This window comes from Rutilus rutilus (genome assembly GCF_951802725.1).
Source record: "Rutilus rutilus genome assembly, chromosome: 14".
In the NCBI taxonomy this organism is placed as follows: domain Eukaryota; kingdom Metazoa; phylum Chordata; class Actinopteri; order Cypriniformes; family Leuciscidae; genus Rutilus; species Rutilus rutilus.
Genome location: NC_140219.1, coordinates 36,011,761 through 36,072,932, shown reverse-complemented (window position 1 = coordinate 36,072,932; position 61,172 = coordinate 36,011,761). Strand labels below are relative to the sequence as shown.

At 41.3% G+C, this 61,172-nt stretch overlaps 3 protein-coding genes across 3 annotated transcripts; 1 reads left to right on the top strand and 2 right to left on the bottom strand.

The window, feature by feature from the left end:
- Positions 1–5,090: 5,090 nt before the first annotated feature.
- LOC311303665 (E3 ubiquitin-protein ligase TRIM35-like) lies at positions 5,091–10,376 on the bottom strand. Its single transcript, XM_084430250.1, has 6 exons — positions 9,736–10,376; positions 7,643–7,738; positions 7,209–7,439; positions 7,070–7,092; positions 6,870–6,988; positions 5,091–6,495 (listed from the first exon to the last, which is right to left on the bottom strand). The coding sequence occupies exons 1-6, from the start codon at positions 10,129–10,131 to the stop codon at positions 5,951–5,953; spliced, it is 1,410 nt and encodes a 469-aa protein (XP_084286376.1). The 5' UTR covers positions 10,132–10,376; the 3' UTR covers positions 5,091–5,950.
- A 9,519-nt stretch (positions 10,377–19,895) lies between these two features.
- Positions 19,896–33,080, top strand: pcdh12 (protocadherin 12). The gene is made up of 4 exons (XM_084431187.1): positions 19,896–23,307; positions 24,821–24,912; positions 25,828–25,973; positions 31,900–33,080. Exons 1-4 carry the CDS (start codon positions 20,410–20,412, stop codon positions 32,253–32,255), a joined length of 3,492 nt encoding a protein of 1,163 aa, XP_084287313.1. The 5' UTR covers positions 19,896–20,409; the 3' UTR covers positions 32,256–33,080.
- Positions 33,081–42,644: 9,564 nt separating this feature from the next.
- On the bottom strand, positions 42,645–60,903 carry prpf19 (pre-mRNA processing factor 19). The gene is made up of 16 exons (XM_084430166.1): positions 60,638–60,903; positions 59,847–59,996; positions 58,866–58,942; positions 52,368–52,509; positions 52,221–52,294; positions 51,170–51,235; positions 51,035–51,076; positions 50,874–50,948; positions 48,646–48,721; positions 47,958–48,067; positions 47,717–47,872; positions 46,937–47,006; positions 46,253–46,426; positions 45,484–45,566; positions 45,270–45,375; positions 42,645–42,999 (listed from the first exon to the last, which is right to left on the bottom strand). The coding sequence occupies exons 1-16, from the start codon at positions 60,654–60,656 to the stop codon at positions 42,902–42,904; spliced, it is 1,518 nt and encodes a 505-aa protein (XP_084286292.1). The 5' UTR covers positions 60,657–60,903; the 3' UTR covers positions 42,645–42,901.
- Positions 60,904–61,172: the final 269 nt, after the last annotated feature.

The following is a 61,172-nucleotide window of genomic DNA, read 5'->3' as shown; positions in this document are numbered from 1 at the left end:
TGGGCAGGACTGTCTTTACTCCATATGAATCTGGCAGGGAGGGGGTGCAGTTTAACCTTCTGATCTGAATAAGGCCGGAGATTCCCGGATCTGTTCAGGCTGAGGACTGTGTGACTGTGGTCTGATAACGGCAGCTGTGGCATCACTGTGAAATAGTTAATTTTATTGTTGTCTATATCTGTGATGGCGTAATCTACTGTGCTGCTGCCGAGATATGAGCAGTAGGTGAAGCGGCCCAGAGAATCTCCCTTAGTTCTGCCGTTAGCTATGTACAGACCCAGGCTTTTGCAGAGCTGCAGGACTTGTTTTCCGTGCCTGTTTATAGTGTTGTCATAATTCTGACGTGCCTTCGTAAAGTGTTTCTGTTGATATATATGTGAATTGTTAATATATTTGTCTCCATCTGGGGTAATGTAATCCGCTTCCTTCCCTGTTCTAGCGTTCAGATCCCCCATTAACAGAACCGATCCTAGAGATTGAAAGGAAACAATCTCTAACTGTAGGGTTGAGAAGATGTCTTCATTATAGTAAGGAGACTCATATGAGGGGATATATGTGGCACACAGGTACATGTCCTCATCTAAACACAACAGCTCTTTTTTAAGTTTTAACCAAATATGTGTTTTCCCTTTTTTCACAGGCTGAATATAATGCCACAGATGATCTTTGAACCAAACTATGATTCCCCCTGAATCTCTTCCGTTTTTAATGCTAGGCTGTTTGATTGAAGGGATTCGTAGCTCTCTGTAGTTTGGGGGAGTGCAGATTTTGGAGTCTAAACGACACCATGTCTCAAGTAATATAATTATATCTGAACTATATACAATATTAACAAGATCGGGGTTAGTAATTTTCTCTCCAAAAGCAGAAGAGAACATCCCCTGAATGTTATAGCATGTCATTTTAAACGATGACATTGACAAATATCGGATTCACCAGAAAAATGTATGAAACTCATGACCCAATCATGTTTTAAAAAATATAGATTAAACAATTATAAAGGTAATATAGAGGATATATAGAAGTATAGTGAGTCGGTCAATTTTACATGTTAAATAAAAAAAATAAAAAAAGTTAAAAAAAAGTAATAATGATCATTTTTGACTAAGTATTCAAGCTAACATATTGTCACATATAATTTTCAGCATGTGTTTGATGTGGATCAGGTCATTGGTGTCAGCTCTACCTGATCCTGCCACTACAGCGGCGTAGCTGTCGGTCTGTCTGACCCTCTCCTCATGCTCAGCGTGTGTTTTCTGAGGGGGTTTCAGGGCTGACTCCTTGATGGTTTTTGCGAACAGTCTCATGCCCTCTCGATGGATGTGGATACGGTCATATAGATGCTCATGGGTGATGTGCTGATGGTTGGCTATATGAACGTTGGGCATTGAAGCACAGATGTTAGCTATCTCCGCGTTTGATTGTGTTGATGATCCTTTGAGGGACGTCTCTGCGAGGTAGAAGGGTTGAGATGATGACCTTGGCTCCAGGGTAGATCCTGCTGGCTGATTTCACCACGGTGGACAGGGCTTTAGTGACGTCCACCCTCGCACTGGGGCGCACCCAACACACCCTCTCGCAGCAGTCTCAGAGCAGAGTGTGAAGTGGGACACCAGAACTTCTTCACGGATCTGCCCGGAAACGGTCGTCTGTGGTCAAGATGGTGGCCGTTGGAATCACAGAGGATGACGATGTTGTCTTTACTCGTCTGCTCTCTGCCGGGGCTCGTGGATGGTGGTGTAGTTGGTGGATGGTACGGTGTGATGCTGCTGCTGACTTTCCTCTGAGGGGCTTGATGAGATTGTGGGGTTACAGGAGTGAAGGAGCTTAGGGATTGTGTACTGACACACTGCTGATGTTGAGCTGTGGTTGGGATGCGTTCTGGAGTGAAGGAGCTCTTTTTTGTGTGTGCTGACACAGCTGATGTTGGGATGCGTTCAGGAGTGGAGGCGCTGTGTGTTTGTGTGCTGACCCACTGCTGATGTTGTTTTGTGTGGAGCTGGTTTCTGGTCTCTTCCAGTAGTCTCTCCAGAGTGTGTCCGTGTTGTTCTCTTCTATCCAGCTCCTCTCTCACCCTCCTCAGCTCCTGTCGCAGCTCCTGACTGGCCTCCTCCTGATGTTTAACAGTAGAGCAGAGCTGTTGTAGTTGTTGAATGCTGTGATGGCTGGACATATTCAGGAGTTGGTGGATATTGTTGGTAGTTTCCTCTTTAAACAAGAAGTAGTCCTGCTCCAGCTCAGCGATGTTGTCTCTCAAGGCCTTTATCCTGGGAGGCGCAGGAGTGCTGATGTGTCTGTCTGTCAGAGGAGTTCTTGAGCCTGGGTCAGTGTTGGTGTCCGTTGTGATGCAGAGTTCCTCCTCTGTGCTTCTCTTCACTTCATGATCTTTCTTAATCTTCTGAACCTCCAATTTAAGGTTTTTGAAGTTCCTCTGGAATTCATTCAGGCTGGTTTCTGGTCCCTGGACCATGACTGTTCCATTATGATAGAGATTCACAACCAGCTTTGTGTCGTTGTCTCCTTCCAGAGTGAGTTGTCTGCCTTTGCTGATGCCTCCTTTTCTTCTACATGTCATGGCAGAGCTGAGGATGGTGTGCCAGGCTGATGGGTGTTCAGTGAAGAACAGCAGGTTACAAATAAGTAAATAAAGAAGAAATACATTGCCATATATTACATGGCCATTTGTCACCTGTATGCTACCATAATAAAGAGATCGTAAAATAATTTGAATTGAGCAGTTTAGTCCAAGTTTTTCTGTAGAGATACGATCATTTTATATGATGAACAGATTTAATTTAGGCTTTGATTCACATATAAATATTCATCAATTCACACATCAGTTGCGGTAAACGGAAGCTCAGGCATGTTTGCTAGACGTGCGGAAACCGATGATGTTCATTCTCGTGTGTCTCGCAGCACGTTTGAGCTTCCGCTAGAACCACTGAGGCTTGTTCTCGCTTGTCAAAGCAAGTGCGGTTGAGCTTCTGTTTGTTCAATGTTTAAATGTGAATAAAATCCTAAATTTAATCTGTTTATTATACTAAGCGGTAGTCTCTTCAGACATTTTTTTACTAAACTTCTCAATTCAAATGGATTAGTTTAACATTTTACTTTTCTGGGTATTTTATATGAAGCTTTAAGTGAATCATTTAAAACTTTGCGGAAAATGTAAAAATGCAGAACGTTTTTTTTTGCGTGAAAATTGTTTTCTTATCTTCATTTCAGTTATTCCAGAAAATGGACCGAATGCTGTGGCTGATTTAAGGTGTTTCCAGGATTGCTTAAAGGTATAGTTCAGCAAAAAAAATGTAATTGTCATTAATTACTCACCCTCATGTCTTTCCGAACCTGTAAGACCTTCGTTTATCTTCGGCACACAAATGAAGATATTTTTGATGAACTCCAAGAGCTTTCTGTTCCTCCATCGGTAGCCTACGCAACTAATACATTCAAGCCCAGAAAGGTAGTAAAGACACCATTAAACTAATCCAAGTGACTCCAGTGGTTTAACCTCAATTTTATGAAGCGATGCAAGTGCTTTGTTTTGCCAAAAAACAACAACAACAACACTCTATATTTACAAAATAATATTATCTAAAGCACATTCACGAAACAACACCCGGTCTTGAGTCAACACAATTCGCATGCGTCGTAGTGCTCCCCCTACTGGATTGCAGGTCAGTATTATCATAAATAAAGTGGTAAATTGAGTTTTTTGCTAAAACAAAGCACCTGCATCGCTTCATAAAATTGGTTAAACCACTGGAGTCACATGGATTACTTCACTGATGCCTTTCCTATTGTTCTGGGCCTTGAATGTCTTAGTTGCATTGCTCCCAATGGAAGGACAGAAAGCTCTGAGAATTTCATTAAAAATATCTTCATTTGTGTTCTGAAGATGAACAAAGGTCTTATAGGTGTGAAATGAGGGTGAGTAATTAACAAAATAATTTTCATTTTTGGGTGAACTAATCCTTTAAGTAAAATTGTCCAATGTGTTGAGGTTGGCTAAGCTGAAATCCGTTATAGAAGCACATTACATGACATAGCTTAGCATAGATAATTGAATCAAACAAGACCATTAGCATCTCTCTCAAAAAAATGACCAAAGAGTTTCGATATTTTTCCTATTTAAAACTTGACTCTTCTGTAGTTACATCGTGTACTAAGGCCGACGGAAAATGAAAAGTTGTGATTTTCTAGGCTGATATGGGGAGGAGCTATACTCTCATTCCTGCGTAATAATCAAGAAACTTTGCTGCCGTACCATGAGTCCAGCAGGCGTAATGATATGACGCAACGCCTGAAAATAGTCCCCAGCTCGGTAACTTCCAACGTGACCGGGACTAAGTTTGTCTAACCTATTAGACCTATTTTCAGGCGCTGCGTCATATCATTACGCCTGCTGGACTCATGGTACAGCAGCAAAGTTTCTTGATTATTACGCAGGAATGAGAGTATAGTTCCTAGCCATATCAGCCTAGAAAATCACAACTTTTCATTTTCCGTCGGTCTTAGTACACGATGTAACTACAGAAGAGTCAAGTTTTAAATAGGAAAAATATCGAAACTCTTTGTTCATTTTTTTGAGAGAGATGCTAATGGTCCTGTCCGATTCAATGATCTATGCTAAGCTATGCTAAAAGTGGTACCGCCAGACCCGGAGATCGGCTGAATGGATTCGAAAACGGTAAGACTGTTTAACTCTGGGGGAGCTGTAAGATGAGCCTATTTCCAAAAAAAGTGGAGTATCCCTTTAAATAAATGCAAGGGTATTGTGTGAAAAGTGGGGGAAAAAAACAAGTCTAGCTTTGTTGTAGATGAGAAAACATATTTTATGTACTGTAACATTTTAGTGTAATTGCATTTTAAATTCTTTCAAATCTTTTTAAAGTGATATTCTATAAATTTTGCTAAGTCTTTATTGTATTGTGAAGTCTTTGATGTATTTACACACAGAAATGCTTTACTGTAAGCTGGAATGAAAGTATTCAAACGTTCATATGTATTTGATATGTATTTACAGAAATGATTAAATTGATGCCTTTTGGATTCAGTTGTTGAATGTGCATGTTATTCAATAGGAAAATAGCCTTTAATAGTTCTCGTAGGAACAAATTTGACACAGGTAAGGTACAAAGGGGCTTGTCACTGGGGTGGTACCTTAAAGGATCAAATTTGTACCTTTGATAAAGGTATAATATTGTACCAACAAGTTTTAAAAAACAAAAGGTACACTTTGGTTGCCCATGGTACAAATCATGTCCTTTAAGGGACAAACTGGAATGGAACAAATTTGTTCCTCTATATTAAGGTACAATTTTGTACCAGTAAAAGGTACTGCCCCAGTGCCAAGGGTTTCTACCTTCTTTGGTACAAAATTGTACCTTTTTTCCTGAGAGTGGGGAACACACGGCAGGATCACATGACTTTGAACAGGGGATCACATGACAGACATGAAACGTGACCAAGACAAGACCAAATCGTGACAATAGGCCAAACCTGAGAAAACAGCACCATCTTGTAAAAAAATATCTATATATATAAAGAAAAGAAAAGGCCAACAGAATAAAAGTCTTTTAACAAAGACTGCATCATTTTATAGTTAAATGGCCCTGGGATAAAAAGAAATTGGCAGTTTTAATGGGTTTCAATGTGGAAAGTTTTGTCCTTGAGGTCCTGAGTGTAAATATTTTGTGTACAATGTGGAAATGAAAGAAGACAATTCTAATAAAATACACACTTGTGCCAAAATTGATGCAGTTGGCATTAACACAGGACTTTTTTTTTTTTTACTGAAAGAGACAAACATGTCCTTAAGGAAACACACGGGTTAATTTGGTTCTAAACTTTACACTGAAGTGTGATTGATCAATGAGACCCTTTGATTACAGTGTTATTATTGAAGCATCATTTGCAAAACTGTATTAATCTAGAAGCAGAATCAGATTTAACTGTGATTTTCTGCTGTAATAAACAGTTTAACTGGTAAGATCCTCAGAGGAGAAGTTTTGCAGGCATTACATAAGAATGGAAAGACAGTCTCTGTGAAGGATGTCCTGAATCTGCACAGACAGTCTTTAGTTACAGGATCAGAGAATGACACTGTTCCTCTGTCATAGTCCAGCTGAACTCTCACACGCTGAAGCTTCTGCTTAACAGTGAAGACAGTGCCGCCTTGCTCTGGGGATCTTGAGCTGTATTCGCTGTCTGTGTACCCCACACACCAGACATTAGACTTAGAGAAATCCAGTCCCTTCCTTTGGTGTGATTCTGTTGTTATTCCAAGACCCCAGAGTGTATTGTCTCCAACCTCCACATCCCAGCAGTGTGTTCCTGAGTTAAAGCCCTCAGATCCCAGGACACATGGATAACTGTCAAACCTCTCTGGATTATCAGGAAGTGTTTTATCTCCATCACTGTACGACACACTGGTCAGATCAGCAGAGAGTTTGAGACGAGGATGTGCTGTGTTTGGATCCAGAGTCAACGGAGCTGCAAAGAGAATAACATCAGATTACAGGATGAGATATGATGTATTAGAAATATAAATGTAAAACATTTTCCTTTGTTTAAAGAGATCATAAATCATGCTATCATAACAGTGGTCTCTCAGTTACTGTCAGAGTGGATTGAGGCTTCAGGTTTAATATCAGTATTCAATAAACACTATTGTATCCTAATACATAACCATAAACCATGAGGAATAGACTTTTCATTATGAGTTCGCTGTATGATCTGATGATTTTCTGAAATACAGTTCAGATTAACTTAAGTGATTATTAAATATATTTCTATCAAATGTTGAAGTTGTGTGTGTTTATATGTGAACTATCTTCTGCACTGGTGTCAAATCTGCTGAGACTCACTGTGTTGGACAGTTTCCAGCATCTTCTTCCAGACTCTGAACGGCAGGTTACCCAGATAACGCGACACATGAATCAAAGCTCCAGAACTCATCCGTGGATCCGGCTGTGAGATCCGGACTCTGAGGAACATTCAGGAGTCAGAACTGCAGTGAATTTGAGTTCAGATCCACTGAGAGAAGAGATACGAGCAGCTCACTCACCTTTCCATTGAGGCCTTAAAGTTCTGGAAAATATAGAGTTGAAAACATTTTAATATCTTATCAAACACTCTCAGTGTCAGTGAGTCTCTCTATACAAGTTGTTTTCTGCACAAAGAATGAAGCCAGATTGATTTGTCACCTTTAGAAACGAGACGTCATTGTCTTTCATCATCTCCTCCATGTCTCTGATAGTGTGTGAAAGAGCTGAGATGTGTGTGTTCATCTCCTCCAGCTTCTCCTTCATCCTCTGCTTCTTCTGCTCCTCTTCCTCTCTCAGTGCAGTGATTGTAGCTTCTTCTTCGTCTCTGAGAAACTGATGAAGCTTCTCAAACTCTTCTTTAATCTGACGCTCTGTGTGCTCAGCTTGAGACTGAAATCAAATCACATTCACTTCAATCATCTCAATCAACACAAATCTCGGATACCCGACATATAACGGATCCAGAAGCAGAAGCTGCTCGTCATTTACAGAAATAATCAACTGGAATCCATTATATTACATATATCAATTTATAACGGTATAAAGTGATCCTCCAGCTGTAATGAAAATGACTCTTGATTCTGTTTCCTCACATTGATGTGTTGAGCTGTTTCCTCAAACTCTCCTTTCTTCTCTTCATTGTGTTGAAGTTTCTGTTGTAAGGACTTCAGTGCTGTATTGAGCTCCTCCTAGAATTGAACACAAATACATTAAACACCAGATTACAGTGAAGAGAAGAAAATACAGTGATATGATCATACAATTCTGTGCAAAAGTATTCACCCCCACCCATGACAATGTTATTTACTGAAGCAAAAAAGTTATCCAATACTAAGTGGGCCTGCGTGATAATGTATTTGGCCCCATAGTTACTAATTCCTCAAATCTCTGAAACTGTATTTATAATGTTGTTCAGCTGGACTAAACACAGCCAGTCCTGATCACTGCAGCCCTGTTCAATCAAATAAACACTTAAATAGGACTTTTTCAACAGCATGAAGTTGGTTAAAAGGTCTTAAACAGTAACACACTACTGACAACGGTGAAAGACACTCCAGGAATAATGATGAAGACGGTGATTGAAACACATCCGTTTGTGATGGATTACAAAGCTATTTCAAAGGCTCTTGGACTCAAAGAACCACAGCAAGAGCCATTATATCCAGATGGAGAAAACTCGGCACAGTAGCAAACCTTCCCAGAAGTGGCTCAAAGTCACCAAAGGGCCAAGAACAACATCGTAGGAACTGAATTTTCTTATTTTCTATCAGAAAATGCTAAAGCACAATATCCTATCTTTAGTCTGCAAACTGAAGCTCAAATCAGTAAATGTGAAACTGAAGTAAATCAACCTCTGAACGGCTCAAAAAAGCACAATTGAGATGATGTGGCAGGACCTTAAACAGGCAGTTCATGCTTGAAAACCCTCCAGTGAGACTGAACTAAAGTTGTTCGCGTTTTTTAGCGCAATTTTCCACCGGACAAAATTGCGATTGTTAACTCATGATTTCTGTTCTGTCTGTGCACACCAATCTTGCACTTCTATCTACTCCTCAACCAGACCACCTAGAGACTTCGGGTTTTCGGCATTATGTTAAGGAAGGTCTAATCTCGGGAACGCACAAAAAAAAAAACAGTTTTTTGCTCATTTCTCGGCAACCATAATAGCTATCGAGTTGAAACAAATTGCAATCGATAGCTTCTAAAATTTACAATAATATTAGAAAAAAGGAATTGATCAAAAATATTTCCTTTATGCTTCAAAAATTAATTAAAACTTTATATGAAGGGAAATAAGAAAAATATAGCCTTTTCACCTATAAAACTATTGTTCCACAGAAATACGTAAGGAAGGTATTCACAAGAGTCATGATGAGCACAATTAATTCCACTGAATTACGGCAAGAAATCAATGAAGGTATCGATCAAGATTTGGAGAAGGAGCAAGAATATATGAGAAAACGACAAGAGGTTGTTGCAAAATAAATGGAAGAACGTTCAGCAAAGCGACAAAAGATGGCGACATCCACACCAACGGCTTCCTCATCAGGCGTATCTGATTTCTACGATGACTCGTGGCTTTCAGAGGATGTTTTGGCAAATATCTCGAAAGCAGAAGAAGAGTTTACAAAGTCACAAGCCAATAGTCAAGCAGAAAAGAAGGAAGAATCTGAAGAGGACAAAGCAGAAAAGGAAGCTGATACAGAGAAAATCGAGGATATTGAGTGAACACAAGATGTAAAAAATAATGAGCTAATAAAAAAAATGATGTTCAACTAGTCAAGTGATTGTGCCTTTTTTATTATCCATTGCTGATTTGATTTCAGAAAGTTCATTTGAATTTCAAGAGAAAGTTATATTCTCGAGCAACTTATTTTCTCTTTCATTTACTATAGTGTTGTGATCCCATGACGTGAGAAAATTGCGCTAAAACACTCACTGAGTTTTTATTATTTTCTTTTTTATTTTTTTTGCAAAATAATTATATCTATGAAAAAGGCGCCACTATTTAGTATGAGACACAAAAACATAAGAAATCAGGATGGGCAAATACTTTTACAGCACAGTAACTGTCATATAAAGTTGAGTAAAATGACACTGAAATAGTAATGCATGAATGTGATGATATCTATGTTTATGACTAATTATTGTTATTTACATGTGAAACAAGAAACATTAGTCTTACCTTGTAAGATGAAAGCACTTCACTGATGGGTCTGAATGTGTGATTGGTGTGTTTCTCTGAGTCTCTGCACACTAAACACACCGGCTGTTTGTCCTCCAGACAGAAGAGTTTGAGTTTCTCACTGTGTAAACTGCAGATCTCCTCAGATCCTGATGAACGTTTCTCATTTCTCTCCTTCAGGAACGACTCACACAAGTTTTTTAATGTGAGATTAACTGGAGGAAAGTCTTTTGAGGATCTCCTCCTGCAGACAGGACACTCCTGAGTTTCCTTAGTTTTCCAGAACTGTTGTAGACACTCTTTACAAATACTGTGACTACAGGACAGAAAAACAGGAACATTGAAGATTTCATAGCAAACAGGACAAATATAATCATCTTCAGCTGCTGAAGCCATTTTCACCGTTTGAGTCTCGCAAACTAAACTCTACTTTTACTTCCTGAACGACGGTTTTCAAAAATGAATCAAGATGAGAATCAAAGATCTGCTGTCGGTTCAGAAATGAACATCACAAAAGTCCTTCTGTAAAGTTTTTCTCTTTGTTCTCCATTGATTGCTTATTCTTTATTGCTTTTGTTGAGACAAAGTCGGTGTGACAGAAAGGAGAAATAACAAGTCAGTCTCTTCCTGGTTAGTGTTGTAAGAGGGAGGAGTTTATGATCACCTTTGGGTGTACAAACAGATCAAACAGGAACGGCAGGATTTCTTCAGGTAAAATGTATTCAAAATGGACCTGCATTGAAATGTTACAAAATAATGCAGTAAAACTTTGAATAAAACACAAAAGAACAAATAAAATACAAAACTATCAATTATAAACAATCTCAAAATGCTTATACATGTTTTATTTATTGCTCTTTCAGAGAGTTTCTCCAGGTCTGTCATGATCAAATCAAATTGTATGTAGCACATAAAAACAGCAGTAGTTGGCCATTGTGATGTACAATAGAATATATATCTAAAAAACACACACAAAAAAAAGAGTGCAAAGGGAGTTTACATCAAAAACACCAATCATAAAATTCAACATTAATTTTCTGTCATGCTCAACTTGGGCAGGAATAAAGATCTGAGTGACAAGGGCCAGATTGTTATGGCGAGGTGACTGGGTCAGAGTATCTCTGAAACTCAAGGCTTGTGTGTCGCTCCCGGTCAGCAGTGGTGAGGATTGACCAACAGTGTCCGAGGAGGGACGAACACACACCGGCGACAAGGTGTTGGACACCCAAGACTCATCGATGGACGAGAGCAATGACGGCTATCCCGTCTGGTCTGAGCCAACAGAAGCTCTAGTGTGGCATAAGTCACACACAACTTTAATGATGTTATGGGAAGAAGAAGAAGTTTTATTTATACAGCGCCTTTCCATCGCTCAAGGTCACTTTACATGGGAGGAATGAGTCACAACACACAGTGCATCACATTCTGCAGCGTATGGGGCCAAAGACCAATCAGAGTGCCTATGATGACCCCTGTCCACTTTCAACGATAATTGAGACAATATATTGTTACACCCCTACAAATAATGCATACTAACTGCATGATATACACTCACCTAAAGGATTATTAGGAACACCTGTTCAATTTCTCATTAATGCAATTATCTAATCAACCAATCACATGGCAGTTGCTTTAATGCATTTAGGGGTGTGGTCCTGGTCAAGACAATCTCCTGAACTCCAAACTGAATGTCAGAATGGGAAAGAAAGGTGATTTAAGCAATTTTGAGCGTGGCATGGTTGTTGGTGCCAGACGGGCCGGTCTGAGTATTTCACAATCTGCTCAGTTACTGGGATTTTCACGCACAACCATTTCTAGGGTTTACAAAGAATGGTGTGAAAAGGGAAAAACATCCAGTATGCGGCAGTCCTGTGGGCGAAAATGCCTTGTTGATGCTAGAGGTCAGAGGAGAATGGGCCGACTGATTCAAGCTGATTGAAGAGCAACTTTGACTGAAATAACCACTTGTTACAACCGAGGTATGCAGCAAAGCATTTGTGAAGCCACAACACGCACAATCTTGAGGCGGATGGGCTACAACAGCAGAAGACCCCACCGGGTACCACTCATCTCCACTACAAATAGGAAAAAGAGGCTACAATTTGCACGAGCTCACCAAAATTGGACAGTTGAAGACTGGAAAAATGTTGCCTGGTCTGATGAGTCTCGATTTCTGTTGAGACATTCAGATGGTAGAGTCAGAATTTGGCGTAAACAGAATGAGAACATGGATCCATCATGCCTTGTTACCACTGTGCAGGCTGGTGGTGGTGGTGTAATGGTGTGGGGGATGTTTTCTTGGCACACTTTAGGCCCCTTAGAGCCAATTGGGCATCGTTTAAATGCCACGGCCTACCTGAGCATTGTTTCTGACCATGTCCATCCCTTTATGACCACCATGTACCCATCCTCTGATGGCTACTTCCAGCAGGATAATGCACCATGTCACAAAGCTCGAATCATTTCAAATTGGTTTCTTGAACATGACAATGAGTTCACTGTACTAAAATGGCCCCCACAGTCACCAGATCTCAACCCAATAGAGCATCTTTGGGATGTGGTGGAACGGGAGCTTCGTGCCCTGGATGTGCATCCCACAAATCTCCATCAATGCCACGTAGAATTAAGGCAGTTCTGAAGGCGAAAGGGGGTCAAACACAGTATTAGTATGGTGTTCCTAATAATCCTTTAGGTGAGTGTATATATGTATTTTTTTACAAGATGTTGCTGTTTTCTCAGGTTTGGCCTATTGTCACGATTTGGTCTTGTCTTGGTCACGTTTCATGTCTTTGTCATGTTTCATGTCTGTCATGTGATCCCGTTCAAAGTCATGTGATCCTGCCGTGTGTTCACTTCACAATACATTAAAGACTTAGCAAAATTTACAGAATATCACTTCTTTAAAAAGATTTGAAAGAATTTAAAATGCAATTACACTAAAATGTTACAGTACATAAAATATGTTTTCTCATCTACAACAAAGCTAGACTTGTTTTTTTTCCCCACTTTTCCCACAATACCCTTGCATTTATTTAAAAGGATACTCCACTTTTTTTGTAAATAGGCTCATTTTACAGCTCCCCCAGAGTTAAACAGTTGAGTTTTACCGTTTTCGAATCCATTCCGGGTCTGGCAGTACCACTTTTAGCATAGCTTAGCATAGATCATTGAATCGGACAGGACCATTAGCATCTCTCTCAAAAAAAATGACCAAAGAGTTTCGATATTTTTCCTATTTTTAAACTTGACTCTTCTGTAGTTACATCGTGTACTAAGACCGACGGAAAATGAAAAGTTGTGATTTTCTAGGCTGATATGGCTAGGAACTATACTCTCATTCCTGCGTAATAATCAAGAAACTTTGCTGCCGTACCATGAGTGCAGCAGGCGTAATGATATGACGCAGCGCCTGAAAATAGTCCCCAGCTCGGTAACTTCCAACGTGACCGGGACTAAGTTTGTCTAACCTATTAGACCTATTTTCAGGCGCTGCGTCATATCATTACGCCTGCTGCACTCATGGTATGGCAGCAAAGTTTCTTGATTATTACGCAGGAATGAGAGAAGGAAGATATTTTGAGAATTAAACAGTTGATGGGGCCCCATTAACGTCCATAGAATATTTTTCATACTATTTTCATACTATGGAAGTCAATGGGGCCCCATCAACTGTTTCATTTTTTGGGTGAACTACAAATCCTGCAACATCTCGTTTGGCATCAATGTAATGTGCCTCTATAACGGATTTCAGCTTAGCCAACCTCAACACATTGGACAATTTTACTTAAAGGATAAGTTCACCCAAAAATGAAAATTATTTTGTTAATTACTCACCCTCATTTCACACCTATAAGACCTTTGTTCATCTTCAGAACACAAATGAAGATATTTTTAATGAAATTCTGAGAGCTTTCTGTCCTTCCATTGGGAGCAATGCAACTAAGACATTCAAGGCCCAGAACAATAGGAAAGGCATCAGTGAAGTAATCCAAGTGACTCCAGTGGTTTAACCAATTTTATGAAGCGATGCAGGTGCTTTGTTTTAGCAAAAAACTCAATTTACCACTTTATTTACGAAAATACTGACCTGCAATCCAGTAGGGGGAGCACTACGACGCATGCGAATTGTGTTGACTCAAGACCGGGTGTTGTTTCGTGAATGTGCTTTAGATAATATTATTTTGTAAATATAGAGGTCATTTATGTTGTTGTTGTTTTTTTTTTTGGCAAAACAAAGCACTTGCATCGCTTCATAAAATTGAGGTTAAACCACTGGAGTCACTTGGATTAGTTTAATGGTGTCTTTACTACCTTTCTTGGGATTAAATGTTTTAGTTGCGTAGGCTACCAATGGAGGAACAGAAAGCTCTTGGAGTTCATCAAAAATATCTTCATTTGTGTGCCGAAGATAAACGATGGTCTTACAGGTTCGGAATGACATGAGGGTGAGTAATTAATGACAGAATTAATTTTTTTTTGCTAAACTATAACTTTAAGCAATCCTGGAGACACCTTAAATCAGCCACAGCATGCATTCGGTCCATTTTCTGGAATAACTGAAATGCAGATAAGAAAACAATTTTCACGCAAAAAAAAAACGTTCTGCATTTTTACATTTTCCACAAAGTTTTAAATGATTCACTTAAAGCTTCATATAAAATACCCAGAAAAGTAAAATGTTAAACTAATCCATTTGAATTGAGAAGTTTAGTAAAAAAATCTGCATAAAGACACCTGTCCACCACATACAATCAGTAAGAATCCAACTACTAACATGGCCAAGACCAAAGAGCTGTCCAAAGACACTAGAGACAAAATTGTACACCTCCACAAGGCTGGAAAGGGCTATGGGGAAATTGCCAAGCAGCTTGGTGAAAAAAGGTCCACTGTTGGAGCAATCATTAGAAAATGGAAGAAGCTAAACATGACTGTCAATCTCCCTCGGACTGGGGCTCCATGCAAGATCTCACCTCGTGGGGTCTCAATGATCCTAAGAAAGGTGAGAAATCAGCCCAGAACTACACGGGAGGAGCTGGTCAATGACCTGAAAAGAGCTGGGACCACCGTTTCCAAGGTTACTGTTGGTAATACACTAAGACGTCATGGTTTGAAATCATGCATGGCACGGAAGGTTCCCCTGCTTAAACCAGCACATGTCAAGGCCCGTCTTAAGTTCGCCAATGACCATTTGGATGATCCAGAGGAGTCATGGGAGAAAGTCATGTGGTCAGATGAGACCAAAATAGAACTTTTTGGTCATAATTCCACTAAACGTGTTTGGAGGAAGAAGAATGATGAGTACCATCCCAAGAACACCATCCCTACTGTGAAGCATGGGGGTGGTAGCATCATGCTTTGGGGGGGGGTTTTCTGCACATGGGACAGGGCGACTGCACTGTATTAAGGAGAGGATGACCGGGGCATGTATTGTGAGATTTTGGGGAACAACCTCCTTCCCTCAGTTAGAGCACTGAAGATGTGTCGAGGCTGGGTCTTCCAACATGACAATGACCCGAAGCACACAGCCAGGATAACCAAGGAGTGGCTCTGTAAGAAGCATATCAAGGTTCTGGCATGGCCTAGCCAGTCTCCAGACCTAAACCCAATAGAGAATCTTTGGAGGGAGCTCAAACTCCGTGTTTCTCAGCGACAGCCCAGAAACCTGACTGATCTAGAGAAGATCTGTGTGGAGGAGTGGGCCAAAATCCCTCCTGCAGTGTGTGCAAACCTGGTGAAAAACTACAGGAAACGTTTGACCTCTGTAATTGCAAACAAAGGCTACTGTACCAAATATTAACATTGATTTTCTCAGGTGTTTAAATACTTATTTGCAGCTGTATCATACAAATGTGTCATACATTGTGATTTCTGGATTTTTTTTTTAGATTATGTCTCTCACAGTGGACATGCACCTACGATGACAATTTCAGATCCCTCCATGATTTCTAAGTGGGAGAACTACCAAAATAGCAGGGTGTTCAAATACTTATTTTCCTCACTGTAAGTGCGCAAGACTTTCCCATGTCTTAAAATGCCAAAGTGCCCTTAATGCACACTAAATATATTAATATTCGAGGCTAATTAGTGGAATATTTTCCTCGATATCCCGCAATTTTGGGTCATATGAGTTCCCGAACATAATGCATGATGGGATACGCTACGCTTAATGCTGTCTCAGGCGACGACATCACTTCCTGTCGGCCACTGTAACTTCTGTTGGGTAAAATTCACAACCTCACCACTAGATGCACACTGCATCTTTAAAAAATGTGAAAATAAAGATTACACTGTGTACACTTGTATTTATTAAAGGTGAAAGGAAAATATGTTTTTACATGACATTTTTGGGTCATTAAGGCTGTGTTGACACTCGGCAGGTTTGGCTGGATTAAAGCGAGCTCAGCCCAAGTCTTAAAAATGCCAAAGTGCAGTTAATGCACACTAAACCCACACGAAGCGTATCCCATCATGCATTATGTTCGGGAACTCATGTGCCCCGAAAGTGCGAGATGTCGAGGAAAATATTCCACTGTAATTTAAATGAATCAGATGCATGGTAGTAAAAACATAAAGTGTTGCACATTTTATTGGTGCACAGATGAGTATGGTGTGTGTAGGCCTGTTTTGTTCAACATTTGCAAGAGTTTTTATCACTTGATTAGAAGCAGCACAACTTTAAATCTGTGTCTTCTGTTAGTTACACAGCGACTACTGAACACACATGTAGAAGCTTCTTTTAAAATGCAAAGTATAGAAAATATAATAATTAAAAACTCTGTAAACACAAAGACTACAAGTGTGTCCCATCGAGTGATCAAAAGTTCTACACACACTTGCAGCCTACGCCTGCCTGAACACTAGGGCCAAATAGAGGAAATACGTCATGCTAGTAGACAAGTGTTCAAGAGCTCAGACAGTGTGTGTGTGTGTGTGTGTGTGTGTGTGTGTGTGTGTGTGTGTGTGTGTGTGTGTGTGTTGTGTGTGTGTTTGCACAGGGCATCAGTTATGAACTGTACACTCTGGCTCTCATTCTGTCTGCTGTCTCTCATTTCTCTCCGTCTGTATGCGTGAGGTTTTCATCAGAGACTGAAGACTCAGGTGTCTTCAGAGAGAGAGCTAGCCTGTTCCTCTGCTAAAAGAGTGTGTGAGAGAGAAGTGTTCACTACCTCATGATCTGTGTATTCATGCACATGTTTGACACAGAACAGCTCTGAAACCATGAGTGGATATGAAAAAGAGCAAGAGAGACAAACTGTTATATCTTTAGTCAAATTAGTGCTCGATGGTTTAGGAGGCGTAACGAGTCTCTCGCCCATCGTCCTCATACATGCATCACACACACAGATGATTGACACCTGTCCTGCTCCTTCTCTTCCAGTCTAATCTGCTGTCTTTTCTTTATCTCCTGCTGGACTCTCTCTCTCTCTCTCTCTCTCTCTCTCTCTCTCTCCCTCTCACACTCTCACACACTCTCTCTCTCTCTCACACACACTCTCTCTCTCTCTCTCACACACTCTCTCTCTCTCTCTCTCTCTCTCACACACACACACACACACACACTCTCTCTCTCACTCTCTCTCCCTCTCACACTCTCTCTCTCTCTCACACACTCTCTCTCTCACACACTCTCTCTCTCCCTCTCACACACACTCTCTCTCTCTCTCTCTCTCTCTCTCTCAGAGATGAGACTTTGTGATATAGTTCAACAGAATGCATCACTTCTTTTAAACCTTGTATTCATTTGGTTGTCATTTGTAACTCTGACATCACTCTGTTTGTTAAGTCTTTTCTTCTTTGTTGTGAGACTCTTGAGTGCTTGACAGTGCAGCTTGTTTGTCAGATGGACATGATTGGTCTGAATATCCATCTGGAGATAAGAGCCAGTCGTCTGTCAGGAATGTGTTGTGAGATTGTTAGGCATTCCTCCGATGAGACGACTGACCTCACGCCACTGAAACTGGTGTTTATGTGCGTCTTCAGCGCTTCCTCTCCGGCTGCCGAAAGCATCAACAGTTCACCTCAGTTTACTGTCACACACTATTGTTTACGCCGTACAATGATGTTTAGCTCCTCGTCCTAGTGTGATAAGAGGAGGTGGAGGTAGAGGAAGCGGGGGAGGCACACACACACACACACACACACACACAGAATGTGTCTGGACTGTGGTCTAATTTAATTCACATATGCCATGTTGAAGAAAACCTCAGCGACGCAATGTGGCAGCCAGATTATACTGGGAATACCAGGGTATACTGGGACTTTTGTTTTTGTGCATTTCATATGGAAAACTAATTGCATTAGGTTGTTGTACACATGCATGTGTGGTATTTTGAGTGAGATATGCTTCTCTATGTTTAGCTTCGCTCACCACTCCTTATGTGTGAACCTTTCAAGAACATGTCCAGGCCACATTTCACCACAAAATATACTCTCTCTCTGAATTAGTTTTAACCCAAATTTGGGTCAAATATGGACAAACCCAAATGTTGGGTTAAAAATGTAATTACATTTTTTAACCCAACTTCAACTTTCAACTGTACATTTTTTAATTACATTTTTAACCCAACATTTGGGTTTGTCCATATTTGACCCAAATTTGGCTTGAAACAACCCAGCATTTTTTAGAGTGTATACATGTTTAACATTTTATTTTAAAACAAGTATGCATTTTTTCATGAAACACACAGCAAAAATAAATAAATAAATACACAGAATCTATGATCCTCATGCCATACTACAGCTCTGAGTGTGGAAAAGACAACAACTGTTCTAAGTTCACAGTAACCCGAGGCTTCACGGGGCTTATTGCTTTAATATATATATCCTTTGTGACCTGCAGAAAGAGAGCGACGGGGAGAAAGTTAAAAAGCAAACACCCGGGACTCAGAGTGCAGGAAGCAGCGTGGAGGAACAGAATGAGGAGTCAAACCCTTGGTTTATACCCGGACCAAATGGAGTTAATTAGAAATTGGAGAGAGGATTATGTGTGAAAGCAAAGCCCTGTTTATTTAAGAGATAGACCCTGATCACATGAAGTGACCTCTGACCCCTGAGAAACACATGCACTCCAGTTCTTAGACTAGGAATAACTCTCTACAGCTCAACTCATCAGCATCACATCACACACAAATATACACTCCGGTGTGTGTAGGCCTGTGATCTCTCTGAACAGGGCAAGGCTATCCCGTCTGCTATCATGTGTTATCACTCTGGGAAAAGCTTTTATTGGCTCCAGGTAATGGGATAGTTTATGTTAGGAGACCCCCATGTAGAGGGGAAGCGGGGTCTGTTCTCTTCCCCTTTCACCATCCTCTTTTCATTGGCCACAAGCCTTCAATAACATATATTATTCTCTTGCTTGTACAACCAAAACCATTGGGAGACGTTTGAAATTATATATGCGAATGGAAGCAGTTAACGCATAAGGTATTGCATACATTTTTTTTTTTTTTTACATTCATTAATCTAGAACAATGTCCTGATATTTAGTTAAATGCATTTAAAAGCATTAGCATATAAATAATTGTTTTATTTAAAAAAAAATACATTTTTTTATATAAAATATTTTCTTTCCAGTACAAATTATATGCAGCATACAAATGTACGAGTAAGATTGAAGTAAACAATTAACATGTATTTTAGTATTTGGTATGTGTGTCCCTGTTTTGTAATAAAGACAGAGTTTGCAAAGATATACCAAGACAAAAAATACATTCCCCAACTCCCAGACATGTCACAAAACCATCAAATTGAAGTGTGTCTCCTATGTGTGTCATAGGAGTGACTATCTGGGTTTGTGATAACAGCAACAGGTTCTGGACTTTCCATCAGCACTCTCAGAGTTCAGATCCAGGCCTTGTTTTTGTGTTCAGGGCCCCTGAGGGTCTCACCTTAGGTTTGCTTCAACACTGATGACAGATTCCAGACACTACGACTCTTATTGTGTTTATTTAGACCGTTTGGAAAAGGAGTAAAGTCAGATGTGTGAAGAGCTAGAGGCAGCGAATGAAAGAAGTGGGATCATGTTTCACTAAAAGCCCACCGTTGATTCCAGACTCACTGCTACAGGACGGGTGGAGTTAACACTGCACACTCCTCCCTCGACGTCTGTCATCAGGCCATTCCCCCTCGAACGAGCCATCCCAGCTCCACAGATCCTCACTTTAGTCCTGAGCCGGGAAGCAGCAGCTGTGTGTGAGTGAGTAGTGCTTTAGAATAACATTGATTTGGCTTAAGCTTTATGTAAAAATCAGAAGGGTCTGGAAATAGTCTTTCATGAAAGTGGTTTTGTTGTGAGAATAGAGATAAAAATTTTACCATGATTGTTTATTGTTTAATATTTGTATTAAGTAAACTCAGTTTTACAGGTAACACTTCTATGAAGTTGTAACTATAAAATGATATCATTTTCTAATTTTTGTGACTTTTATATGTACTGTAAATGGTAATTTATAGAGTACCTGGATGTGCTGGTACTGTTTTCATCATTAATTTTTTGTAAAGCATTTTTCTACTTTTTAGTATTTCTTTTTAACCATAGTGTAGGTAATGGTGTATAGTTTTTTGAATATCTTTTGTGAATTGTAGATGTCTTGTGATGCATTAGAATGCCTATCTAGGTGCTTAACACATCTGACTCCACGTAAAAGGAAATAGGAAACCTCACACACAGTCATGCTCCAGGTTTTGCTCCTTCTGGCAGCTCTCATTGAGTGTCCGTCCTGTTACGCCCACAATATGGGCTCCGCTCCGCTCATTATCCAATATCGTGTCTGGGAAGAACAGCCCTCAGGGACTCGGGTGGGTCGCCTGCTGGATGACCTACGTGAGCGCGGGGTGACTGGGTCACTGGAAAACTTCCGGGTCGTGCAGCACGGACACGCCCCACCGGTCACAGTTGCTTTAAGGGATGGTACCGTGTCAACACTTGGCCGGCTGGACCGCGAGGAGCTATGCTCGGGTGAAGAACTTTGTGAACTGGCCTTCAGTGTGCTCTACAGAAAGGGTGGTGCTATGCATTTCCTCTCAGTTCATGTGGAGGTGATGGACCTTAATGACCACAGCCCAGTCTTTCCCAGTCTAGTGCAGGAGGTGGAGATCTCGGAGACAGCCTCACTAAAAATGCGCATCCCTCTGGACCGTGCCGTAGATCCAGATTCGGGACCGAACGGCCTGCAGACTTACTCCCTGTCCTCCAACCTGCACTTTGCTCTGGATGTCCGAACCTCTGGAGGGGCCAAGCAGGCCGAACTAGTGGTCATCAAAGAATTGGACAGGGAGTTGCAGGCATCTTTAGAACTGGTTCTGACAGCCTGGGACAACGGAAACCCACCAAAATCAGGCAGCACAAAAGTTATAGTCACGATTCTCGACTCCAACGACAATAGCCCTGTATTTGAGGAGGCCCCAACAGTTATTGAGCTAGCGGAGGACACAATCCGTGGGACGATAGTCATCAATCTCCGTGCGACAGACCCTGATCAAGGTGCTAATGGAGAGGTTGAGTACTCCCTTGGTAAACATGTCCCACTGGAAGTGCAAAGACTATTTAGCATCCATCCCAAAACAGGTGCTTTGACTTTACAAGGCCCTTTAGATTTTGAAGAAAAGAATGTGTATGAGGTAGACATTCAAGCTCGAGACCTGGGGCCCAATGCTAACCCATCCCACCACAAGTTGCAGGTCAAATTGCGAGATGTCAACGATAATGCTCCCCGGATACACATAACATGGAATCCACAAAATTCCCCTGTTGCAACAGTCTCAGAAGGAGCACCAAATGAAGCTTTCCTTGCACTCGTGATGGTATCTGATGCCGATTCTGGGGCAAACGGGCAGATACGAGTGCACATTCTGAGTGGATCTGGCCCCTTCAGACTCAAACAAATCCATGGAGACAATTACATGATTGTAACCAATGATACTCTGGATCGTGAGAGACAGATGGAATATAACCTTACTCTTCTAGCGCAAGACAGTGGTGATCCTTCTCTGTCCTGCATTAAGCACATGACTGTCCATGTTTTGGATGAAAACGATAACGCACCAATGTTTACCAAAAGTCACTACCGGAGTGTCCTCAAAGAGAACAACACACCTGGTTTCCATTTCTTGACTGTGGAGGCACATGATGATGACCTGGACCTCAGTGGAAGGGTATCATTCTCCATTAAAGAGTCAAATGAGCTGGGGACACCAACAGCATTTTTCTCCGTCCACCCCAGCAGTGGGGCTGTAACTGTCCAGCAGTCATTAGACTATGAGGAATCCCGTTCCTACTCATTTATTGTTGAGGCTGTAGATCAAGGATACCCACCAAAGACCAGTAGTGCAGCAGTGCTGGTTGAGGTACAGGACGTTAATGACAATTACCCCACAATCCATGAGCCACCTCCCAAGAAGGGAGTCGCATTGCTAAATGTCCCAGTGAATGTGGACAAAGGGGAGATTGTGACTGAACTTGGAGATAAAGCTGTGGAGGATAACTTCCACAAACCAAGAAATTACTCTTCCCTCAATAAACCCGAAGGTTTTCTGGCCACTACCATTCGGGCCAGTGATCCAGATTCTGGTCTCAATGGAAGACTCAGTTTTAGAATAACAGATGGCAACCCTTCTAACATATTTTTTCTTGACAAAGCTTCTGGGGAGCTCTACGTGAACACATCTAATGCCACAGAATTGATCGGCAGAACTTTTAAGCTGGGCGTAGTGGTATCTGATATGGGAACGCCTATGCTTAGCACAAGAACCACTTTGGAAGTAACTTTCATCAACTTTCGTGACCACCTGAAGAACTTGTCTCACGATAACCAGGCCAAGTACAGTTCTACAATGCTTTTGGCCATTTGCCTTGGATCAACCTGCCTGGTTTTATTTCTAGCCATTGCTTTGGCCAAGACATTCTGTCATCCTCACAAACGGGATAACCGTGCTTACAACTGTAGGCAAGCTGAGTCAACCTACACCCGTCACCCACGGCGGCCTCAAAAGCACATTCGCAAGACTGACATCCAGCTGGTACCGGCGCTTCGGGGTCGTAAAGAAACCCCACAAGAAGATGAAGCTAAGGCATTGTCATCTACATCACCCTTAGTGGAAAAACCAAGTCCACAGGGCCAATTTACCCTCACACCAACCCTTGCTCGCATGACTCAGAATCAAGCTCATATGGAAATGGATGGGAACCCGCCACTCACTCAAAGCAAGATACTCAGAAAGCCCGGGAGCATAGAGTGGAACGGGACACTTCCCTATAACCCAGGAACACCCTATCGAACCCTGCAAAAGACCAGAAATTCTTCCTCCTCTTCTTTCGCAAACTCACAGACCAGCACACTTAGACGAAACAAAAATGACGAAGTCAAGCCCATGAACATGGACCCCTCACAAACAATGGCTTCGGTTCCGAGTAATCAGGCCACATTACGGAGACCAAAGACCACAGAAAGAAGAGGGCGGATGGAAGAGTCAGACCAAAGGCAGATCCTGAGGAATCTCGTTCGGCTCTCTATGGCGGCCTTTGCAGAAAACGGTTCTATTGAACTGTCCTCTGCCTCACCGGAGGTGCAAGTAAGAGAATTTGTCTTTTTAAAATTTATTTATTATTAGTTTAACATTTCAGATATGAAAATACATTCTACTTTGAAGGCTATTTCAAGGCACTCCAGTTCATATAAGCTCAAGTAGATGATAGTTTTCCCACTCTGGAGTTGTACCGGCCCATATCTATAGCAGCCTTAGGGGACAGCTGACAGATGATGAAGGCATGATGAAGTGTATCCAGAAACAGTTCAGTGTCACACAGTAACTTAAACCTTTAATATGCCTCAGGAGAAAACACTGCCAATCCTCAATGTTATCACATTACAGAGTCCCACTGAATGTGAGAAAAAAATTCATTGCATGATCCATGATACTTCTGCACAGTAACATTATACTTCTCTGGCATGTATGGGCTGGAGGGAGTCAGCAGCAAATAGCTTGAACTGATCTGATTATCATTATATTCAAAAAGAAAAGTGAGAATAACTACTTTTCACCAGCTAATATTTCAAAACACCCAAAAGTGCTGTGCTAGTCAAACGCTGTATCCTTTGCGTCTGGGTCCACCCAGATGCTTACCTCTACCAAAGTGTTCAGCAGAACAAAAGGTCCTGGCACGGGTTTGAGCCCTCACGTGAATACTGGGGCCAGTCAGGAAGAGCGTGGATCCTGACCTCCCTCCACCCCTTTCTCTTTTCCTCCTCTCTAATCCACCCTCCCTTACTCACTTGGCCCAGTTGGCAAATTAGACCTGTGGCGGCTGCAGAGGAAAGGGGTTGAAATGTCACCGGTGCCGGTCCTCGCAGCCAAGGCTGGGTTTCTTCTGTGCATCCTGGAAGGAAATAGCCTCTAGAAGAATAGACCCTGTGTAGAAACAGCTTCCTGTCCTTAACAACTTAACAATCTCTCTAACCCATTTTCCCATCCCAGAGTGCTTAATGGAGGCTGGCCGTCTATTATGTTGTAGCTTAATCTGCAACAAACAAAGGTTACACTTTATTTTGATGGTCCCTTTTGAACGTTATGTTGAAACTACATGCCAACTAACTCTCATTAGAGTATTAGTAGACTGTCTGCTTAATATCTGCTAACTCTTTATTGTGCTGGTCCTCCAACAGACACTCTACTGACTATAAGTAACTTTGCAACTACATGTCAACTTATTCTAACCCTAACCCTACCAGTCTACTAATACTCTACTAATACTCTACTAACACTTTAATGAGAGTTAGCAGACATGTAGGTGAAACGTTACTTATAGTCAACAGAATGTTCAAAGGGGACCATCAAAATTAAGTGAAACCTAAACAAAAATGACATCGTGAATTATGACATTCTACCAAAACCAAATGACCTTCAAACCTGTCATGCATTGGATATGTGGTAGTTCAGACATCTTGAACACACAAATTGTTTGGCGACATGATTAACTGTGAATTGTCTTTGATTTTTATTATACATAATATATTAAAGTGAGTTATGTGATAAGTTCCCCCATATACTGTAATAAATGATAAATGTTGTCTCTTTAATTCTACAGCAGGTGTCTCAGCTCCTGTCTCTTTTGCATCAGGGACAACTTCAGCCTCGACCAAATTTCCGAGGAAACAAGTATTCACACAGAACTGGCCGGTAAACCTTTTTTAACTTCCTTTTGACTTTATTTATACAACTCTTGACTAAATGACACAGAACTCAAAGCAATACCACAATAACCAAACTATCACAATAGCCATCTTAGAAGTTGATCTGTTACCAGGTAGATTTCTAGATTTTCTAGAAAAAAAAGGACGTAACCATCCCATACAGCAACGTAGTGTCGGCCCAGATCCGGGCCGTGTGGAATCACCACGTGTACCAGATGTGGGCCGGATCTGGGCCGACACTACGTTGCTGTCTGGGATCAGTCAGTGAGAATGGGGTGTCTGATCAGCCCCTGTTTGTCTTACTTCTGATTGGTATCCAGCAGAATCCACTACTGTTTCTATGAATTTCACTCATGTTCATTTAGAATCCAGAAGAGAGAGGATAGACTGTGATTCACCTGGGCAAGACAGGGCTTGCTGAAAACAAAGACAGCACAGTCACTTCCTTTTGCTGTGTGCTGTATTGTTTGAGTTTCAATGTTAGCTCACAGAAAAATCCCAGCTTTGAGAAGACTAGTTTACTGATATTAGAGATAATCGTACCTGTTTCACTGATATTGCCTTACCAAAATATATTGTGCCGGCACCATGGTACAGTGTACTTGGTACTTCAATATACCATGGTACTGAATGATCACCATATAAAAATATCATGGTATTTAAATAGTACTACATTGAATACCATAGTGTTCCATCATGGATGTGTCTAAATAGTATCCAGGTACCATGTTAAAAATACCATAATACACATCTATACTATACATAATGCAGATTAGCCCTACGTCCAATTCATTTGCCAGTCGTCACACATTTCACATGCTTCATTTTTCTAAACATCTTACTATGTCTTTCTGAGCTCTTTCACTCACTGTGATGCTGAACATGTTTCTGTGTGCTGTAGGTCAGGGGCTCAGGATGCTGATTGGCTGAGCACTAAAGACAGCGGTCATGGCGAGAGTGAAATGGGTGATATGGACTGGGAGACCGGCAGAGACTCACCTGTCGACCCCTTGTATGAAGAAGGCCTCAATAATCTCCTGGCATCTGGTAAATGTTCATACTTTTAAAAACCAATTATTATTTTAATTTAAAGGGATAGTTCACCCAAAAAGGACAATTCTGTCATCATTTACTCAACCTCGTTTTGTTATTCAAAATGCAAATCAGGATATCAGTGTCCATCAATTGAAAGTCCAGACAATAATGTGTCAATACATACAGTCTGAAGAGACAAGACCGCTTTATATGATAATTTAATTTAGGCTTTGATCAACGCACATGCTTGCTTGATTAGCGAGAGCAAACCTCATTGGTCGTCGTGGGTCAAGCGTTTGAGCTTCTATTTAAAGTCCCCCGTGTAGTCAATAATAATTGTATCCCCTAAAACTCATCTTTGATCACCAAAATGACGTTTAAATGTTTTTTCTTTCCCATGAAAAAAAAAAATTCAAGGAAAAAAAGGAAGCTATTTTCTTCATGCCTTAAAATATCTTGAATGTAACTCGACACCCTCGCCTCATTTAGTATGCGCAGTTCTATGAATATGCAGATGAGCCCCGCCTCCACTCACTCACTCAGCTCAGAGATCCACTGGTTGACGATCACACGTTGATCTGATTGGTTAAGGTAGTTTGTGACGTCAGAAACACCAGCGATTTCAAAGCGTGTGTTTGAGACTGTCTTTGGTTCACTGCAGTTTTAAGGAGGAAATACTCAGCAATGGTGTCGACTTTACACATGGTTTGAGTTAAAGCATATTAAAAACACCACATAGACACATAAACAACATTAAAAGCTGGATTTTCCCCACAGGGGGACTTTAACATATTTGATTTGCTGTGTCTATTTGATTTGTGATGTTGTCCTGAATATGAAGTGCTCTACAAACACACAGCTGAGAGATACAAACACTGACATATTGGACTAAATATCAGCCCTTTGTAACTCTGCAAAACTGTAACGAATGTGAGTAGAGTTAGAGGAACAGAGCTAACTGTGTAAAGTCAGGTGACATGAAATGGTTTCCTGATTCTGAACACAACACAGGATTTACTACTTGTTATACGGGATTTCCAGATATCTCACATTTATCCTGTTTACCACATTCTTTTCCATATACAGTCCAGTAAGACAACAAATACGGCAGAAACATCCATGCGTAAACTTTGTTGATCTGACTTAGGTAGATTTCTGCCGCTGTGTTTCCTTTGTCTATGTATAGAGTAAATGTTTGTGTGCAGTTCCTTCCATCTATTGTTCGGAGATTTAGCAACCTCTAAATTAATGGGGACCTTTTTTGTTCTCCTGAATCAAAGGTCTGGTTTGTTTTCTCTGTTTTATCTCTCTGATGTCTGAGCAAGTTTTACCTCAATCATAGACACACAGTGAATGAGTTAACATGCTGCTGTCCAAACACACGCCTTCACAGGTGTCGCCACTCTCCAGAGGTAGACAGCAGCATTAAGTGGCCTTTTAAAGAGCCCCATTTTGCTTTTTTGACATTCATTTCATGCAGTGTGTAATTTAGATGTTTGTGAATGTAAAAGGTCTGCAAAGTTTCAAAGATTAAAGTGCAGATAAATGGAGTTATTGTCTCCTAAAAGAAAGAATAATTTCTGAACTGCATGAAATGAGTCGTCAGTAATTCCAGTTTCACTTCCTGCACGAACCAACCAGAGCAGAGTAGACCAATCACAATAGACTGACCAATCAGAGCAGAGTAGACCAATCACAATAGACTGACCAATCAGAGCAGAGTAGACCAATCACAACAGACTGACCAATCAGAGCAGAGTAGACCAATCACAACAGACTGACCAATCAGAGCAGAGTAGACCAATCACAATAGACTGACCAATCAGAGCAGAGTAGACCAATCACAATAGACTGACCAATCAGAGCAGACCAATCACAATAGACTGACCAATCAGAGCAGAGTAGACCAATCACAACAGACTGACCAATCAGAGCAGAGTAGACCAATCACAATAGACTGACCAATCACAATAGACTGACCAATCAGAGCAGACCAATCACAATAGACTGACCAATCAGAGCAGAGTAGACCAATCACAACAGACTGACCAATCAGAGCAGAGGAGGCTCTCGGAAAGGCGGGGTTTAGAGAGACCGAATCCTTTATCAAACTGTTTCAGACTGAGAGGATAGAGCTGATGCTGCAGTGGATGTGATGAGAAGATTGAAGTGTTTGTGTGATCGTGGATGTAAGCCTTGTGTAGGAGACTCCAGGAACCTGGAGAAGAGCATGATAGGAGAACTTTAAGAACCATAGTTTTGGTCAAGAACTGTCTCAATAAAGACAGTCCCAGAAAGCATAGCGATAAACTCAGTCTGAATTAATTTAAGATGGTGGTCAGAGCTGAGAGAGTTTTGTCTATTATAATGCATTCATTCCAGTAGTGAATTATCAGTAAAAAATAATATTTGTGTGTGCTTTGAATATGCAAACATCAAACTCTTTTGGATGGAGTTGTGTGTTGAGTGAGTGTCCTTCATGTGCAGATTATTCTCTACATATGTCCAGCAGATCAACACACTGCAGAGCGCTCCACGGTGATATATTATAAGGGTCCACTTATAAGGGTCCTCAGCAGTCAACACTGCAGTTCACTGAGCAGAGTGTGTGTGGTTTAGTGGTCTGGCTGAGTCAGTGTTGCCCGAGAGCTTCATCTGGTTCTGGTGTTAGTCATGCTAAAGGAGACAGGCGTAGTGTGTGTTTACTGTAACCGGGCTTTTCTTTCCGAAGCATGCAGATACACATTCCCATATTCCCATATTCCCACATTCCCATATTACCTCTGTTCTGATGAGTCGTCTCAGTTTAACCCCTGACTCACAGCCTCTGAGTGATGACAACCCCTTCAGCAGAGTGACTTCAAGAGTCTCACACACACACACACACGCATACGCACACACACACACACACACACACACACACACACGCATACGCACACACACACTTCTCTCTCTCTCTCTCTCTCTCTCTCTCTCTCTCTCTCTCTCTCTCACACACATGCATACGCACACACACACACACACACACACACACACTTTCTCTCTCTCTCTCTCTCTCTCACACACACACTCTTTCTCTCTCTCTCACACACACACACACACACACTCTTTCTCTCTCTCTCTCACACACACACACACACACACACACACACACACACACACACACACACACACACACACACACACACACACTCTCTCTCTCTCTCTCTCTCTCTCACACACACACTCTTTCTTTCTTTCTCTCTCTCTCTCTCTCTCTCTCTCTCTCTCTCTCTCTCTCTCTCTCTCTCACACACACAAACAAATATTCACATGTCCTTGGGCTCTTCACCTCATGCGTTAACCCTTATTGTTCACCCTTTAACACAATGCAGGCGATATGTGTGTGTGTGTGTGTGTGTGTGTGTGTTATGCATACCCTAAGGACAGAAAACATGAGAGTGTGTGAAATGAGTTTTTTCTGTCAAATGTTACTAAAGTTACTAAAAAACACAGGTAATAAATGACAGATTTAAAACTCTTTCACAGCGAGGGTTAACTAGGCTAACCGTAAAGATGTAATAATCGCTCTGATTCTAACGCTAACCAGCAAACACAGGCTGAGTCTCACACACACATGTCACTGTTACGTGTGTGAGTCTGCCGGTGGTTGTTTGGATGTGGTCGGACTCTCTGTGGTGGGACTTTAACCATGTCTGTGGGTTAACGGGTTTAAGAGTTTCAGACGAATTAACGATGCCACCGTTTCCCTCCATCACTAATTATGAGGCACTGAAGGAGATTTGTGAAGTAAAAGCAAGAAATGTATGACGGCCCATATAATTATTAGTGAATAGTAAGTGAAGGGCTGTGTAGAGAGGAAGTGATGCGGTTCATCTCTGTGATGTGGCGTCGTTTGATCTTTACTCAAACAAGCCGAGACCTTTTGTTTCTCCACATCTTTAATCAAGACCCAGAAATCAGGCAAGGACAAAAAAAAAGCTCAAAAGGGGCTGTAAAACTGCCAGGCCTCAGTGTGTGCGGCTGTGTCAAAGCTCCACGCAATACACTCTTTGCAATACACTCTTTGTTCTTTATTGGCACGAAGAACATCTATAGAACTTTTCCATTCTGCAAATGTTCTTTGCTGTGGAAAAAGTTCTTGAAATGCTCTTCACACTAAGAAAAAGATGGTTCACTGCTCACTGAAAGATTCTTCGAGGAACCTTAAATGGTTCTTCTGTACGGCATCACTGTGAAAACACCATCTAAGTTTGTGCCGTAGAAGAACCTTTCATTTAGCAGTTCTTAAAGAACCATTTTTTAGTGTGAACAACATTTTAATCATTTGAAGAACCATTTTCCCACTATAGAGGCTGCTTCACTCACACACAAACAGAAAACCTGTGAATTAGATCTCAGTTATAACCAAATTTAACCTTATTCAGTTAACTGAGCATCTGTGGAATGTCTCTGGCTTGAGGACGGTAATTTCCATGTTTACCGATGCACTGAATCACCTCCTTCTCCCTGTAGAACTGTGGCTAAGAGTGTCCTTTTTAGACGTGCGGTACTGTCGATACTCATGTGTGTCACAGTCAACCCCGCAGTGCTTATGAAGACGAGGAAACGGCTGTTTACTGTACTCAAGATAAATGCCATCCTGTTTTTCTCCTACACAAACTCAAACCAGTAAACAAGTGAAGACTCAGCAGGTTTAGGCAGCCTTCAGAGATGGTGTCTTTTGTCAAATGTTTTTGACAATACGTCTATTTGAAAACTGTACAATTATTTTTCAGTCATGGACATTTTTTTATTTTGTCCACTGTTAAAGAACAAAAAAAGAATGGAACTGAAAGTCAGTGTTTGTTTGCAAACATTCTTCAGCATATATTCTTTTGTGTATAGCACCTATGGTATAGCAGAAGAAAGAAACTCATACATGGTTTGAACAAATTCAGCGTGACTAAACTATGACATAAGTTTCATTTTTGGGTGAACTGTCCCTTTAAACCAAACATACTTTATCACTTAGAAAACAACTAAAATAACCTGTTAAACATGAAAGTAGTATTATGCATTTCTCCTTATATAGCATCTTTCTGGCATTTGGGTTCTTCAAAACTGTGTGAAGAACCCTAGAGTTCTATACAGAACCCACAGAACTTTATTTCCAAGAGTATATCTCTTTATTAAACGGTTAGTTGCCGCCCGGTTAGTTATTCACGATAAACACGGCCAAGATCCGCTTCACCCAACGGTTCTGTGTATCACTACACCCCTAGCAACCACTCTTAGCAACGCAAACATGTGTTTGATCTCATTGATATAGTTCATTGAAGCTTATAGAATATGGTGAGAAATCGAGTAAGCGAGTGTACCTGCATTTACAGTAACGTTAGATCAGTCCTATATTCATAATAAAAAATCCGTTTGAATGTCCGCTGCGATATCTTGTTCTTTTAACAGTTCAGGGGATTTTCTCGTTCTGGTAGTCCTCTGTCAGTTGCGTCTTGCTTCTCCGTGTTCACAAGGTTGAGTCCTTTCAATATAAAAGTCCTCTCTACTGACTGACTCGCTCATAAACACAGTGTTTGTCTCCATCTAATGGAGAAATAATGTATGTAACTTCTGTTGCTGTTCATGGTCAGGGACTATTTTTTCCAGCGGAAGGAAGGCTTTTAGTGATTTTACTTAATGAAAGTCGCATTGATACATATTTTGTGGCTTTAATATTTATTTAATATTTTAATATTTAATAAAAGGCTAGTGCTGTATCGTGAATAAGTCTAAGTCTAACAACGCCCTTCAGCCGTGACTTATTCACCATACAGCACAGCCTCTCGTACCTTATTGCTAACTTTGAATTATCTACGCTGTTGTAAATGTTAAAGTACTCTGATCAACTATATCAGTGTATAACATGTCTCTGCCATATTTCTTCTCTCTGTTTGTGTAGACGATGTGTTCTCAGACGTCCCCGATCCAGCATGGATGGCCCGTCTCTCTCTCCCTCTGACAGCGGACTACCATGAGAACCTGTTTGTCCCTGACGGGCCCCCGTCCCCTGATGCCCGGGGTCCCGAGGCCCGTCCCGACGACCCCAGCTCGTTCTCCACCTTCGGGAAGAGCCCGGGGAAGAGCGCGCTGGAGGGCCGAGCGCTGATGTCCGAGGTGAGCTCTCTGTTCGAGATGCTCCTGACCCAGAAGGCCGAAGCCCAGTCGTGTCCTCGGGCCGATGTGCTCTACAGGCTCTCGGCCGCGTACAGGCGCTCGCTCGGCCTAGACACGCCACACACACACACTCCCCCATAATGCAGTGCGCCAATCCTATGCCACAACAACAGCAAAAAAACATTTCTGATTTCTGGTGCCATGTCATTTTGGGGATCCGGCCCAGATCTGGATTAAACCATAGACTGTAAAACAAGATGGGCTTCACTTTTCTACCATTTCTACATTTACCATTAACCGGATGTGGGCCGGATCTGGGCCGACGCAGTGTTGCTGTCTGGGACGCCTCAAGAACACGAGCCTGACCTCTAAAAATCCCTAATAATGTCTTCCTTCTTTCAACCGGGTCTGTCTGGAACAGGCCATGACGAGAACGTTTTTTATTTTTATAAGAATAAAAAATTAAGAATAACCCTGTAGTTATGAAAATAATGTAGTTGTCTCATATGTCGTTGAGCCGAACCGTTAACTGGTGAGCTCTGAAGTGTGTGTGTGTTGATGAACGAGTGTTATATCTCCTGAACACGTCACACTCACTAAATCTGCAGGCCTGATCAACTCCCACTTGTTCTTTACGTCACTTCTCTAATGTGATTATTAGTTTGTAACGGCATTGACTGGGTATGAGACTTTACCCTGCAGGTTTTCTCTGACTACTATAATAGTCATGAACGTAGAAATAAGCCGAACACTGTAAATACTGCGAAGCACTGATGACTGATGACACTGATGAGTGTTACTGGTTTTTCTTTGAATGCCATAAGTTATTGATATCAAAGATGTATAATTTTCTTTCTTCTGCAATATCATGTTTTATAGGCCTGTGTGTAGTGCTTTTTTATTCAGAAGTGTCAGCACTTTTTCTGCTTGTAAACCATGTAAGCGAAATAAACGACTTAAACTCGTTGTGCTGTTTTTATTTTTTCAACACTTAAGTCTTAAGAATTCAAAATTAAAACAAATAATAATAATAATACAAATATCAATTAGAACTTCTTGCTTATGTACCGGTTGTATAAAAGCAGTTGGGTATATAATATTTGATCCACCAGGTGTTTATGGCTCATATAGTCTGATATGATAGTGAGAATATGGAGGAAAACAGCTGTTTTATTCAGAGGCTGAAAACCAGCAAAAATATGCAATTTGTTGCAGATGCTGATATTCATATGAACAAAAATATCATGATTGTAATGTAAATCAATGTGATCTTTATAACAGTATAGCAGATACTTACTTAAAATGCATATAAATATCAATATGCGTAGTTTTATGATCTATAGTTTTAAAACATATAATGCACAGCAATTCAACGATGATTGAGAGATAAACAAATAAACCTTTAATCAAAAGCCTGATGATCATATCTGACTTTTCAAAAAAAAAAAAAAAAAAACATTTATGATGTATAATCAAACCTCAGTCGCCTCAGTCCAGTAAGTGTTCATCTTGAAATATTACTAACAATATCAAAGTTACTCTAAGATTCACATAATAAAAAAGCAGTTTTGACAGCAGAAAGACGAGTGAAGCACGAGCTGGAGGAGGACGTCTGTACAACTACACTAAATAACTGTATCCCTGCGTTATGTGTGTATGTATAGGTGATGTGTACCTGCACAGGTGATGAGTGAGTTTGACAGGTGATGAGTGAGTTTGACAGGTGATGAGTGAGTTTGACAGATGAGTTTGACAGGTGACAGATGATGAGTGGCGCCCCCTGCTGGCTCTCAGCTCCTCATGATCATTCCTCATCAGTGAAATACTCTACTGTCATTATAGTACAAGTACAACCTTTAGAGTGGCAACTCTTAGCAAGACACATTTAAAAATGTTTTATTACCCATTTAATATAAACACAGATTAACATATATTGCTGATCTCAGCAGCAGAACACACTCGCCAGGTTTAAACCCCAGTAGTGCAGGCGGGGCATGTTGTCACACTGCGTTATGTTTATGAATTATATTGAAAAACTAGAGGAAAAAGGTGAATAAAGACAGAGACAAAGTTCAGAAATTATTAATTATTATTATGTTTTGAACTGAGCTGTATAGCTGTGTTTTGCTGTGTGTTTGTTGTCAAACTCAAAAATGTGTTTATTTTTAATTTAAAATGCCATTATTTTATATGAAAAAGTTATTAATTGTATTTTATTGAGAAAATATTTTAGTTTGTCTTGTATATTCTTTGATTAGATCAGATAATATTTTAATCTGTCATATGGTCGTGTTATAATGTACTCCACCTATGGGGCATGTTGTCACATTCACTTCCATTCTTTTTCAGGGTAAATCAAGGAAAAGTAAACACTGTATTAAGGAAACATAACCACATAATTGTATTAGATATGTGTGTGAAATTAATGTGGGGAAAAATTAATTCACTGATCCCCAAGTGGATTTACACAAACTGAGAATTTCCTGATACGAGGCACACTATGGTGGATCATCAACACATCACACTCTGGAGTTGGAAGAATAGATTAGATGGCCTGCTGTAACGAAGCCGGTTTAGGAGGATATCCAGGTGTGTTTCAGGTTAGTTTGCTCCAGCCCTGAGTTTTAGCAGAGCCCGTCTACGGAGAGCCTGTCCACTCCCTTATTAAGTCCTATTGTACCGAATTTTGGCTGTAGTACCACCAGAGTTCCACTGGCGGCTAGACGGCTAAATGTGTCTCTTTCACCCGATTGCCGTTGAGAAATCACAGATCTGATTGTAGATTTTGCAAGTTCAACATGGGTTATAGGTTGAAAGTTGAATGAACGAGTACTTATGTCCTTTTGATTTTTTACAGGTTGAGTTGTTGTTGCCCATAACACACTAGCATTCTGCTAATGAGCGCTGATTGGTCAGTGAAGGACTGATTACGACCAGAGATACCGCTTGATGGCATGGTGTTATCCGCAGCGGGACCAGAAACAAACAAAACAAAAACTCTTCTAGCACGTGTGTTTACCTGTGTCAGCTGTGTGTGTTTACCTGTGTCAGCTGTGTTGTGTGTTTACCTGTGTCAGCTGTGTGTGTTTACCTGTGTCAGCTGTGTTGTGTGTTTACCTGTGTCAGCTGTGTGTGTTTACCTGTGTCAGCTGTGTTGTGTGTTTACCTGTGTCAGCTGTGTGTGTTTACCTGTGTCAGCTGTGTTGTGTGTTTACCTGTGTCAGCTGTGTTGTGTGTTTACCTGTGTCAGCTGTGTTGTGTGTTTACCTGTCAGCTGTGTGTGTTTACCTGTGTCAGCTGTGTGTGTTTACCTGTGTCAGCTGTGTTGTGTGTTTACCTGTGTCAGCTGTGTTGTGTGTTTACCTGTGTCAGCTGTGTTGTGTGTTTACCTGTGTCAGCTGTGTGTGTTTACCTGTGTCAGCTGTGTTGTGTGTTTACCTGTGTCAGCTGTGTTGTGTGTTTACCTGTGTCAGCTGTGTGTGTTTACCTGTGTCAGCTGTGTTGTGTGTTTACCTGTGTCAGCTGTGTTGTGTGTTTACCTGTGTCAGCTGTGTTGTGTGTTTACCTGTGTCAGCTGTGTTGTGTGTTTACCTGTCAGCTGTGTGTGTTTACCTGTGTCAGCTGTGTGTGTTTACCTGTGTCAGCTGTGTGTGTTTACCTGTGTCAGCTGTGTTGTGTGTTTACCTGTGTCAGCTGTGTTGTGTGTTTACCTGTGTCAGCTGTGTTGTGTGTTTACCTGTGTCAGCTGTGTTGTGTGTTTACCTGTGTCAGCTGTGTTGTGTGTTTACCTGTGTCAGCTGTGTGTGTTTACCTGTGTCAGCTGTGTTGTGTGTTTACCTGTGTCAGCTGTGTTGTGTGTTTACCTGTGTCAGCTGTGTGTGTTTACCTGTGTCAGCTGTGTTGTGTGTTTACCTGTGTCAGCTGTGTTGTGTGTTTACCTGTCAGCTGTGTGTGTTTACCTGTGTCAGCTGTGTGTGTTTACCTGTGTCAGCTGTGTTGTGTGTTTACCTGTGTCAGCTGTGTTGTGTGTTTACCTGTGTCAGCTGTGTTGTGTGTTTACCTGTGTCAGCTGTGTTGTGTGTTTACCTGTGTCAGCTGTGTGTGTTTACCTGTGTCAGCTGTGTTGTGTGTTTACCTGTGTCAGCTGTGTTGTGTGTTTACCTGTGTCAGCTGTGTGTGTTTACCTGTGTCAGCTGTGTTGTGTTTACCTGTGTCAGCTGTGTTGTGTTTACCTGTGTCAGCTGTGTTGTGTTTACCTGTCAGTGTCAGCTGTGTTGTGTGTTTACCTGTGTCAGCTGTGTTGTGTGTTTACCTGTCAGCTGTGTGTGTTTACCTGTGTCAGCTGTGTGTGTTTGCCTGTGTCAGCTGTGTTGTGTGTTTACCTGTCAGCTGTGTGTGTTTACCTGTGTCAGCTGTGTGTGTTTACCTGTGTCAGCTGTGTTGTGTGTTTACCTGTGTCAGCTGTGTTGTGTGTTTACCTGTGTCAGCTGTGTTGTGTGTTTACCTGTCAGCTGTGTGTGTTTACCTGTGTCAGCTGTGTGTGTTTGCCTGTGTCAGCTGTGTTGTGTGTTTACCTGTCAGCTGTGTGTGTTTACCTGTGTCAGCTGTGTTGTGTGTTTACCTGTGTCAGCTGTGTTGTGTGTTTACCTGTGTCAGCTGTGTGTGTTTACCTGTCAGCTGTGTGTTTACCTGTGTCAGCTGTGTGTGTTTGCCTGTGTCAGCTGTGTTGTGTGTTTACCTGTGTCAGCTGTGTGTGTTTACCTGTGTCAGCTGTGTTGTGTGTTTACCTGTGTCAGCTGTGTTGTGTGTTTACCTGTGTCAGCTGTGTGTGTTTACCTGTGTCAGCTGTGTTGTGTGTTTACCTGTGTCAGCTGTGTTGTGTGTTTACCTGTCAGCTGTGTGTTTACCTGTGTCAGCTGTGTGTGTTTACCTGTGTCAGCTGTGTGTGTTTACCTGTGTCAGCTGTGTTGTGTGTTTACCTGTGTCAGCTGTGTTGTGTTTACCTGTGTCAGCTGTGTTGTGTGTTTACCTGTGTCAGCTGTGTGTGTTTGCCTGTGTCAGCTGTGTTGTGTGTTTACCTGTGTCAGCTGTGTGTGTTTACCTGTGTCAGCTGTGTTGTGTGTTTACCTGTGTCAGCTGTGTTGTGTGTTTACCTGTCAGCTGTGTGTGTTTACCTGTGTCAGCTGTGTGTGTTTACCTGTGTCAGCTGTGTGTGTTTACCTGTGTCAGCTGTGTTGTGTGTTTACCTGTGTCAGCTGTGTGTGTTTACCTGTGTCAGCTGTGTTGTGTGTTTACCTGTGTCAGCTGTGTTGTGTGTTTACCTGTGTCAGCTGTGTGTGTTTACCTGTGTCAGCTGTGTTGTGTGTTTACCTGTGTCAGCTGTGTGTGTGTTTACCTGTGTCAGCTGTGTTGTGTGTTTACCTGTGTCAGCTGTGTGTGTTTACCTGTGTCAGCTGTGTTGTGTGTTTACCTGTGTCAGCTGTGTGTGTTTACCTGTGTCAGCTGTGTGTGTTTACCTGTGTCAGCTGTGTTGTGTTTACCTGTGTCAGCTGTGTGTGTTTACCTGTGTCAGCTGTGTTGTGTGTTTACCTGTGTCAGCTGTGTTGTGTGTTTACCTGTGTCAGCTGTGTGTGTCTACCTGTGTCAGCTGTGTTGTGTGTTTACCTGTGTCAGCTGTGTTGTGTTTACCTGTGTCAGCTGTGTTGTGTGTTTACCTGTCAGCTGTGTGTGTTTACCTGTGTCAGCTGTGTGTGTTTACCTGTGTCAGCTGTGTGTGTTTACCTGTGTCAGCTGTGTTGTGTGTTTACCTGTGTCAGCTGTGTTGTGTGTTTACCTGTGTCAGCTGTGTTGTGTGTTTACCTGTCAGCTGTGTGTTTACACCTGTGTCAGCTGTGTGTGTTTGCCTGTGTCAGCTGTGTTGTGTGTTTACCTGTCAGCTGTGTGTGTTTACCTGTGTCAGCTGTGTTGTGTGTTTACCTGTGTCAGCTGTGTTGTGTGTTTACCTGTGTCAGCTGTGTTGTGTGTTTACCTGTGTCAGCTGTGTTGTGTGTTTACCTGTGTCAGCTGTGTTGTGTGTTTACCTGTCAGCTGTGTGTGTTTGCCTGTGTCAGCTGTGTTGTGTGTTTACCTGTCAGCTGTGTGTGTTTACCTGTGTCAGCTGTGTTGTGTTTACCTGTGTCAGCTGTGTTGTGTGTTTACCTGTGTCAGCTGTGTGTGTTTACCTGTGTCAGCTGTGTTGTGTGTTTACCTGTGTCAGCTGTGTTGTGTGTTTACCTGTGTCAGCTGTGTTGTGTGTTTACCTGTCAGCTGTGTGTGTTTACCTGTGTCAGCTGTGTGTGTTTGCCTGTGTCAGCTGTGTTGTGTGTTTACCTGTCAGCTGTGTGTGTTTACCTGTGTCAGCTGTGTTGTGTGTTTACCTGTGTCAGCTGTGTGTTTACCTGTCAGCTGTGTGTTTACCTGTGTCAGCTGTGTGTGTTTGCCTGTGTCAGCTGTGTTGTCGATGCCTCGAGAGAAAAGAAAGTGCAGAGCGCGAAAGCACCAGAGTGAGTGAAGGATTGCCGTTAAGCAGTATCTCTGGACGTACATGTGTATGACGTCATTGACACTTTAAAATACTTTTTAAAGCAAATAAGTGACTCAAAAAAATCTAACACCCAGCAATGTGTAATTTATTTGCATCTCCTTTCGAATACAACATTCAAATTACTAGACAAAAAATTATATCCTGAGAAAAGTGGATTTTTATTGGTATACCGCCATAGACCTCCATTCATCCTGCACTCGTCCTGTGAGCGCCCTCATGTGGAGCCAGAGTGGAACTGCACTCGTCCTGTGAGCGCCCTCATGTGGAGCCAGAGTGGAACTGCACTCGTCCTGTGAGCGCCCTCATGTGGAGCCAGAGTGGAACTGCACTCGTCCTGTGAGCGCCCTCATATGGAATCAAAGTGGAACTGCAACCAGTTCAGAAGCCGGAAGTGTACTGAGAGTGAAACTTCTCGCCATATTAGACATTCTCTGGTTTTAGGCACTATGAAAGTGGTTTGGCTTTTAGCGTGTTCATCGCCATAGTAACTCGCGCTCCTCGATTAGATTCAGTTCCTGCAACGACCTAGCCTAGAAATCTAGACGCACCCTAGCGTCAGCTAAATGTATTTTACAGCCAGGGTAGTCCGTTTATATACTGTCTATGGGGTAGTCTAGCAACTCTCCGTTCACTTTCGAGCTGGAAAAACCAAACTCAGGTCAGGCCAATCACATCGTGTATAGAGTAGGCGGGGTGGGCTTAACATAAGTGGTCAACCGATATTGGTTTTTTGATGGCCGATATTTTTATATATATTTATTTTAATCAATATTTAATAAATTAGAAAACAAATCTTTGAAATAAACATGCTTTTATACTTTAGATAGCAACTTCTTGAATCTGCAGTCCTATTACAGTATTTTTCACCAAGTAATTGTTTAGAAATATATGAATGTGTGAATAAAAAGAATGTAAACACTGTAACAGGGCACTCAGTAATCTGGTAATTTCGTGCTGGTAATCATATTTTTTCAAATAAAGACAAGGTAACGCTAATGTTACATACAGCACAGTGAAAACTATATGAATATGACAGTGGGCAACTGGATATTTCACAGATATAAATATGACACAGTGGCAACTGGATATTTCACAGATATAAATATGACACAGTGGCAACTGGATATTTCACAGATATGAATATGACACAGTGGGCAACTGGATATATCACAGATATGAATATGACACAGTGGGCAACTGGATATTTCACAGATATGAATATGACACAGTGGCAACTGGTTATATATCAGCATATTTTAAAAAGAAGGATTTAAAGTGTTTCGCTCGCGTCTCCTGAAGCTGATCTTCTGTTCGCATTCACTCACTTCACACCGTCACTCGCAGACAGTAATGCACACTTCACAAGATATCACAGCTGGATTCAATTAAATCTGCAAGGTTTGTGATATTAAATGTTTATTAGATATTCAGATATTTGTTTAAATGACGTAGATGCGCATTTGCTGAATGTTGACGGCAAATGAGAAAGTATTTTAGCCTGATTGTTTGCCTTTTCTGTTACAAATGATATAAAAGCAAACGCTTTACTTCGCATACCATTTACTTTGTTTACCAGTTCTGTCTAACAAAGTATTAGATATGACTGAGAGATCGTAAATTAATGAAGATGGAGAATGTGAGTGAGCGCTGTGTGTGATCTGAGCATAGATATAAACACTAGATGTCGCCTTGTATACGGCAGTTCATTGGAACGAATGCGTCAATAGAGCCGCCATCTTGGAACAGGGGAGCCCCTCCTCTTTAATGCATCAGCGTCAATGTAGGCAAAGGTCTAACGGAAATAAAATCACCATAAATCGTCATGAATGCGATTTTCTAGTTTTTATGGTTCGTTCCAACGGTCAGTCATGTATTTATCATTGAGTCCAGAGGAAATTTAAGGTTTTGATATTAAGATAATTACTTCTTTTTCAAAATATAATGCATAGTGCTAGTAGGCCTACGTTTATTAGTCACATTCTTCCACTTGAGTAAACTTAGAATAAACTATTGCTATATAATACATATATAAATGAGCAAAACTTGGCCACTAAATATTTAATATTCAATTATTTTAATGATCACAATTAAATTTTTAATTTTATTAAATTGAACAAGCGCAACATTCAGCATTCAATCAAATATTCTAAAAGATGTTTTATTAAGAATAATGTTATTTCAACATAATATCTCGTTATTTCGACATAATATGTGTGCGTGCAACAAGCAAGAAGTGCATTTGTAAATCCGGTGACGCGTGCATTGATTTTTATTAATAAACTTCTGACAGTGTCGGCTGCAGAGATGAAGTTGACGATCGCCATCTCCGTAGTGAACGCGCCTAGAGAGAGAAATGCACATAATGGATTACATAATCAGAGAGTAGCCTAGCTTTTTTCTTTCGTTTTAAATTATTTCGTTTAAAGACTATTTTAAGCTTTGTGTATTTGATGTATTTCTCTTGTCTGTGTGAGGCATAGGCTGAGTTTCGTTAAGTTAGGATGAGATGCGCTCCAGTTAACGTGCAATAATTAAGTGACCGCGCGGACGCCTCCATGATTATATCAACAAGCAATTTGTTGATGAATAAAATTTATTAAAATTAAGATACAATTTATACAAAACGAAATTCACTTTAAAGAAAGGATTTAAACAGTTGACATTTTCACAAATTTCAGTGTCCTTCCACACCTCCATCCCCAGTTTGCAAGGAAAAGAAACAAGCCCTTGAGCCCACTGTCCTTGTGCAAAACCCACACATAGGCTACATAAGATTTGCGGAATTCTATGTATAATAATCATGGATGTACTGTTTAAAGATTGACAGGGAGAGGACCAGCATACTATTAGGACTGTACTTACAGGTTTTTTTTTTTTTTTTTTTTTCATTAAAAGGTTTGAGTACAATCGGTAAAAAATCAAAAGTTAGGAACAACACAGCACATCACAGCCAAAAGTGGGTATTGAGGATCAACTCCTGCATATTGTACATTTTAAACACAAGAGTTATTTCAAATAATATCTAAAGAATATTCACAGTTCATTAGCTGTGCGAGAATCACAGTTCATTTTCTTCCTCCAAGCAGAGAAATGTACACTGAACTTTTTAAAAAACAACTTGACTACTACCATCCACAGAGTAAATCTAATCCCATGCTGTCTGGTTTAGATTTCGTTCGTGTGAACATCCATACGCAGCACAAAAGTCCGGTATCATCCATAAAATTGAAGTATAGGCGGAGATAGCAGCGTTACCTAGCTACTTCCTATGGCAAGACCCCTGTTCAAAGATGGCGGCGGTTTTGACGCATGTTTAGAACCCCAAGGCGACATCTAGTGTTTATATCTATGTGATCTGAGGAGCTGCGTTGCCGTTCTCTTCTGGCGCTGTCAAAATAAAAGTCCGGAGCGCCGTCAAAATAAAAGTCCCGCTTCCAACACATCAGCCAATCAGAAAAACGTATCGGCCAGTGCCGATATTTCAAAAATGCCAAATATCGGCCTTGGCGATATATCAGTCGACCACTACTTAACATAATGACAACAAGAGTTGCGACATTTCCCTGCTACTTGAAATCAAAGAATGGCTGCTGCTGCTGGCGAACAATCGGCTTTGGCCGCGACTCTGGAGGACTTGGAGTTAAGCTTTTCTTTGAGAAAAGAACGGCACTTAAGTCATTCTTAAAAAAAGGAAGATGTGTTCGTAGTTTTGCCGGCCAGATACGGCAAAAGTTTAATCTATCAACTAGCTCCGCTGGTGGGAAAACGCTCTGGTTGGTTGTAGCGCTGTCCTATTGCCTGCAGAGGGAATCTGAAAGACAGCCGTTTATCCCTCGGATTGAGCCGTGTCTATGGAGAGTTGCCAGACCTAACATCTTGATGTAGGTCTGGCTTGCCAGGCTAGCAACGACCTTCAATGGACATGAAAATCACACCAGAACAATACATAAAAACCATTTAAACTTTATTGGAATCTATGTCACAGTTGTTGTTATTGTCCACAAAAGGATTAAAAAAAAGAACAGTCATGGGACACTAACAGAGTTTACCAGCCTACAGTCAAAGAGGAGGACAGGAGAAGAGCAGTGACAGAGAGGAGCGCCTGAGGTGTGTACTGGGCGCTCAGAGGACTCATCACGATCATGATGATGATGATGTATATCTACAACACACATGCACAGCAGAGACTGATGGACACGCTTCATCACAGGCTGTAGAACTTCAGGCTTCGGTCCATGCCGGTGGAGGCCAGGAACTGAGCGTGCTCTCCGAACGCCACGCCGGTCACCAGGCCAGAGTGATCTACGACACACACACACACACACATATATCAGCTCAGAGCGCAACACACACTCCTCACACACATCAGCTCAGAGCGCGCAACACACACTCCTCACACAAATCAGCTCAGAGCGCAACACACACTCCTCACACACATCAGCTCAGAGCGCAACACACACTCCTCACACACATCAGCTCAGAGCGCAACACACACTCCTCACACACATCAGCTCAGAGCGCAACACACACTCCTCACACACATCAGCTCAGAGCGCACAACACACACTCCTCACACACCTCAGCTCAGAGCGCAACACACACTCCTCACACACATCAGCTCAGAGCGCAACACACACTCCTCACACACATCAGCTCAGAGCGCACAACACACACTCCTCACACACCTCAGCTCAGAGCGCAACACACACTCCTCACACACATCAGCTCAGAGCGCAACACACACTCCTCACACACATCAGCTCAGAGCGCACAACACACACTCCTCACACACATCAGCTCAGAGCGCACAACACACACTCCTCACACACATCAGCTCAGAGCGCACAACACACTCCTCACACACCTCAGCTCAGAGCGCAACACTCCTCACACACATCAGCTCAGAGCGCACAACACACACTCCTCACACACATCAGCTCAGAGCGCACAACACACACTCCTCACACACCTCAACCCTCTGGTGCTGCTCGCGTGTTTCCATCCAAGAGGACCAACATTTATCATTTTATTTCAACCAAATTAATGTACTATATTTTAGCTTGATAATTTATTTATTTATTTAATATGTTGTATTTTTAGGGGGTGTTATGGTCCCACATTATCAGGGTTTCTGCAGGAATCTTCAAATTAAATGTAATGCCTTTTTTACATTTTTAATCATTTTTAATCGCCTAACCTCGGATCCTCGGTGCGGTCGATCCATTACACCAAATTAACTCGATTAATCACATTTTTCCTGTGATTAATCGCAATTAAAAACACTTACATTTTTATAGGTTTATATGAGTTTATATATTTTATAATGTAATAATGTCACAGTTAATCTACAAATGAATGTAGAGACAACATAAGGCCAGTCTCACTGATACTAATACAGCTATTGATGTCTGGATACAAATGATTTTCCCCCTCTAATTTTAAACATTAATTACAGCCATCCAACACTACAGTGTAATTGAAAGCTACATTTTTTTTAACATTAGGCTTCAAAAAAATATAACAACTTTTAATTTAAGTGAACTTAAACAATCCTCACATAAACCTATAATAACTGTCTCCGGCCGGAAGCAATACCTGACCGGTTCCGCGTGTTTATCACACTAATGTACATGTTCTGCAACAGCAAATAAAAAGGATTAATTATGAAGGCTATATTCAAATAAATTGATATAAAATTCTTCAAAAACTGTAAATGTTTAATGCCTGTAGGATTGAAATGTAATGCTTTTTAATGCCCTGATTATATTTACTCTGCATTTATAATCACTTTAGCATTGCCCTGAACTCAAACTGTTGTAAATCTTGAATGCTTCAGCACTCAGACTTCAGCCTGATCTCTTTTCAAAGACGACACTCGGCAGATTATTGATAAAGTGAAACAAGTTTTAAAAAGTGAGCTTAAAAATAATTTACGTTTATTGCAATGAAAAACGTACAAAAATGCTATTTTCAATTTTTATATGAAATATATATTTTCTAAAACAGTGAGAAAATGAAAGGCATAAATGTAAAGCAGTGGTGCTCCAGATGTGCGGCTGATACCTCAGTGAATGAGCGTTCAGTGAGAGTGTGTTCAGCTGCAGTACCAAACGCTTCCACTAGAGGAAACTCCTCTCATTCATTTACAATGCGCTCGTTTCTGACCGCGAGGAGCTCAAGCGGGACTGTTTCTCTCAGGACCATTTAACCTGTTCCAGTCATGTGCATGATTATTATGTGTTCACACAGCAAGTGCCAAAACCTTTGCCAAGTTTCGTAACATTCCCACTAATACATGTTTAAAAAAAAAAACCAATGTACAATTTTTCAGTCTAAAATGATCGAAGAGCACCAGAGGAAGGCGTTTCTGAGTGACTCTTGGACACAGACACACACACACACACACACACACACACACACACACACACACACACACACACACACACACACACACACACACACACACACACACACACACACACACACACACACACACACACACACACACACACACACACACACACACACACACACACACACACACACACACACAGTAGTTTCGCAGGACCTACCAGAGAAGTTGAGCACCTCAGACCACTGCTTGCAGATGTAAACTCTGATGTCGGATCCACCGACGGCCAGATATGTCCCGCTCTGGTCGAACACCAGAGACTTCACCTACAGGAGACACACGGGAACATCAGACAGGCTCTCAGGGAAAACAGTGAGGAACTCATGAAGAGCACATGCTCATCTTCACAGCTTCATCTGTGGCTTATACAACACCTCATAATTGTTGTCCAAAGTGATTGTCTTGAAGTTCTTGAGTTTCCTCAGATCCCACAGCTTCAGTGAGCTGTCCTGAGCACCTGCGGGACAAACAACATCCGGGACCATTATACACTCATCCAGAGATCCAGAGCTGACGCTGAGCCAAAGAGGTCTGCTCTGCTCATAGAGGGACTTAATGGTAAATGTGTTTCTAACATATGTGTGTGTCTTATAGGATATTTTTTATATTTTTTGGAAGATTTAGAATTTATGAACGTTGCAAACCTGCTTTTTTTTTTTTTAAGTGATATCCTAAAATGCACATAAAAATAGGCTGATGGAAACATAATTAATATTATTAAACTGAATAGAAACAACACTGTTTTAAATTGAGCTGAATAATGACACTAAGTTGAAATTAGTTTCATAATTGACAGATTTTACAACATTAACGCTTCATTACTGTAAAGCTGCTCCGCAACACTTGCGTCCTCTTATTGGATATTTAAAAAACTCTTTTTAAGTTTTAGAATTTATAAATGTTGCCATCCTGCAGTTTTTTATGAGATATCCCCAAAATAGGCTTTATAACACATAAAACATAAAAATAGGCTGATGGAAACATAACTATTGACAGTTATTAAACTGAACAGATTTTTAAAATAATTTTTTTTTTTTAATTAGTTTCATAATTAAGAGATATTACAACATTAACACTGTTCCAAAGCAGCTTGACAGTAATAATCAGCATTGCATGAAGCTCAGTGCGGGTCATGTGACCTACCGGTGGCCAGATAGTAGCCGTTCTCAGAGAAGGCGATGGCCGTCACAGGACCCGAGTGTCCGGGGAAGTTGGCCACATTGGTGCGCTCCTTCAGATCCCAGATCTTGATCTGAGAGTCAGCTGTGCCGGTGCCGAAGATCAGGCCGTCGGGATGAAACTGAGCACAGGTCAGAGCTGGAGGAGAAGAGCGGGAAACGCCTCAGTTTACTCACACGCAAGCACTCATCACATTTAAGGGCTGAGGAACAAATACTGCCTTTTGAAGATCCTCAATATATGTTTTATATGCATGTTATACATTTACATTCACTCATTTCATCCGGAAGCCAATGTTGACAAGAAGATTCAAATGATCTAATGCAAGACATGAAACAGTAAAAATCTAGTTTACGCAGAGATTCGAGGAAAGGAAAGACTGATGATGCGTCAGGTAGAGCCTATGGGGGAATATTCCCTCAGGCCCTGCTGTCAGTGACACGTCACATTAAACTAGCTCTGAATAAGAGTTTTTAGTTCCAAAGCGTATAAATGAGGTTAATATTAGAGATGCATGATATATCGCCCACCATATATAATATAAATACTTATCGGTATCGGACAGGATTTTCGTATCCGTGCATCCCTAATTAATATTTATATTATCAACAGGACACAGAATATATGGTTAATATCTGGAACACATACCACAACCAGCGGTCTCATCAGTGACTTTAGTCAGCACACGTCCAGTCTGCACATCAGAGAAGGCCCAATACTACAACACACACACACACACACACACACACGAGAGATGCTTTACACTCAGAGACACACAGAAAACTGATACAAACAAGTTAATGGGGCTCTCGATTCATACAGTTCATACTGTGATATGTAACAATGTGTGAGTGTGTGTGTGTGTGTGTGTGTGTGTGTGTGTGTGTGTGAGAGAGAGAGAGAGAGAGAGAGAGAGAGAGATAGTGTGTGTGTGTGAGAGAGAGTGTGAGAGAGAGTGTGAGAGAGAGTATGTGTGTGTGTGAGAGAGTGTGAGAGAGTGTGAGAGAGAGAGTGTGAGAGTGTGAGAGAGTGCGAGAAAGTGAGTGAGAGTGAGAGAGTGAGAGTGAGTGAGAGTGAGAGAGTGAGTGAGAGAGTGAGTGAGAGAGTGAGTGAAAGTGAGTGAGTGTGTGAGAGTGTGAGTGAGAGAGTGAGTGAGAGAGAGAGTGAGTGAGTGAGAGAGTGAGTGAGTGAGAGAGAGAGTGAGTGAGAGAGAGAGTGAGTGAGAGAGTGAGTGAGAGAGTGTGAGTGAAAGTGAGTGAGTGTGTGAGAGTGTGAGTGAGAGAGTGTGAGTGAGAGAGTGAGTGAGTGAGAGAGTGAGTGAGAGAGTGAGAGAGAGTGTGAGAGAGAGTGAGTGAGTGAGTGAGTGAGTGAGTGAGTGAGTGAGTGAGTCAGTGAGTGAGTGAGTGAGTGAGTGAGTGTGTGAGTTACCTGGTCCTCAGAGGAGCTCAGCAGATAGTCTCCAGTGGCGTGCAGAGAGAGGCCGGTGACTCCCGCCTCGTGGGCCCTGATGACCTGCACACAGTTTCCCCCAGTGACCGACCACACGCGGATCGTGCTGTCCGGAGACGCCGAGAACACCACCGACTGAGGAGAACAGGGGAAGAGCGGTGAGAGATCTGACACACACCTCCTGATGAACGAGTGTGTGTGAGGAGGAGCGAGGGCATACCTGAGCAGGGTGGTAGATGACGGACGAGACCTTTTTAGTGTGTCCTTTGAGGGTGGCGACAATCTGCTCCTCTCGCCGGTCGAACACCACCACGTTCTTATCCGCACCACCTGAAGAGAAAAACACTGTAATTACATGTGCAAGCGCTCACAGGAGACACATGTGCTAATCTGACCACGTGTGATCATGTCGTATTCGTGTGCAAACTTAAAGGGATAGTTCACCTAAAAATATCCATAGATCCATATCCATGGATGCACTTTGATGGACTTCAAAAGACATACAGCCATTGACTCACATTATAAAGGACATTGTTTAATATAACTCTGTGTTCGTCTGAAAGAAGAATGTCATACACACCTAGGATAACTTGAGGGTGAGTAAATCATGGGCTAATTCTCATTTTTGGGTGAACTATCCCTTTAAGAATATAGCAGTTATTTGAAAAGGGGGAGGAGCCATTCATGTCCCGCCTTAGCTTCCTGTTTCAGTGGAAATTACGTCAACGCATCAAACAAAGCTGTGCGTATCAAAGCACTTCAGTGGGACTTTAAAGCCATATTCCTGTTCTTCAGTCCCCAAATGAAGACTAAGACTCATACCATTCAGGATATCTAAGACTTTTGATGGCCTTAAATTTGACACATCTGACTTTTTAAGGCCTGGTGTGAATGTATTGTAACGGTACCGGTGAGGACTTTGTTGGTGTCTGTTGGGCAGAGATCCAGAGAGAGGATTCCTGGTACACTGGCACTGTGAAGACCCTGTGAAGCGGAAAACAAAGCCTGATGTTCGCATGTTGCTGAGCTAACGCAATATTGGAAAAAGCATAAACACACATAGCCAGGGCTTCGGGACTGAGACCCTTTTCTTCTCAGAGCAACTGGAAAGGTCGTACTGGTACAGCGATCACACCAGTTTACTCGCGGACTAGGGGTGTGCGATATTGACAAAAAAAGGATCTCAATATTTCTGTGTGATTTTATAGATAATATTTAGATATAGATATAGATAAAAGAGTGTGTGTACCTTGGCAGGTTCGTGGACACAGACTCCTAAAGTTCCTGATATTCTTCATATGCTGTGGCCAGTTCACAGCAGTGACAGAAATCATCTTTTACACTCAGTTTACATTGATTTCCACCTTTATAAAGCCATTTTAACCTAATTAAATGTATCCATCAGATTTTGTGTCTCATTCTCACATTGAATCCATAAATTCAATAACAATAAGACACAATAGGGCTGTTACCTATTAAATGAAATCAGTTTTAACAAAATGCATGACATCAATGTGTTTAAAGCAGCACCAGGTAACTTTTCAACCTTCATAATATATTTCCAAGACTCTTGTGATGGTACATCGACTTAAAATAGGTTGAATGAGACGTCTGCCATAGCCTGACGGGGTCTGTATCGCTTTTTATCGTACTTTTAAACTTCGGGTTTCGGTTAGTAACCCGCGAGAACAAAAATAACTACAAAATTAGACTGCTTTACGGCATAGGCTACCTCACTTCCCCCAACACGTCCTCACATGCTGTTGGACTTGTAAATAACGTTATATTGCTTATATTGTACATCACTCGGACAAGCTTTCACTCGTTGGTGTGAGATAAAAAGCACCTGCCGTACTTGATGGATTAGTAACGTTACTAGTAGACATCTTCGGAGGCTAGCTGTGCTTGTTCGATGTCCGACGATTTGTAACAAGTTGTGTTTATTCCCCAATCGAACTCGTGTAACTGTCTGTCACATGTTCTACCGTCCACAGCATTACTTGATAGACAAAAATAGGACAAAAATGAGCATCAAACAGAAACAACCCGCTTAAGGGGTGTTCGAGGCGCACATACAATACAGACTGCCAGTTCAACAGGGCGCGCGCAGCTCTTAAAGGGGCCACACCTTATTCCCACTCGTTACAGCTTCTATCCGACTGAACAGGGACCGGTATACAGGGGGGAGGGGATCAGGCCGTGAGTGAAGAGACTGCTCTGCGTGAGTGGTATTTACGACAGTAACGTTAATTACAAGTAGTCCACAGCGACTCTAGGGGTCGTTGTTTGACCAAAACGGAAATCTTACCTAGTGGGGCTTTAACCCGCACTTACACATGCAGAATGTGCTGATGTTTTAAACGTTGAATATTGATGTTTTAAATGGATTTAAAAAAAGAAAAGATACTTTAAATGTGAAATTTAGTCACTGTTAATGAGTGAGTCAATGAGTTTCAACTGATTCATTCAAACGGCCGATTCATTCAGGAACGAAGCATTTGTCTTAATGAGCGAGTCATTGAATCATTCATTCGGTATCGAAACACTGCCGTGTCTTTTATCATTGGTGAAATGGAGTAAAAACAGGCAATGTGTCTAAAATGCAAGTCACTTAATATGAACTTGTTTTTTACAACAGTTCAATAAACAAGATCACATGTGTAATCATGCTGATATTTGGAGAAATAAACAGCACTCTTCACGTGATTCTGATTGACTATATTAAATATAAATATAAAGACAGAGGTATTTTTGCCCCTTCTCTTGAATATTGAGGTCATTATAAAAAGATTTTAAGAGTAAATCTCACAGTGAAAGCGTGCGCTCACAAGTGCACTAGTCTAAGCTACTAGACTACATGTAGAGTACGAGTGCACCTCTAGATGTGTTTCAGTGACGTGAGGGACATTCTGGATAATGACACGGTATTATTGTAGACGATATCGATCACACACCCCTATCGCAGACCCATCTGGATCACGAGACACCGCTGCTACACAGCGCTGGGAGATCCGGTGAGAAGCGTTATGAACCACAGATATGAGATACACAGATTTGTTTGGGGAACACAACTCGTATGTTTGGGAGCAGAGCTATGGAGTGAACAATGGGAAACGCTCGTGTCTTGGTGACTCACAGCATGGGTCGCCACTTGACGATACTTGCTGAGATCCTCTGCTCTGACCAGCTCCTCCGGCACAGTCTTTCCTCTCTGAAGAACACACACACACACACACAGAAGGTTAAGAACACGTGTAAAAGCACATAAGTTAAACGTAAAAATGACTGAAAGCGCACCTTCTTTCTCTCGGTGGTCAGGACGGTGGCCTTGTCTTGGAGCTGCAAAGAGAGGAGATCAGCTTGATCACTTCTGAACATGTGATCTCACACACACACAATCATACCCCTGATGAACACTTGTGTGTCACGCACCTTCTGTATGATCTCCGGGGTCATTCCCACCTGTTCACTGACCTCCATGGCCTCTCCGCCGGCTCCCTAAACAGGGGACAGACATTACAATCAAACACTACACTAGACTGAGCCATGAACGCTAGCTCCAGAATCTCATGATACGATTATTGTGGTTCATAATCGATTATCAGTTCGATCTATTGTACACTATACAGCTGACAACGTGATTAACGTTCATGAACCCAGCAGCTCATGTGTTGTAGGCTATATAGTCATTATTAGTAGCAGAATCAGTATCATCTTTTCATAATAAATTACTATAATCTATTTTTTTTACAGAAGCACTGAATGATGAACAATATCTTACACACCACACTGAAGTAATGTTAAAACGACAAATACGCATTCATGCAGGATTATCAAGTTTACTAAAGTTCTATCATTAAATAATGCTTGATTATAATATAATGCTGGATTATAATATAATGCTGGATTGACTGATTGTAAGAGTGTACATTTTGATATTTAAAAAGCTGTGCCATTTTACAAAGATATTATGGCGAGTAACCCAAAAACATGACTAGCCAATGGCGATTCTATTGCCAAAGTGTGTGTAGAGGGTTGGGAAGGGAAGATTACTTTTGTAGCTTTAACAAAGATAAATTGTTTTTTAAAATATATTTTAAGAACAATTGTTTCAAAAGTGAATGCACTTTAATAAGTGAATGTCATTTCACTTCAATAAAAGATGCGACGCTTGCTTTGGTTTATATTTGCTTATTGCGCTCGCGGATATAGGAGACAAACCAGTACCTTTTCTTCTAACATTAAGTTTGCTTTTGCTAATATTTAAGACAGAAGTGTAGCTTTTCAGCCATTTTGAAAGCCCTACTACAGACTAGCGACATAAGGAGATGTGGACAGACTCTACATCACACAGTGCAAGCGTGAGTGTTTCCCACAGCTGTGCTTTATCATCCCCACAGCACACTCATCAGATGGCCTCTAACGGCTAGCAGATGAAGCAGCAGTGGTGTGTGTGTGTGTGTGTGTGATGTGCAGTACTGACCACAGCTGCGGGCTGGGACGCAGGAGCCGCCTGAGGAGCCACCAGTCCAGCCTGAGGCTTCAGCGTGGCCAAAGCTGCAAGCAGAAGATGAACAGGTGAGTGCTGTCACGACCCCAGAGAGGACCTCACACACACACTCTCTCTTACCCTCTCGGGCAGCCGTGACCTCTTTGGTGAGGCGAGCGATGACCCTGCAGGCGGCGTCGTGCTGGTAGAGAGCGTGGGACAGCTCCTGTCGAGTCGTCTGAAGCTGCTGTCTCAGAGTGAAGCTGTGCAGCATCACTGCGTCCTGGAACACACACACACACACACAGATGAGATCGTGCGAGTGAAAAACACAGGTGAATATAAATCTCTGGTATCACTAGAACGTGTCTGTGAAACTTCAGCTCATAATTCCTCCAGATCATTATTATAGCCGGTCAGAATGTGACTGAGCACGTGAAAAACACAGGACATTTAATACCCAGCAACCCCAGCGAACGCAACGATGATTGACACGTCGGCTACTTTAACCCCTTGAGTGTAAAGCTAGCTAGTGTTCAGCCGAAGCTCTCACACCGCTAGTAATGCACTGGGGTAACGTCAGCTAGCTTAGCTCTCACCTGTCTCTAACTGTACACCACTAGCCCATTACTGCCACTGCTAGAGCTAAACACACTAGGGTTGGGTATCGTCTGAACTTTAACGTTTACGATTACGACTCTACTTATCGATTTAGATTCTTATCTATTTTTTTTTATTTCAATTCCAATATGAAAAAAAAAAAAAAACCTTAGATATCCTTCATATTTTAAGTCTTATTGCAAAACATTTAATTGTAGACTACAAGACTAACAAGAGGAGCGTTTGCCTGTGGATTAGAAACACCATAGAAGAACACCTAGTCTAACTGATATACACTTCAAGCATTAAAGACAATTAACTCGGTGATTAAAGAATAAATCAGCAATCGCAGCAAATAGACACAAGTGAACAAATATACGACTGAAATAAACTGTGTTTTAATATTTTCAGGTTCAGAAACTGTAATCAAATGTAAAATAACACTGGACTTTATTAATAAAATACATCACAACTATAGTTGCAAAGGTTATTCAGTGAAGAACGAGTGAATCTTCTCTGTCTGTTGTCTGATCAGTGTTATTATAGAGGAACATCAGTGCTGTCACTTTAAGAGCTGAGTCGTCTCGTGCTTAAACGGGTCAAAATTAGAGGTCGACCGATTGATCAGCCGATTTTTTGCATTTTTAACGTAATCGGCATCGGCCAATATCCAAGTGTATCAAGCCGATTATTAGGCAGGCGCATCTGTGGGCAGCCTAGTGTTGTTGTGGAACACGCGTTCGACGCTTGCTGCGCCTAGAGTCATTCTCCAGCAGAGTGAGCAGACCTCATCCAGTGCTTAAGGAAGGAGCTAAGTTCCTTGGAGAAAACTCCTTTATATTTAATTAAAAACTTTTGATATGTTACTGCCAACTTAGAGAAAAAACATGAATAGGCGACATGACGTTCGGCTACTTTGAACTTGATAGCGTAGTTGAGGTTGCATTAGCACAGCAGAAGGGTTGCGATCATGTCACAATAAGTAAGAATTTACAGACAGTGAATCTGAGACTTTTATTTGTTCTGTTTGTGTGTCTTATATTTGAGAGGGTTGTCACTCAATGCAGAGAAATAAGTAATAAAAAAAAAGAGACCAACTATATGCTAGTGAAGGACTGGCTTTGCTTTGCTAGGGTTGGGTAGCTACAGATAGACCCGGTGCTAATACGGCACTGGTGCCTTAACGACCGTTATTTACCGGACCGAATATCAACGCGCATTTCTGTGCTTCATATCAGTGCTACTGTTATGTCTGTGCTTCTCTTGGATGCTCTGAAAACGGACGTTAGAATAACAGAAACATCGCTTCGCTGCACTTGACACTAGTCAGCAGTTAACTTTAACATTCCGTTAGCTAGTAGCTGGATTAAACACTGTTAAAATGCTGGCCAAACAGTAGTGTAATGTGTGACTGTATTTCACTGTAGACTAGGGGTGGAACGGTACATGTTTTCGTATTGAACCGAAACGGTACAGGCGTCACGGTTCGGTGTATACATTTCCACGGAGAATACACGCTATAAAAATAAATAAAACTCGCGTGCAAAGTAATGCGGAACTACTGTTAGATACGCGGGTTCTTTAGGGACACCTAATCTGTAGCTCCGCTTTAGCTCCGGCTGCGATGTAAAGATTGCAATGCGTTGTGTGTGTGTGTGTGTGTGTGTGTGTGTGTGTGTGTGAGAGAGAGAGAGAGAGGCGCGATCGAGATCGAAAAGTCGCGTGTGTTTAAAGTCGCAAAGTGTTTACTTATTTGTGTGCAAACGCGCGCGTGTGTGTGTGAGGCGCGGGCGCGATCGAACAGTGGAAACATAAAAACATACTCCGTCATTTTGTTTATCAGGACATTATTCAAACTGCAAAGTGTTTAAGTTACTGTTAATTCAAATGTTAAGGAAAACAAATATATTAATCTGAAATGTAGCAAATTAATTTTCAATCCATTCAGGTACAATTACCAAACATATCTCAAGTTCTTTTTGTACAAGTGCAGATTGGTAAAGTGTTCAATAAATGTTTTTGTTGAGAAATCTTGTCTATCTTAAGTAATTATTTGTGTTACATTTTATCTTTCAAATAGAGGTTAAAAACAAGCACATAATCGGCCAAATATCAGCCAAAATAAATCGGCAGCATTTATCGGCCATCGGCCGACCCGGATTTCAAAAGATCGGCATCGGCCTGAAAAAAACCATATCGGTCGACCTCTAGTCAAAATCACACAGAAGTCTCTCTTCTGAGAGTGTGCAGCAGAGCAAACACCAGTGCTTTAAAGTCCTATTAAAATGCACACAAAGGAATTTAAATTTAATTTTTTATAACAAGTATCCAGTTCCTGACCTCCTTTTTTTAATAGTATTACAGATCTGCATGACTCATGTGGGTCAGGACTCGGGCTGGGGATCGTTTTTTTTTTTTTCAAAACCGGTGCCAAACCAATACTTTTAAAACGGTACCGGTGCCTAAACTGAGCCTGAACCCATACTTAAAAAAAGAAAGAACTTGAGGTGAATGACATTAAAGAAAAAAATATATATTTTTTTAATTGAATATATACATTTTTTTAGAGTAAATATATAAATATAAGTAGTCTAAATACAAAACAACAAATTTACATCATAAATTCACAATAAAAGCTAAGCCAGCTAACCCAGCTACAGTAATCCAACACTAAACACTAGAGCTGGGTAAAAAATATCGATTTCTCGATTTTAATCGATTCTCATTTTTATGAACCGATATCGATCCTTAAACCCCAAGAGTCGATTAATCCTCCTGTTCTCAGCTGATGAATGAAACATTGTAGCGCATCACATCCAATCAATCAATCTCAATAATCTTTGTGCTTGTTATTATTGATATGAAACAGTCTCAGATTTCAAATTACGTCCATTTTCTTACAAAATTCCAAAACATAAACAGCGTGTTGTCGCTGTGGCGTGAGATCGCTCTGGCTCAGCTCAAGAGAAGCACATGATCTTCTCCTCCACCTTAATAACACCAGTTACAGCGCGAGATAAACATGAATGAGCATCTGAAAGTGTGTTAAAGGTAGAGTACAACTTATCGAAGTCTGTATCATGTGACATGGAGTCGCTCAATCAGTGTTTCAACCGTGGAAAGACATCAGTAAACAATGTCATGTTTATATATTCACATTTACCTCAGAAAAACGTATATATATATAAAATATATATAAACAAAAATATATGCAGCATATTTGAATAAATCTGGCAGGTTTTTATGACAGCCACCATTTAAATGTTTATATTTCATATAACTCTATTATTATAAAAATAAATAAAAGTGTAATTTAAGTGTTTGTATACAAATCAGTTCATTTTAACCTTCAATATTACAGTGGGCTAATGAAGCCTATAGGCCACAGCTGACTCCCATAGTTTACAGTAGGGCTGTACTGTCCTAGTCGATTAGTCGATTAGTTGGTCGATACGTTCTGGTTCGACCAAAATTCTGATTGGTCGATTTTCTGCCGCGTTTATTTCATCAGTTTTGCCGCGCTGAGGCGCGCTCATTTCATCAGGTGGAAAGCACTAACTGCTAATTAGGGCTGTACCAGAATATTCGAGTATTCGAATATTCGTTCGGTGGGTTGGTATTCGATTTTCAAATTTGACATTCGAATATTCGTTTAAATTTTTTTTTTTTTTTCACACCTGGCATCCCCCTAGAAACGGTTCCCATTCGCGCTTGAATGGGGCTGTCATGCGTTTTCTCAGATGGATAGCTCTCTCTGATTTGTCAATATGAACAATGAACACATACATGTGTTTTTGCAAAACGGATATGAATCCGAACTTCAAATCCCGCGCTATAGGCAGATGTAATGGAGTGCACGTCACCAGCAACAGCTGCATTTTACTGATCGTCAGCTAAAATTTCTAAATCAAAGACCGCAATAAGAGAGCGCGCAACAGCCCTGGTAAGATCATTTCGGTTCTTTACTTTTAATGAAGTTGATTGTGTGTTAAAGCATCTGCGACCCACTTTCACTTTGATTAGTTGCACGTTGGCTTGATGAATAGATGCTGATCTGCGGTGACGCGTGCTGTAAGCGTCGTCATATCTGGCTATAACATGATATAGCCTAAAACGCTCTCACACGGTTATTGTTTTAGCATTTTTGGGCGAAATACAATACTCTTATTTTAGAGCGCAGAACAGCGGTGTTTGTATGGGCAGAAGTGCATGCCTGAGCTTGTAGGCTATAAGCACGTGTTGCTTTGACATTGTGGAAATAGAATAGAAACAATATATTAGCCTACCCTTTACTGTGTCAGTAATTACTGTGCTGCTGATTTCTGATTTGAGAGTTATTTGTTACTCAGAAAAATATTAGGCTGTGTTTTGTATCACTAGTGCAGTGTCCGTTCTCGGAGCCCTGCGCGTGAGGCGCGCGCGCTTCCCGCTCGCGCTGTTCTGTATTAAAAGTTTATTAATTCTGAACGTGTCACGTCTCGCGTGTCTATATTGCACCAAATGTGACACTGCACTCGTGAAGTCGATTGGATGAACGGTTCAAAATGCAAGATAAATAATCTAAATGCAAACAGACAGACACATAGAGATTCCTGCCTTTATTAGAGAGAAAAATATGTTCAGCCCCCTCCTTCCGAAGCTTCGAATATTCGATGTTAATTCCTATCGAAGCTTCGAAGCTCAAAAAATGGTATTCGGACCAGCCCTACTGCTAATGGGGGTGTTTTCAGAATACCCTTGTTTCACTGTAACAGTCTGTCTTCAAAACACCCCCCTTGTTTTCACCTTTTTTGGATTAGTCCAACCCAAGAGAGAGCGTCGAGCGTAGAAGGTTTGATGCTGAATATTATTTTATTTATTTAATTGTGAGAGCGTTTAATAGTCAGTCCTCTTCTAACATGTCAACAAAAAAGAAATCGACAGTGTGGCAGCATTTTGTTAAAATTGATAACAGGAAAAAGGTCGAATGCAAAGTTTGCAAGCAACAGTTTTCCACAGCTTGACGACAAACATGACATATCATCTACTGTAAAAGTGGTAAGCTCACTTGTCTGCGTTAGCTTGCCCTGTCTGTTTTGAGTAAGCTATGAACATATCAGAATTTGCATATTTCAATGTTTTAGTGTGATAACCTAACTTTTTTATTTTTTATTTGGAGCCTAATGCGCAATTGCGCAAATGCGCAGACTCGTGTGTCAGACTCATTTCAGTGCAAAATAATTAGGTCAAAAACGATTTAATATATTGCAAATAGCCTACTAGTTGTTTATGTTTATTTATAATTCATTTAGGCGGACAACAAGGCTACCAAGTACTGCGCACAGTGCACATCTAATTAATTTAACGTTTTTTTTTCTAACGTCATTTTTAGTCGATTTTTAGTCGAAAATTTCAGGACTTCAGTCGACCAAGATTTTCTTTGGTTGAGTACAGCCCTAGTTTACAGCATTAGTGAAGAGATGTTTTCCTTGAGGAAATGTGCCATGTGTTGTAGCTGATATCCAAAATAATCAATATTGAATCAAAATCGGAATCGAATCTAAGTGTGAAATGTGTGTCAATACCCAGCCCTAGTAAAGACCACTACAGTGCTAATAACAGCAGAGTCTGTATACTGGTGTTCTACAACCAGCTTCACATGCTTTATCTTCTCTGGTCTAATAGCATAGCTCTCCTGACTCATGTCCTGCACACGCTGAGCGTATTTAGATCACATCACTGTAAACGCCGTGAAGCGAAAGAAGCTGATGATCACGTGATCTGAACATTAATCACACCGGTGTGAACGATCGTACGCGTCGAAGGGTTAACTAGTGTCCGTTTCAGAGAAGCAGAGGGCAGATGTTTCACCGGCAGCTGAGGCGTTTAAGAGATATGATTTAAGAGGCAGCGAAATCTGCGTTTGATTCGGTCCGGTTCCACACCGGTTCCCTATCGGTGCCGGGTCTCGGTACACAACCCTAGTCAGGACTTTAGGCTGAAATAACCAGAAGAACCTCATCAGTGGAGAAGACCCTTGTTCTGGGGTCGGGAACTCACCCACTCGTCCTGCAGGGATTTGAGGATGGCAGGAATGCTGGTGGCAGAGGGAGCCTTCGGGCGGATGGGGTGAGACACTGAGAGAGAGAGGAACAGGTGTGAGGATTATTATACTGGACCTGTGCATTCATCTTAGCTTTACTTCAACTGCTCACACACATTTTCAAAACGTTGCCTCTTTTTTGCCTAAACTTTACACTCAAATCCAAGAATTGCAACACACACACACACACACACATTGGTCTTACGTTGCAAACACCTGCCATATTATATTATTTAATGCATCATATACACACAGTTATTCAAATCCTAAAGCTCTTCTTTCATGAGCTCCTGTGATCATTTCTGTACGAGATTGAAAGTAATTGGCAGAGATGTTGAAAAGTTCACGCTAAACACGAAAGCAAGACTGAAACCGAACTACAGTACTCAACACTGAAGTTCACCAAAGTTGTCCTAACACAAGAACAGGTATAGTTCAAAACTCATGTATAACTTTGATGAAAGCTTTTGATGCACCTCAAATGTTGACTACTGTATATATATATATATTTACTGTAGTGTTTGTGAATACAGTATTACACAGTCCAAAGAACCTATAACTTGACCTTTGACCTGTTTATAGGCCTATTCTAAAGCCATGATTGGTTTGTGTTCAGCAAAGCAATGAGTGTTTGCTCATGTGAGGAGTGTGTGTGTGTCTGTGTGTGAGGCTCTGACGAATTACTGTGGTGTTTTGATATCTGTGTTTGAAAAAGGAAATCAAGACACTTCCTGTTAGACTGTTGTGTGTTACATAGAGAAGTGTGTGTTGTGGTTTGCAGTGTTTTAGTAAGTCGAAGGCCAAGAATTAGTGTATGGTTTTGCAGATTTGCTGTGTGTTTGTGGCGTTGAGTGCCAGGTCTCAGAGGTTGTGTGTGAACACTGTGAGGTGGGCCGAGTGTGTGTGTGTGTGTGGATCCTCCGAGCGAGCTCCTGTACCCTTGATGTCGATGAGCTGCTCCTCAGACAGAGGCTGTCCGTTGATGGGGTCCGCTCCATTCTCAGCGATGTACTTCTCGATCAGACGCCTCTCGAACACCTGGTTGGACACAGGAGAGACACACGGGTGCTCCGGAACCTCGTTGGAGACTGCAAGAGGGACAAGATTTGTGTTTGAGATCATGTAACATCATTTTACAGTGTCCTTGTTACTTACTGTGGTAATGATAACAACAATACAGTGTGCGTCACTATATGCAACTAACCCTCAACTAAACCCTACTCCTGAAAGTACATGATAATTAATAGTATTCAGCACTTAAACGTGTAATTACTAAGTGTATCAAAAGACACATTAAAGTAAAGTAGTGTAGCGTTATGATCAAGGTTTCATTCAAAGCAACAAACAAACATGAAGTTTCCTCTGCAGAACTAAATACCTCATTATAGTTCCACCACTGTTCATCAAATGAATATCACACGTTATCGTCTAATGTTTAAACTCAACAATTAGGCTAGACTTCACAAATCTTGACGTTTATGTTTATTTTCCCCTTTTCTATCGGTGTTTCGCTCGCCGACACAGAGTTAGCTCGGGCTCCAGACACACAAGCAGAACTTCAGGCGGCAGATTTCACATTTATGCGCTTCTAGTTCAGTGAAATACAGCAGAGCCGTGGAGGAAAGCATCGTTATTAACGCGTAGTTTCTCAAACACAAAGTTCCTGCTAATATGCGCACAATGGCTAACCCTGCTAATCACTCATGCTAACAGAAACAAACTCACTTACTCGCACAAACCAAAGACATCTCGCTCGAACAGACGCGCTTCCGCTTCTCAGGTAAAGCTGGAGTTATATCAGTTCATCCACCGGGTTAATATCCACACAGAGATGATGATTTTATCTCAGTCAAGGCGCTGCATGCCCTGAGTCAGGACGGTCGGAACACGTTGAGATGCCGTGCCGCTCAAACACCGGTGCATGACGGGATACTGGAGAGCGGAAGTTGAAACGGACGGGCTTCCGCCATAAGGCGCACCACATCCTCAGCCAGAACATGTTTACGCAAAAGTATAATCTTTTAAATATATTAATCTGTACAATTGGTAATGGGCGTGTAAATAGAAAGTCTTCTCGATAATCACAAACGGCCTGATTGGCTTGTGATGACAAAGCGCTGAGAAATGTCACAGGCACCACGTGACATAATGCCGTCTATGTGCTGGTTGTAAAACAACAGGTGTGTTTCTATACTGGAGCATGAACTCACTTACACGTATAAAGCTGCACCTGTGTTTTTAGCGGCCTGTGTTTCAAAAGATTT

Excerpts from the sequence above, each read along its gene's own strand:
- LOC311303665 (XM_084430250.1), bottom strand. The coding sequence starts at position 10,131 with ATGGCTTCAGCAGCTGAAGATGATTATATTTGTCCTGTTTGCTATGAA. Across the intron at positions 7,739-9,735 it reads AAGTGCTTTCATCTTACAAG|GAGGAGCTCAATACAGCACT; the intron begins GTAAGACTAATG and ends GTTCAATTCTAG. Across the intron at positions 7,440-7,642 it reads AAACAGCTCAACACATCAAT|TCTCAAGCTGAGCACACAGA; the intron begins GTGAGGAAACAG and ends ATTTGATTTCAG.
- pcdh12 (XM_084431187.1), top strand. The coding sequence starts at position 20,410 with ATGCTCCAGGTTTTGCTCCTTCTGGCAGCTCTCATTGAGTGTCCGTCC. Across the intron at positions 23,308-24,820 it reads CTGCCTCACCGGAGGTGCAA|CAGGTGTCTCAGCTCCTGTC; the intron begins GTAAGAGAATTT and ends TTAATTCTACAG. Across the intron at positions 24,913-25,827 it reads TATTCACACAGAACTGGCCG|GTCAGGGGCTCAGGATGCTG; the intron begins GTAAACCTTTTT and ends TGTGTGCTGTAG.
- prpf19 (XM_084430166.1), bottom strand. Across the intron at positions 47,873-47,957 it reads TCATCTACCACCCTGCTCAG|TCGGTGGTGTTCTCGGCGTC; the intron begins GTATGCCCTCGC and ends TGTTCTCCTCAG. Across the intron at positions 45,567-46,252 it reads CGGCTACTATCTGGCCACCG|GTGCTCAGGACAGCTCACTG; the intron begins GTAGGTCACATG and ends TTTGTCCCGCAG.